This window comes from Styela clava, chromosome 12 (assembly GCF_964204865.1).
Source record: "Styela clava chromosome 12, kaStyClav1.hap1.2, whole genome shotgun sequence".
Classification (NCBI taxonomy): Eukaryota; Metazoa; Chordata; class Ascidiacea; order Stolidobranchia; family Styelidae; genus Styela; species Styela clava.
Genome location: NC_135261.1, coordinates 8,015,511 through 8,069,681, shown reverse-complemented (window position 1 = coordinate 8,069,681; position 54,171 = coordinate 8,015,511). Strand labels below are relative to the sequence as shown.

Here is a 54,171-nt window from a genome sequence, read left to right as displayed (position 1 = left end):
TTATAGTTCACACTGTTATTAACAACACAATCAAGCTTTTACCAACCGGAACTGATCATTTGTTGCATAAAAAAGAAAGTATGATTCACAGTTCAATCCTGAATAATTTTTAGGATAAGAGAAACGTTTGGGTCTATCCAGAAATAAATTTGTCTCCTGCATATTAGTGAATGCTCATACATGCTCCCACAACGGGTTAGTGGAGAAAATTTGATCCATAGGTTTCCTTCTGTTTTATGCTCTTGGAATTGATATAATGGCAGACCATCGCTGTTGATTCTGCAGAAACCACCAACTACATATCTGTTAGTCATTGAAACATCACATCACATATATGCTGATTTTGATTTGTCTATCTATATGAATATATAACGACAATATACCAAAGGGACTGGTTACAGAATCAGAAACGCAGATAAAACCCACAAACAGTATAAACTCTAGATCAGTGGTTCCCAACCTTTTTTGGCTCGCGACCCCTTTTGGTGGTTTACACATACCTCGCGACCCCTTGCTTCACTTTCTATACTTATCCATTAAATAAGCAACAAAGTGAATATTGTGTAATTTACATTTTCATCAAGCTGCAGTTTTACTCAATGTGACGGCTGGCATTGAAACCGCGTAGCCAACTGCGTAAATTCCTGGTTGAGATTTTTGACAATGCTAATCTCATATCATCCTCGACTTACTTCGATTTCGTGTCTTTGTTTTTATATGATTAAGAGCTGAAATGTCGTTTTTGCACAGGTACGTTGTGGCAAACAGGTAGCAGAATTCAAAAAGCTAGTTCAGTCAGTTGTGGATAGGATTCATACATGGAGCACCAGAACTAGGCTAGTGATCTTTCACAAAATAGGTCACGTGCAACTGAATCACAACGAAGATCAAAAATTGATCTTGCACGTCCTCTGGCACAACGGCCAGGAGAAAAGGGCGATGAAACAACATAGACTTACGTCAAGAGAAAAGGGCGATGAAACAACATAGACTACAAGCCGCATTTTTGAACGGCGCAGAAAGATTAGATTGACAACAATGAACAAGCACTTAAGGAATATCAACAAGTAAAGGCCGAAATATGAAATTACATGGCAGCATACGGACATCATAACAGAATCGAAAGATGAATACAACGGGGATTGATTCAGATATTTTATTTTGTGACAAAGAGTATGACAAGCCGGTAGGCGTCCAGGATCTCCGCTGACACCCAGGCCCGCGGCATACAGTATATCGCGAGGATCCAATTCATTTTAGTCTCTGTAGCACTTTAGTGGTCGGCCTAATTTCGTTCAGATTTAAATCTCTTTAATTTGTGCGCTTGGAAGTGAATTCATGAAAATTTCCTCGCAAGAAATAGGCGAGAGGCGAGTAGGTTTTGCACTAGCTGACGATTATTTGTTGCGGGGCAATGACGGCGTATTTCAAAGATTGTAAACGTGATGCAGAATTCATAAAAGATTCCGTAGAAGCACTTGCCGACCACCTTCGTAAAAAAGGGTACGACAGCCAGTACGCTATTTTAGCAACACAACAAGTATCAGCGTCTGCAGCTCGTATTGCAGCTTTGATTGAAAGAATGGAAAGCAGTTACAAACGACAGGAGCGTGTAATAAAAGCACGGAACGCTAAAATAACAGTAATGGACAGAACTATAACAGGCCTCAAAAGTCCCACTAAAAAGGGTGAAATGGATGAAGCTTTTTCATCACAATCAGAGTTTTCTGAAACTCAGGGTAGCCAGGACATAATGACTGAGTTGCAAGACTCGTCACGGAAAGCAGGTACATGTGGAATCGATGAAAAGCCAGGGTGTTATTCGGAGTTTGAGCTCTGCTCCGAATCGGATGTCGATGATGCGACATGCATAGAGAACAGCAATTAAATCGGTTGGCTTTTGTTTAGTGGACATAGTTTATTTTCGTTTCCCAAGTCGGATATGATTGGGGCTACACAACCTAAGTGAACATTTCTTTCATTACATAAAGACATTTTTCTTTCATTGCATAAAGTATAAAAGGTAGTACATGCATATATACTTGGTTTGTGTGAGAAGTTCTTGACAGCGCGATGTAGGTTAACTTCTATACGAGTTTTGAAAGTATGCAATACATGCTCTTGTGCTTTTTCTGTACTTATATATATGTGTGTTCTTCAAAAAAAGCTTGGAGGTTATAGGCCTATAGAATAGTGCGAAGTAAGTCAGTCTTGCTGAAATGAAAAAAAAAATCATTTTCGTGTGGGGTCAAGTCTTGTAGGCCTACGGACGAATATAATAGATTTACGTTTCCAAAGTATTGCTATTTACCTACCTAACCATGATTCAACAACAAATAATAATGACGATTGCACGATGATCTGAATAGAAATTGCGGAAACTTGTGACACGTAAATTGTCGAAATCATACCAATTCGGAATGAGTATGTGATCGATCATGCTTGCTGAATGGGTGGCACCATAGTTTGGTAATATTCTTCCGGTGGAATGGCAAAAATCCGATAACTTCTTATGACCAGTTTGGGTATAGAAATCCACGTTCAAATCACCTATTATGATATCGTTACTTCTGATTATCTGATATAATAGTGACAATTCTGCAGAAGCAAAATAAGGATGCAAGTATGTAAAACAAATCGAATGCTCACCAACATCGACTTGTATTCGCTGTGTCTTGCGTTGGGAACATGTAGAAGAGCATTCTAAGGAGGGAAGGTATGTAGTATCATTTCGAATATAAATTGCCATTCCCATGGTATTCGCCTCGTGATCTAGGCGATGCCAAATTGAAAAGCCGCTAACGACTGGATCTTCGTCACCTTTGCAAAGTTTGGTTTCAGCCAAGCAGATTATATCAGCATTTTTTAAATTGAGGTCGTTATTAAGGTCAGTCAAGTGACCAGCATGCTTAAAACCATTTATGTTCAAATAAATAATTTTAAGTTGATTCTCATACATGCATAATGGTTGTTTATAGAATGTGTAGGGTGCATTTTTTCGCAGCCGAACGAGTTCGTCCCGAACGACCGTGCTGCTCGATATCATTGACCGGTTAAAGGATTTGAGGTACACATTCGATAACCTTTTGACTCGTGTGATTGCAACGTAGAAGCAGCCGGATGGTGCAGACTTTCTATTGCTTAATGATTGAAAGTCAATGATTACCTCCTCTAGAGTCAGTCCCTTTGCCTTGTGAGCAGTTATGGCATAGGCGACAACAACAGGGAATTGTGAGCGCTGTATACGAACTCCACCTTCTCGTATACCGAGCTTGAATGTAGTTTTCGAGCGTAATATAGGCACGCTTCCATCTGGACCTGCTCCATATTTCGATCTATTCATTGCAGCAGTTTTTCTTCCGATACTGTCTGCAAACTTGACCCATATGATACCTTTAGTCTGTTCTATGTCGGTGATATATCCCCGTGTACTATTCGTCAATCCATCACTTTTGTTGATATTTACGGTTAGTGCAATGGGACACCCAATTTTTACATGCAATGAATGGGGCAACCCCCCAGTGGACGTGTAGTTCAGTTTTGCTACCGCCTCCAGGGAAAAATCTTTCACATTCGTTGCAACATCTTTTGCATAAAAAGATATTATGTCACCATCTAAAGCCTCCAGCAATCTGGAATTTATTTTTTCTCGTTTTGCATTATCTGTGACAATGATGGCTAGTTTTCCTTCTCGATAATGGTCATTGTTATTCTCATTTGGACATTCTTTTATCCGACCGAACAGCATGCTTTCATCACTAGCATTCAAAGTATCCATGGCTACATTATCGCAAAGGTGGGAAAACTCGACATCATCGATTGATCTCATTTTTTCTGTTAGCTCATATAGCTTGAAGTGAAGTTTCCATTTATTGGGAGCAGTGAAGTCAGTTCTCTGGGGGCGTCTATTGTTTGCAAAAATCCACGAGTCTTTAACCGGTGGTAGTTGTGAGAAATCACCTGTAACTATCAATGGTAAACCAGCAAATGGCATATCTTTGCGTCCGAGTATTTGTTCCAATCGGGTATGAATCTGATGTAGCTTATTGCTCCCGACCATAGATATCTCATCAATGAATACAACTTTGACATTTTCATACTCATAAGCAGAAGTTGCATTGCTGGAGAAAACTTGAAAGGCCTCTGAGTCATCATTACGAGAAAATTTCAAACCACTTTCAATGGTTTCGCCACCTATAATTCGTGCAGCAGCAGCAGTAGGGGAGAGGACTAAAACTGTCGGTTTGGTTACATTATCTCCAGATCTCATCAATAGCAAACGTGATGCCTCAATCATGGTCTTCATTAGAAAAGATTTTCCCGTGCCTGCTTTCCCACCGATGTATAAATGAAATGGGATTGCGTCCTCAATAGGATAATACTGACTATCTATTCTTTCCATAACATCATCGAATATAAGCCTTTGACTTTTATTGAGTTTTCGGATCATTTCGCATACAACAATACGCTTTGCAAATATGGTTTCTTCTCGTACTGCAGGACTATTAGCAAGGTTTACGAAGTGTTGCAACTCTTTCTCAATTTCAGTGGATGCGTCCTCTATTTCTTGGTCCTCATAAAGCATGTCATCTGGATCACCATTCTGATGAGTTTCAATGTCTTCCATAGCTTGGTCAATGTTTACAAGCATTTTTCTGTGAGGTTCGAATTCTTTTCTCATCTTTTCAACTTGTTCTTTAAACATGTCAAAAACCTCATCAATAGTTCTCCCGCTTACCTCATGAATTTCTTTCTTCTCATCCCTGAACGGATGGAACAATACAAGAAGAGAACGCTTAACTTCCGTATCGTTGTGCTTGTTCAAATAATAACGCACCATTGAATGTTTAGTATTTTTCCTGAATCGCCCCTTCTGATTTTTCAACCATCGAATTCGACTGCAACGGGCTGTGTCTGTCTCTTCATAATTTTCTTCATGATCAGCATCAATTAGATGATATGCTGCTTTTTCAGATTTTGACTTGTAAATAATCTTGTAATCGCGTATCCACTCAGCCAAACACAGATCTTCAAGATCGTCTGGTCTATTTACATAGTAGTCAGTCTTGCTATTCTGAAATGGATTTTCATCATCATCCAAGTCTGCAATATTACCTTTCATGATTCCATCACGCGCCGAAGGATGAGATGTTTGAACGAATTCGTGTGTCCTGGTGCTACACACAAAATGGAGGCCAAGCATTCTGTAAACAACCTCACTTCGAGAGACTTCACGGCTATTTTCAAGTGCCCGACTGAACAATTTCAGCTTTTCGCCGGGTGTTCGACCAAACTTTGCAGATTCCACTTCTATTTGATGCAACAGCCTGCTTAATCCTGATTCATTCTTTGTAATGTACCCCAACACATACGCAACGCATGCAAACTCATTCAGGACAAATGATATATCCATATTAGCTTGGTGTATTTCCAGAATGTTCTTGTTGTAATTGTTGGTCCACAAATCACAACAGTCACGCTTTAAGAACACCTGCGATCCACACTTATTCTCAGCAAGAGATGCCCGAAGCGCATTATAATATGCTTCTTCCGTTAGGCCCACTGAATGAAGGAAATCATTAAACGTTAGGGTCAAAAACTCTTGATTACATTGAGTGTCTCGATCAGAATGAGTTTGACGTAAAATAAATTTTCTAAGCATGACATAATCGCTCTTCCATATTTTGCGATCTTCTGGGTCAACATTTTCATTTGGTGCATCAAGGATCATTGTTCTAGGCATTGGAAAGTGGGGAAATTTGAATCTGCACGTGTTTAAATGAATTCTTTGTCTTTCTATTGTACAATCATTAACACCATGGCCTTCATCGGAATGAATAGTAATTTTACGACTCTTCTTGCGACATGTAAAAGTGTGGCTATGTCTTTGAAAAGTAGACACTGTGTCCAGAATATCAGAGTTACCCTGAGGGAGTTTTCCAGCTATCACAGAATCGATAAATGCTTCACAAGCAGATCGAGACTCTTCTGAATCATAACGAGGGGGAATTTTGCCATTTTCATCCTGCAGCCACAATAAAGAATGGACATGTGGTGCACCTCGCATCTGAAATTCGATTCGGAAGAAATAGTCAGAAACTTTGTATTTGCCCAACAGACCTGGTTTTTGCAAGTGTCTAAAAATAACTTTCATTCTATTACTGAAATGTTGTGTAACGCCAGTAACGTTGCGAGTAAGTATCTTATTGATTTCGCATGTATCCAAACTTCTTACAATTTCATCTGATACAATTTGATTCCGTTCTTTTTGCAGAAGCATCTTAATGAAATCATTCCAATATGACTCCGCACTGCTCAGTGTCAAAAACAAATTTGGTGATCCCAACTGGCGAATCATTGTCATGATTTTCAATTTTGCGCTTTGGAAATATGGCGCGGTTCCCCGTACATTTTTGAACACTTTATATCCTAGATCTGTTCGCTCAATTTCTTGCTTATCAACATTTTTAAAGAATTGAACTGTATATCTGCTTTTACCAATTTTGGATTTGCGGAAGAAAGTTGCACACGATCTCTTGATCTCTATTTGTTCCTTCACATTGAATAAAAAGAACATATAGGTAGAGTCACGTCTATATCTGCAATCATTACCCAGAATCCGTTGTTTTACATAGTTCGCAAATCTCACACCTTTTTCCAGATACGTAGACAAATAACCTCCAGTACCATTTGGAAACAAATGTGGGAAGCATTTCTCTTCGAGATATTCACATTCTTCCCATCTTGTAAATTTGCTACCAGCGGTAGGGGCAACCGTAACAAATGGCATTTTATTCCTATGGGAATTTGAATTGTTTGGGATACTGGTTTGTTCCTTGAAAATGATGGCTGATGCAAGAGTATCTGTAACATGACATGTGCTTTCGGTTTTAGTAAGAGGGTCAATAACTGTATCAGCAAAAAATTCTGTGAGATATTCCGGAATATCATAGTCCTCGTCATTGTCATTATTTTCAGAAATGACGGTTGTATTGTCACTTTCGCCAAGTATTTTGCCACAATCGATTACATTATTTCCATCACTGTAATCGATGATATTTTCCATTGCAATATTAAGTTCAGTGTCGGCATTGGCAACAGCACAAGATTGAGATGTTTTCCATTCGTCTTGATCTTCAATGCAATCTATTGTACATGACAGAAATTGGTCCAACTTCGTAATATCAAAGTGGACATCTCTAAATAGTGGGTTGTTTTGTTTGAGGAAATGAAAGTATGCTAAAATGTTTTGTTTAGATACCACTTCTTCAATAAAATTGCCGCGATACTCAGGGCGCCTTTTCAGAGCAATGGGAATCAGATTTTGATCGACTGGTAATATTGTTTCGATACTTGATTGAATTTCAGCTTCAACACATATCATAGATCCGATCACCCGAAATTCCCTGGATCTGGGAATATGGGCAACTCTTATAAAGGGAACGACCAGCTTCAATAGGTGCGCTGATCGACTGGTAATATTGTTTCGATACTTGATTGAATTTCAGCTTCAACACATATCATAGATCCGATCACCCGAAATTCCCTGGATCTGGGAATATGGGCAACTCTTATAAAGGGAACGACCAGCTTCAATAGGTGCGCTTCACATCGGTTCAACCTCATATCTTGAGTTATAAGTTGCGGTGGTAAATGACCGATTTGAAATTGATAATGTTTTTCATTGCATGATGGGATGAGGCCAGCATAGATAGTCTTGCGGCATTGGTGGCAAATATACCAATGACCATCATACGATTTGTAGTCATCTGTGAGCATGCACTTTTCTCTCAGCAAAGTATTTCTCCTAAGCTGCTTTTCAACCTTTGTGCATGCAAGATTAACCTTGGACACATTTCCACGGCAGTGATATCGACCATCGCTGACACATTTGTAAACAAAGTGTGCACTTTTGCTGATGTCTCTTCTGACACGGTCTAAATGACTTCCTGCACTCAATTTCTTTGCTTTTGCAAAGCAATCATGAAAAAGCCGACGTCGTCTACTTTTTGGACTCTCGGAAAGTCTCTTGTCACGGGTTCTACATCTGTCAGACATCAATCTCTTTTCCAGTTTCTCCGGAGTTTCCGACGCTCTTTCAGATTGAGTTCTAATTTTATCAGCCAACAATCTGCCTTGACGTTTCTCCAGAGTTTCGGACGCTCTTTCAGATTGAGTTCTAATTTTATCAGCCAACAATCTGCTGTCACGTTTCTCCAGAGTTTCGGACGCTCTTTCAGATTGAGTTCTAATTTTATCAGCCAACAATCTGCTGTCACGTTTCTCCAGAGTTTCGGACGCTCTTTCAGATTGAGTTCTGATTTTATCACCCAACAATCTGCTTTCACGCGTCTCCGGTATTTCTGAGGCTCTTGCAAATTGAGTTTTCATTTTATTGGACAACTGCCTGCTCCCACGTTTTTCTGGACTTTCCAACGCTATTTTAGTTTGAGCTCTAATTCTATCAGACAACAATCGGTTTTCACGTTTCTCCGGTGTTTCCAACGCTCTTGCAGATTGAGTTTTTATTTTATCAGCTAACCGTCTGCTTTCCCGTTTCCCTGGACTTTCTAAAGCTCTTGCAGATTGAGATTTCATTTTATCAGCTGACCGTCTGCATTCGCGTTTCTCCGGAGTTTCCAACGCTCTTGCAGAATTAGTTTTCATTTTATCAGTTGACCGTCTGCTTTCGCGTGTTTCGGGGGATTCCAATGCTCTCCTACATTGATTTCTGATTTTATCAGCGACTTTTCTGTTCTCGTATTCATCGGGAGATTGGAAGTGTCTGGCTAGTCGCTGCGAAACACCTCCTCGTCGTACCTTTGAATACTTCCTCACAAGAATGGTTTTCGGTACAATGGAATGGCTAGTAGACTGTACGCTATGCGGGTCATCTTCAATCTGACTGCTGCTGCAACATTCGTCCAAATTTTGGCTTGTTTGTGCTTCCAATAATCGCTTAATAGTTTTCTTTCGCCTAGGCATTATGACTACAACTTAAGCTGAAGGAACATATATACATGCAAGACTCAACATTTTCCCCGGTACTTCACGGTTTAATAGGATTATTTATTTATCATATTTATACAACGATATCTGCTTACCAGTTTGATTCGGATATAGCAATCCTAATTTATAGACTTAAATAGTTATAAAAAAACTGTAGCCAGCGTTTAGGTGAACCACCCACTAACAGCGAGAAGTACATCAAATCTCAAGCAAATAATAATTCCGTATATCAAGAACACCTGCACCGGCTCACCAGTTCCGTTGAGTTGATTTCAAACGCTGCGCGTTCCGTTGACATACTCACGTGACTGATATACTGTGACTAAATGGGGAAATTATGTTCACTGAAATCCCTAAGGCTTCTCCAGTTTATGAAGTATCGAGACCAAAGACGACTTATTGGAAAGAGTACTTTGCCATGCGGAAGGAAGCGTTCTTGGAATTTTAATTTTCGACTTGGTTGGCGAGAAAACGGCGATAAACTGTGAAAAAAATAGAAATTTCATAACGATCGGAGCGTTTTTCGTTGTTACCATGGAAACGAAACATTTATCTGGACTTTCTATAAAACGCACATTACTAGGGTGACAGGATAACCCATGTGAAAAATTTCATCCAGATTGGTCCAGCCATTAAGACGCTACATCTAAACAGACAGACAGACAGACAGACAGATACACAGACAGACAGACAGACAGACAGAACGACTGATAATAAGGGTCTCCTATAGAGCGGAGATCCAATATACTGCTATTTATAGAAATTCCGCTTGAATATTGAGTATTCAACTATATATGTGTAAATAGTTTGCAGTGTAACTTACAGTGTAACATTTTTAAACATTCATTTAGTGGCATATTTTTGATTTGTTCTCTAGACTGTGTGTATACCGGTACTGTTTTAACAATGTTGTCCACGTCAATGTATCAATTAGGCTACAGACCTGCTCACGTGTGATTAGTGTTTTTCCTAATAATTGCTTTTATGAGTGTCCGCACACCGAATTTGCCGCCATGGTTTTGCGTTTGTTTGTATATTAAACCACTTATCACCTTTTCCGCAATGCCCAATCTAGCAATCAGTGTAGTTTTTCATGGCTTGGTTTTTCTTAAAGCTTTCATGGCTTCATGAGTATGACTATCGTCGCAAATTTATTACATTCCACTCCCCACATTATCTTTGCTTGAGGTTGTAGGTATTGGTCATTATCAACGTAATTGTTGAAAGAGAGTACAACAGCCCGAAAGTTTATTACTATCGTGTATTTTGTTTTTTAAGTTTGGCCCAAGCCTCATTTAATTGGGCTTGTGTTTTTGTGTGCGTGCTGGTGGGCAGGCACATGAGATACTTCATGTTTTAAACTTTTTTGTAGGTTTTGCTTGCCCTCCAGAATTCTCCATTTTAAATTTACGTTTGTTATGGAGTTTTCGAAATAAACTATCTATCTATCTATAAGCCTACCGTGCAGTAAACTCCCTGGTATAGGAACCTCGACGTTACACAGCATTGCTTCGAAGCCCACGTGTTCACCGCACCGCGGCGATATGCAGACGAGGTCGTGTGATGTCACAATGGTTAACATGCCATGAACATCTCGCTTGGTTTTTAAGCCAAAAGCGATATTCTGGGGTCTCACGAAGCTAGTGGAAATCTCTCGGAGGCATACGAGAGGTCATTCTAGACATTTTCGCGTTCTATTGTAAATATGAAACCTCAAGCTTCGTATTATTTTCTACTGTTTTGCAAGACCTTCGCGACCCCCCTAGAAACCCGTTGCGACCCTCAGGTTGGGAACCACCAAAGCGTATATATAATATACCACCACTGTTGGGAACCACTGCTCTAGATGATTTAAGACACGGAAAATAGCCTATTTTCCGGTTTTTCTTTGAAAATATGTTACAGCAATATGTCAGTCACAGAGATCGAGTATATTTGAACCTCGATTTGTTAAGTGTACTATCATTTCTAATAATGCAACGATATTATGTGAAGATATTGGTATGTATTTAAACCACTGCAGTGTTTGCCTAATGCAACGCCCATTAAAACTAGCACACGGTTAAAAATAGGTATACAGAACGCTATAATTGCTTTTAGCCTAATGCACAATTACGTCGACGAGTTCTCAGTACTACTGTAGCCAATTTGGTGTAGTTTTGTAGTTACATAACAACTAAAACTAATTGGCTACAATACGTCATCAGCGGACCATACTAATTACCGATTTCTGCAGGGTTGACTTTTAAAAATTTCGTGTCTCGCAATCGAAGTCCATTTTTGCACGCGGTAAACGTCAAAAATCTTGAAAAATTATATAGAATAAAATTTGCCACAAAAAAGTGTCTTCGATGAGCACGAAAGGAGCTGAAAAAGCACATTCAGCGCCGAATTTTGACAATTTATTGTTGATAGAGCGCTTTTTTACCACTTCCTTGGAGCAAGGATTTGTTCTGCAACGCGGAAATAGAGTGGCTGACGCAAATTTGCTTACACAAAAGATTCGCCTACCTGGGCCGGGCCGGTTTTTCGTCTAGATAATCCAACCTGAAGCACTTTTTAAAGTGCTGGTTCTTAACCTTTGTGAACCTGTCGAACCCATATATTCGTTATTCTGCGAGTAGTGTAGTTAGTTACAAAACATTTTTTCCGAAAATATTGTCTCGCTCCAAACAAGGCCAGATACGAGCAGTCACTTATATCTAACGATATCGTTCTTCTTCTTCACAGATTTACTTCGCTGACGAAGTTATTCAAGCTATACAAACGTCATCTATCACCGTGAAAATTTTTCGGGGTCGCCTTACGCCGAACATGAAATACGGCTCACACAAGTCACAGGGATTTGAAAGTTGGACAGTGATATTTTTGCTAATCGGCTAGTAGTAAACGCGATGGAGTGATAGTGTTGCGAGCTTCAATGATATATCATTGTTTATAGTTTTGTTGAGTATGTTACATTCGAATAAGTAGTTAACTCTGGTCCTCATCTGACAACATTTTACCATGCTGCTAAACCATCCTAGTTTTCGGTTGGAGGTTAGACCTATTTACATGTCAATTTCAGTCTTTTGTTTACCTGCCATGACTTCTATTTTGGTTTTGTTGTGATTTAGGAATATCCTTCGTTCCATTATACCTCGGGCTTGTCTATAGATTTGGTAGCATTGAATAAAACCTGTCATCCCCTTCAATATTGGAATGATATGCGGGTAGAGGGCGGATCGTGAGCATTTGTCAATCTAAATACTTGACCAGATATTTCATGGAAATAATTGGTACGCCAAAGTGTGTTCTCTGCGAAAAAAATCAATGGAAGCAAAAATACTCACCGCGGGTTAAACATCCTGGCTGCGGCGATAAACCGGGAGAACATTTTCAACGTAATTGGAATGCCCTCAACGAAAGCAGAGGTCATGAAAGTGTTAGCTACTGTGAATAAATAGGCTTTCAAAAAGAACACACGTTGAATATTTGGCTACGCCTGGGATCTAACCAAAGTACAACCGTCAATCTGTTATTGACAGGTCTAATAAAAATTATATCTTTACGAAACTACACCAAATTGCGTTATTTTATAAAATGCTATATCGTTACAGTTTGGATATCTGTGCTGTACTATAAAAATTTGCACACAATTAAATAACTGGGTAATAGAAAAGATTTTATGATATACAACTGTTTCAGAGCTCCACCGAACCCCAGGGGATAGATCGCATCACTGTTTTAAAAGTTTTGGGTGACATGAGCCTTGGTGGGTTTTAATATGCGGTGGTTCAACATAAAAAAAACGCTATTTCAACTTGAGATCATGTTGTCTTATTCTCTTATCCTGACTTTGATATCGCCATATTGAATTACACTGACGCGAAACCATTTGCATAGGTATGTATTATACAAAAGGTGTCAATTGGCCTCGAGGCCTGAGAGCCCTTGCTGACCTGGGCACTGATCTTTATCTCGCCCGCTTATCGCCGTGTATTGTTACATTTTGGTCCTGGCAATGGAAGTCGTGTACTCATTAGACGTTGCATTCTCAATAACAATTTAGAGGAGAGAATTACCTAATAATTGTATGGACAACGTCATCATGACAAGCGTAGTTTATTTAATACATGTCGCTGGAGAATAAAAATAAACCAAAGTTTTGTAAGAAATATCGGTGGCAATTCCGTTCAATGATTCGGTGTGCTATCATTCGATTTATTTTTCACTCATGTATAGGGTTCTCGTCATATTGCAAAATCCAAATATGCTTAATGCAGAAAGTAAATAATCGCATATTTTTATACACTGCTGAAAATACGTAAATTGAAAGAGCTTTCTTCGTACTGCATAGTTTCATGCGGCAAATGCATCTCAAATTAGATTGCTGCTTAATATATATATGTATGAATTATAACCGGTCAAGGCTCGGCGTGGTACAAACAAATTTTTCTACGAAACGTTTTATCGTGTAATTACTCGTTTATTGACCATATATGTACAGATTTATCTATTCCACGTGCTTGATAAACCTTTTGTACTTGTGAACTTTGCATTTTATCATTCTGTACAATATCTTATCAATGTTTGCCGTTCTTTATGTTTGTTTGTTTGCTCAGTTGTAATGTTTAACTGAAATTCCGTCACCTGATTTCGTAAGGCTTTATGTAATACATGATCGGTATTTCGAATTTTATTTCGTCAAAGAGGGAGTTAGGAATCCAGATATCTTATAAAGATGAGGAATTGCTAGATATGATTGTTATTAATATCCTATGCCAATACAAATAATAAGATGCCACTGGCATATTTATTATTCTCACTTCGAGATAGATAGTATACGAAGTTCATTATGCCCGATGACAAGATATGAGTTAGTATCGGATATGTTCCGGGCTGATTACAGCTGCTTGAATATATATTGAGCACAGTTATTTTCGAGCCGAATGCAAAATAAGTAGATAGACAACAATTCCAATATTTTTGTATTATTGTTGGTATGAAAATGTTACACCGTCAGTTCTCAAAGGGTGATTAGCTAAGTGCGCCCCGAAAATTAACAGAATTGTGTAAATATATTGTTCATATATTATCTAACAAATATATATATATATGATTGAATATTTTACGTATTGTATTTAATACAAATGTTTTATTGTTTTATTTTAAATGTGTATATGAATCAATAAATTCACTTTACCTTTCTATGTCGTTTACTTTCTGTTACGAAGTGTCTGCCTGCCTCTATTGTTACGTAACAATAGAGATAGGCAATACTCTCTGCAGATTCGCGAGCCGAGTTTAGCAAACATTAGTGTTTTTTTTAGTATTTCTAAGGAAAATCAGGTAGACATTAGGAAGAACAGTCGATATTTTGCCTTTATTCCATAGGGTACATGTTTACAAACTTTAAAAAGCATAAAGTACACATTACCGATCACGAAATTGAGTTGTATTTAAAGGAACATTTTATTTTCGTGTAAGTGCGCCGTGGGTTCTTTTCCTGATACTTTAGCGCCGCACAAACAAAAAGTTTGGGAACCGCCGTACCACACGATTTAATTTTTTATACATTAGGTATTCAAACTTCATTCTGACGTTGATGAATTTGACCTCCTCTCGTCGCTACAATCTTCGGCTCGAAATGCGAATAATATTTCAGTTGCCCACATATATTAGTCACATATTAACATAGTATGGTTAGTAGTATGACTATTTTTACTTTAAAAACGACAAACGATTTCCATAATAAATGTATCGTAGGGTCGTACACTATTCTGTACATGTACATTATGTACTTTCAGCATTGGTGATAAATTAATGACTGTGCGTGCATGCAGTTTAAAATTTTGAGTTTGTTGGAAATCCATCGGTTATTATTACTTATTTATTTTAATCGGTAAGTATGTTGATAGGTATTTGTCTGTTTGTTTGTTTGTCTGTCTGTCTGTTAGATGCACGCGATATCTCACGAAAGCGAGATTGAATCTGCTCCTTTTGCATGTGCATTCATCATATGTCGTACCAGAAGCCTATTGATTTTGAATGAATTATGTCATATAATTAGCGAGTCATTAATTAATTAGTGATGGGACACAAGGTGTCACTATGGAGTAAGAGCGCTGTTTTGGGATCCCCTAACTTTCGATCGATAAGTCTTCGGTCTCTGACCGATATTCACGTATTACTATATTATAATATATTTGAAATCTCTAATTGGAAAGTTGTTTTCATACCCAAACTGAGCTGGTAACATCACAAATTATCGTAATTTTATTTTCTTAAAACTATCTTATCACCTTCAAATGAAAACTTGTAATTCCCTGTGCAACTTTCCCACTGATAATATGGATACAACGCCTACCTGACGCAGCCCTTGACCGCAAAACAATGCGTAGTTGAAAGTTCAGAGATTTCGACAAAAAAAAATCGAATCTAATATAAATTGCAGAAATTTGCGTCAATAAGATTAACTCTAAACTTTACTCTTACCTTTGTATCGGTACCGGTATACTTACTATACTACTGTTTATTTGATACCGTGTTTCCCCGGAAATAAGACCTACCTAAAAATAAGACTTAGCCGCAATTAAAAATATATTAATATAGGCCTTCCTCTAAAAATAAAACCTGGTCGACCTGTAATTTGTGAACCTAATGACTTGCAAGACATTCCAGAAGATGATCATATGGTTTTTGGATAATCTATGTTTAGCAGTTTTTCTTTTAAAAAGTGTTATTTATAAGTAAATGGATATCGGTTTTTATATTTTGTATATTTGAAAATCTCGTATTTCGCTAGGTTGTAATTTTGTTTTTGATAAATGAAAATAAAATACATCCCCCGAAAATAAGCCCTAGTGATGTTTTTCGAAAGAAAATTGAAATAACACCCTTTCGGGGAAACACGGTACAGTAGTTAAAAGTTGGTTTGATTAAGTTGCGCTGTTTTGTTTTCCCCTTTGTCATCCTGTTTCGTTTTCCTGAGCGGAGATTTGCGATTCACGGTGAGGCAGACATGGCCGAGCTTCATGTATTGAAAGATTAGTCAAATACTGAAATAGGTACCGGTATCGGAAATGACATGGTACGGTATTGATTGGGAAGTGTTTTTACTTGCGGTAAATTTCGGAACAGACAAAGTATATAATAAAGTCATGTATGGGAATTTTGAGGTGGCGATATTCCGCTGTGCTACATTAAACTGACGATGCTTTAGAAGTTTAATCAAATCATTTTTCATTTTCATTTCGTACAGCTGAGGGTTCAGTGGTTTATATTTCACGTTCGGGTTTCTAATGCGCAGTTATGGATGGAACTTGTGGGCAACCACTAACATTGTATTGTAAAATGTAAGTTCTTTTATGAATGGTCATATTGGAAATCTATCGGCAGATTAAAATGACTGAAAGAGCAATAAACCAGTTAAATCTCAAGCCAGCAAGTGTTGCCAAGCACCGTAACTTCCAAGTATTTTTTCGTTTATATTCTTTGTTAGGCCTACACTGTCTGACTGTTACCTGTACATGAGGATGTACTTTCATGTCGCAAGTTTAATTTTGGGGTCTCATGTAGTTTCGTACCTAACATACTTCTTGTGAGCGTAGCATGACAATTTTGTCACATGTCAATCCTAACCCCTAACATAATTTTGGTACGGCGTAGTCAGATGGGGGTTAGGATGGACATATCAAAAAATTGTTATGCTACGCCCACTAGAAGTGAGTTAGGTTCGAAACTACACGAGACCCGAATTTTGTTGTCAGCATGGATGTTCAGAATGTATTTGATATTGTGGTTTTGCTGGTTTCTGGTATTGGATTTGCCTTTACATATTGAAAAGCTGTGGTTGGGCAGGGCAACACATTGTAGCTAAGCAGCAATTCCAAACAGTTCCTTCAGCTAAGAATTTATACAGATACCAAAAAATGTTACTGAAATAAGACAATGAGATTGGTCAATCAAAGTCATAAGCATGAGAAGGTCAGCTTGACTGGCTTGAAAATTGGGTGACAGTTGACAATGACACTCATAAGCAAATCGCTGACTCGCTTATTTCAAAAGCATTTCTTCATTTCAATACTAAAACTTCAAAAAAAATTTGGCGAATTCAATTGATGGCTACTTTTTTTGAATTTCATTGCATGTTTCAATATTGTAGTCAGTCGTTCAGGTCCTTGTTAGAAATACCTTGCAACCCCCTTCATTTTCTTATTAATTTAACCATCCTGATATGTATAAAGGTCTTGTGGTCTGTGGAGTTAGAGCCTGAGTCATATTTTCAAATCCTTCAGAGTCATTGTCGAAATATCAGACTGTCAATAGTCATAAAACTATATAACTATATACATGAACTATATACATGAATCCATGTTTTTGTTATCAAATTTTTTTTTTTTGTGTTCAAGACTGAAGTTTTTGCAACCAGGAATATATTCGATTATTTCCTCGACAGCCATGCTTAACAAACAAATTCATTCATCAGATCTTTTACTTCTTCATCTTCAATTGATCAATGGTATTGAAAATATATAAAGATGTGTATGATTAAATTTTTCTATTCAAATCTTCGGCTAATCGACAATCTTACAGTTTCAGACATATCAAGGTACTTCATTACTATATAAAATCAAAATTTCACAACAAAAATTGTTAGTTTTTCAAATATCGCAGAAATTTTGGATATCTGGATTCCTAAAATCTCTACCATTTATTCTGAATTTTGATTAAACCAAATGTTTGATTCACCATTACATTGCTCTGTAAAATTTGGACTTTCTACATTTTCACTAATCTTAAACCATCTCTTTTATTTTCTAATTTTTTGATAATAGCTAACAAAGATATCAGTTAGATTATATGTTGTTCTCTTTTCAAACAAGTTACAAAATTTTGCTTGGAGTAAATCGTGAAATTCTAAGTCATCCATTTACGGACCTCTCGCATTATCCACATCCTATGCAGTACAAGGAAGATATTGCTAAACGCCGATGCTGGCTTCTCAACAGCCGGATTTGCAAAGAAGCAAACTACCTTCTTTTGGTTTGTTTTTATTCATTATTTTCTGCTGATTTTATATTGTATCATTCATAAACTGTTTGGAGAGTATATTATCTTATGCTTAGGGAGAGGAAATTTCAAATTGGGTTTTTAAAAATGTCTTTATTTAAATTGACTATTTCAAGAATTTGCTTTGAATTTAATTCAAAATTATCAACAATGCTTAAGGTTTTCAATCAACTTAGGTTGGCCACGATGCAAATACTGATTTAACAAAATGAAAATCATGCAATTGGCGAGTAAATTGCTTCCTTCATTCTCACTTACCATGTTATTATGACCATTGCACCAATAGTAAGAAATTCCCTGTGCTCCAATTTTGATTTCGTAACATTTACAAGACAAGAAAATTTTTGCATCAATTGCCAATTATCCCTAAACATTTTGATGAATAATCAAGCATGAGCCATATTAATCTGATCTTCATAGAATTACATTATTAATATTTCTGGCTTGGAAGAATAGGTTTTGATTGTATCATTTCATGCTTTAATTAATAAAGGTTTCATGTTTACTGTCAAATCCTATTTTTACTCATTTGACTAATTTAATTTTTTGACTTATTCAAAGATAAAAGGGTACTCCCATTGGAGTCCCGTAGTGTGCCAGGTTAGGGTTAGGCCATAATTTTATTCCGATTTTCCTTATTTTTAGTTCTATTACGAGTTCGTGGACTGTCTGTGTTAGCTAAGTGAATATGCCCCCTGCCCGTTTCAGTCCCTTTACACAACTTGATGTAAAGTAGGCGAACAAAATTAGTTACCTCCATAAGCTCCATTCTCCATATTGGTACACATACCTCCAGAGCGCCCAAATTCTTATACAAACTCTTTGATTACTATCAATATACCGTCATAATAAAGTAATCATAATGTGTCTTTGTTTTGTAGCGGACCATTTCAAGAAAGGAGTGTTAGGGAGAGGGAAAACGGTGCCATCAAAGAAAACAGATACTGCTAGCAGGATTTGTACAAATAGTCGAGAAATTTCTCCCCAACCATTGAGCGATGTAAATTCCCTTCGAAAAGACCTTGTAACTGTTCCTGTCATTCAAACCAATGGATTTGAGACGAAAAAATCTCAAAACATATCGGTCATCAGAGCCTTGACTCCACAAAGTTCAGGTTTGTAATTTGCATGATATTCAGGATTCAGCAGTAAATACTTTTGCTACATATTTATCCTAATTAAGATTACTTTCTCTTTGTGACAGAATTTAAGTAATAACATACAGGTGAATCATTGGCGTTGTGGTAATGAACAAGAATGAATAAATCAAATTTCAGAATTTATTCTAGAGCAGTGGTTCTGAAACTTTTATGTGCCACCATCCTTCGCCCCCTTTTATATATCATCATCGCCTATCAGCAATAAAAAAAATGATAAGTTGCCAAGGAAAATTGATTAAACTAATCGTAGTATAAAAGTAATTTTTAAGGAGATGTTCTTTGTGAGTTGCTATTTTGGAATAAGAGTTTTGAGTATAGAATATTTATATAAAATTTAAATTTTGATGAATGGTAAAATTAACATGATTTTTTGTTCTCTTCAGTTAAATTGCTCAGAAGAGCGACTTTTGGAAAGAAACTTTCCTAAATGATTCCCATAATCAACAATTCCAAATGAAAATTTGGAATATATTCAAATTTCGGATTTGGTATGCTTTTTTGGATATAATGTAAATTCTTCCATTGATACCTATATCTTTTTTGAGTTTTATTGGTGATCAATTTTTTGAAGTCATTGCTTAAATTCAAATTCACAACTCGTTGATATGCAAAATGCTAGTGAGTTTTTGTTATTTTATTATTTGGTATTAGTTTTCGCATAAATGTTGCTTGGATATGCTATAATACATTTTTAACTTATACTGTATCACTCATAAATTCATTGTCACTTGGTACTCTTTAAGTACAATCTATAGACATGATGTCTACCACCTTTAAAAAATTTTGTGAAAATCCTCACCCTAAGAGAATTGTTATCAAGCTAGTCTCATAATTAGTAATTTCATGCAGTGTAAAATCTATCATATAAGTGTGAGAAATAGTCTTGTTTTCGTAATAGAAAAAAGAAGAAAAGTTATTGCCTCAGGCTGGTTATGTCGAGGATGTCATCATGTAATTGCTGATGCAGAGCTTTAAAGTTCTTTATAATGTTATGACTTTGACTGTCTGAGTGACTTTTACAGAAGGTTAGGGAAGGATATAGCAGATTAAGAGGTTCAAATTATAGTAACTGTTTATTGATAGTTTTAGTTGTGTATTGATAAAAAAAAGTTGAACTTGTTGAAAAATAGTGTATAATGTTAAGTTTTGAAATATTCATACAAACAAAATTGACCTTGTAGCAAAATAAAAATTATACATAATAAAAACATGATGACGTCACCGTAATTAAGAACACTCGGATCAAGCATGGATAATTTAAACTCAAACATTTTGAATTTTGAAATTGGTTTTGTTCACATGCAGACCACTATGAAATACTATCGACCCCCCAAAATACATTTAATTTAGCTATAATCCCAAAAATATGATACAGGGCACCCCTTTATGACCAGGCCGATCCTATGGAGTTAAACTTTTTTAATAAATACGGTGTATATTGGGCTAAGTGATTCAAGTGTCTTGCTCCACTCTTGCTACAGCATCCTTGCAATATATGCATACGGATCGCATACGGATGCATTGGGCTATCTTTAAATTTTCAGTTAATTGCAGAGTCTATGTCAACTGACATCAAGAGTATATGAGTAGTCCAAATATTTTGCATCAGCCTTTCACAAATTTTCTTCTGTGACCATTTTTGACTTCTTCAGACTACGGTAGTTTGAATATACAGATGGAAATGGGTAACACTGCTCAACCATATATAATATGCTTAGTATAAAAGCATATGAATTCAAAATTATTTTTGCGTTTTTTTTATATCAATAGTAGGCCTATATGTATATCCCATCTAATTTTCCATGTGCAACCTATTTTTAATTTAGCATTTGAGTGATATTTAAATGCCAACCCCATGAATTTATAATAGTTGATTTCAATATGTTATTGTGCATATTGTAATATAGAAGAAACTCAGTTTAGTTTGAAATGGCATTTTCAACTATTTTTATGCAACACTCTTTGGAAATTCGTATTTCAATTTTGGAAATACGTACATGTGTGCATGCCGATATTGTTAATGAGTCACACGGTTTTGATATTGGGAAAGCAGTAAAGGAAGCATCGATGATGTAAAGAGTGGGTGAGATTGTGGGCCGGGTGGTAGAGGAAGTTCATATAATTATGGTAGAATTTATGTGTGTTTATGTTTGTGGTCTTCCTTATTGATAGTAGGAATGATGTTTAGCATTGTAATAAAGATTATTATTACAGGCAATGAAATCGGAACTCAATTGAAATGTTTATACCTGGTAACATAATATTTATCAAATTTGGTTAGAAATACCTATATAGTCATGCTTTATAAATCTTTACCAGGTTAGGAAATTAATTTTACGTGAGGAAATATACCTGGTGATTGTTTCAAAAGAGGAACTTTGTACAACAGAATTCCTAATTTATTAGTATCATAATCCCTTTTTAAATGGTTAATTATGGCATATGACCTGAGCCCCTTTGACTTAACTAATGTATCACAATGTTTCATACAATTTAACTTCTTATTTTTATATAATTGATTGTGATTACTTTCTTTGATCTCTGTATGAAATTGAATCTTATATCAAATGGAATTAATAGCTGAAATATTGATCAATGAAGTTGATGGGAATATTGATTAAAAAACTACCAATATTATGTCATTTTTCGTTATCTCATTACATTCTAATTCAATTTAAATTAGAATATATTTTTTGTTATAATTTGTACATCTTTTTTCATGAAAGTGAATTCAAAATTTTGTTAGATAGTCTATTGTTGCCTATCAGTTTTACTTATGGCATAAACGTCTTTATTGTAATTACCGTAGTATCAATTACAATTCAATGGAGAAGTACTCAAGTGGTTTTGGGTGGATTATACAACATTCAATATAGTAAATGTTTCATTCCTTGAGAGTTGCACAAAATGAAAAACTGGTTTAGACATGCCGTGTAAAACAAAATCAATACATTGTATCCTTTACTGCATATACCCTACCCTCTCTTGGGAAATACATCCTGAAACACCAGAAGACCTTTATTGATGGCTTTTTTAATCCCTTGTGTCTCCTTTAATGAAGATACCTGATAGTCATTCGAATATTGTAGAAATATGGTGCATTGCACTAATGATTGTGTTCTGTGTTTGTTAACCTTCAGCATCATTTCAGAATGTAAACTTTAAAATGTTTATATTGGTCTAGGTATTTTTTTTGTTTGGACAACCAATGTCAAAGCACTTTGAATTCCATTCAGACCAACTTCTTTTGACTCCCTAGTTCACAAAATAACTTATTTTCTTAAAATATTACAATTCCGTATTCTGTTTAGGCCTATATTTTTTTAAATTCCTAATGATAAAAAAACTGTAAACGTAATCAAGTTTGTATTTCAATTTCAAGTTTCAGTAAAATATTTCTTATTATTTTAAACTCAAACTATTCAAAAATTACATTAATGGTTCACCATTCAATATAGCTAATATCATAATCATGTGCATTATGAAAATTTTGTTGGTATTTTCCAGCTTGTGGCCATTTGCTTCACGAAAGTTGCCGCCCGATTGGCATTCTGCCAGAATCTGCCTGATGAAATAGACACAAAAGTTACATGAGAATTGCACAATCTCTATGTTGTATAAACAAATGCAGAATACTGCTGTTCAAACAGATTCATGTAATGTTTAAATGTGATGGTTAATTGACTCATACTTTAGAAGTGCTTGTCAGGTGTTACTGCATTTGCTACTTATAGATTGTACCTTCAGGAAACTGATTTGTGTGTTTTAGTGAACTTTGTTCGGTTTTATTTAAATCAGTCTGGTTTTGTCATCAATTACGACCTTTCAGAGTAAATTTTATAGGATGTGTTATGAGTAATGACAATGTTATAAGTTATAACTTTCAATGGTGAATTACACTCAATTAGATAGTAGGTAAATTATTTACACCTAAATTAGGGCATATACTAGGATATACACCATTGGAAACTTTATTAGCAGGCCTTAAATTAGTATTGCACTATATATTATTAACCCTATATTATTGAACTGAGAATGCACCATAAATCATATGAGTTCATTATACTGAGTATTTCAATGAGTTACCAGTCAGAACAAGAGGTTCCATATTGGTAAAGAACATTGTCTGTCAGATGTTTGCGACCATAATTTGAAAATTGATTGACACTACATATGGTTTCTATACTATTTTACTGACATGAACATGTGAAATTCTAGTTTTATATCTTTTGCTAGGTGAAGGGTTCAGAACTCAGTATTTCAATGAATGCTTAATAAATAGTTCCAAGTTTAAGAGTAGGACAGGATAGCAATGGATAGCAATGTTGGCAACACAGGGTATGCATCCCTGGTTTCATATATTCCCACCATATCACCCAGGGTGTAATAAATTGAGTTGAAAAATGGGGACTAGAAAGTCCCCCCCCTCCCATTGGATTGAAGAATCGTACATATTAGTCTGTTTGCACAGATCCTTATTTCGAGTAATAGGCTTGAAAAAGCATCATATCCAAAAAGCTGTTTTCATCAATTATTTTTATTGCAACTCTATTAACCTATTGTCCACTGCAAAACTTTTCTATAACCGATATGTCACAAGCAAATTTTATGGCCAGTAATACTTTCCTATTCATTTCACAGCTATACAGTAAATTTTATTGCTTTTTAACAACCAGGTGCAGCTTCTGAGACAGACAAAAGTGTTTTTTCAAACATGATGAAGCCCATATTTCTTGCTAAAGTGCAAGACAATAAATCACAAGACGGTGATGCAAATTCGAATGGGAGTTACAAGAATTGTAGGGAATTAAGCGAAGAAGAACATGCCATTCTTGCCAAGATAGAGGCCCAAAATAAGTGAGTTTGTGTTTTTTATTTGGACCTCCTGAAGTATGCGCACCAAGATGGCGCACAACCTGAACTCAGGTTGTGTACCAGGTTAGAGTTCAGGTTATGCGACATCTTGGTGCGCATACTTCAGGAGCACCTTATATTTTTATATTATATTTTTAGATCATAGAACTGCTACATTTTTAAATTTGCATTTTCGTTTCGTTTTTTCTTTGTTGTTTCAAACACCCATACTTTCTGTTATTAATATAAGGACTCTAGCCAAAACACGGTTTACTAATAAGAGTATGCATTTTTTTCTTGTCCATTTATTCATAGTGAACACTAAGGAAGATCACCAAAATAGTACAATTTAAAAAATTTAAATACATTCTACCAGAAGGTTTTTGGATGATGAATATCAAATGTATTCTGAATTGAGTCTTATCATGATAGTTTACATAAATCAATACACTTTTATACAAGGTTAAATTTTGAAAAATAGAATAGATGTCGTAACTCATTGTTCGATTTGTTTCCCGATTTCCATTTGCATCCAAACCAAATGAAGCTTGTTTTGTCTAGCTGTTAGAATTTAGCTGGTGGTTTGACAATTTTACATATGAAAATATTTCATATTCATCTCAATGGTATGGATTATGATTAATCAAATTAATAAATATTTAATTTGCTATGGACATTTTGAACATTTCTGGTTATAAGTAGTATGTATAATACACTCAATCATATTTTGAAGTTCACTATCAATTTTTCAAATCATAGCAAAAAACAGACATAAATTGCTAAATTGAAATCTGGCTTCACATCTTATTAATGCATTCAATGTACCATAATATGTTTCTGAGATTTCTTATGAAATAAATATCTCTATATTAAATTTTTTTCTTTACTTAAATCCAAAGCATATTACTTAAAATAAGGCAATCAATTTATCCTGATATTACTACTGTGCCATACTTGGTCAGTGCTAAACAATAAGTTATTAACTACTGAGTCAGCCCCACATTCCTGCTTATGTGCATGCAGAATTTTTAGGAAGTTGCATCGCATTGATCAAAAGTTATTAAAAGTCATTGACTTTAAATGAACTCTGTATTATGATGAAGGACAGTTTTAGTGACCTTAATTTGCTTTAAATATAGTGAAATGTATCAACATTTTATCATTAAAGCGAACGCTAATAGTATCATATCTGCAAATGTTATGCTGATAAAATAAATTGAAAGTTTTTTTGAATGATTAATCCTCGGTTTGTGTAACATAAGATAATAATTCATCAGTATCAGTATTGGCAATGTCACTATCTGCTATAATCACAAGTATCACAACCTCAATATCTGATCTGTGCTATCCAAAACCTGATTCCAGAATATCATTTTTGATTTATGGTGAATGTAAATGATGTACTTCATACATATCAGCTATTGGGTCAATAGAACTGGACAATTGAGCGTTTTTGTTACTTAGATCATAGTAACTTCTTCAAACCAAACAAGATATAACTCAAGAAAGAAAAGATCATAATAAATATAGGGTCAAGTTACTATAACAAAATTTGCCGACGGGAGGATTTTGTCTGTTTTCTTCAGGCAAGGAAAATACACAATATAATGGTACCCTTTGTATTTTCAACATAGTTAGGGATATTTATTGTCTTGCACACAATGCCAACAAGCAATTTATATTATTATTCTATCTCACAAATTACAATCTCAAGCCTATTTAATTGCTCTATTTCATTAATTTTGTAATTTTTATTTTAGTCGGCTGGTTAATTAAGGCTTGTTTTTATTCAATAGTTACGTAATAATTATTTTCGAGTAATCATTTTCTTGAGTTTGAGGAGTAATCGTTTTGTTGCCAAAAGACAACGGAGTAAAGAAAACACCAGGAGATACTCCCTGGTGAGACTGTATAGCGGCGTGGCGCATCGTGATAGAATGTTAGAAATACGCTTGACACCGCACCTCTGAATACCCTGCGTGGTTTCGCAGGTTCGAATTCTGTTGCTGGACTCCACTCGTGGTTCACGTAACCGCTGGTCGGTTACGGCTTCCTTCACCAAGTCCATACATCTAAATAAAAAACTGGCTGACCAATCCCATTCTTGAAATGAAATGATAACCGGACCGGACGAGAGGCCCTGGTTCGCCATATGATTAATGATTATGCCGGCTTATCGACTTCCTGTCCCCCTGGATGAATATGTAAATCCTATCCCAATTCATCAGCATTGTGATAATAATATATTCTTCGGCCATACACTGGGGAGCAGTAGAAATAAAGTGGTAAATGCTGACACATTGGTCCATGTATTTGGCGTTCAGAATTCCTGTACATTGTGAGCATATTTGTTGGCCAAGTCGCATAGCATTGCCTTTATTATTTCGGTATATCTGTACTTCTGTAAACATTAAACAGGTTGTGCTGACGGATTAAAATCAAATCGTAGTTTTCAGCATATTCGCAATATTTTTTATGAACATATTCAAGTATGAAGTATACATGGATGAGCCATCTAATGTGCGATTTATCTATATCCTATGCCAGGCAGAGTTATTAATGTTACAGGGTGTAACTGTTTATAAAGATGGAGATCATTTAAAACAAAAATCGGGTTTAAAAACCATGGCGTCTTTGAAGTTCTTGTTTCCTAATTGTTCATCATATATGGTGCTTACGGTACTGTTGAGTTACGATTCGACGGCAAATCGGATCCACGTCACATACCTACACCTGATATATTTAGGTATTTCAAACTCAGATAAATTTTTATTACATATTGCTGTTCCAGATATAGATCGCGAATAAATCGATAACTTGTGCAATATTAGATCACCGCTAGCGCAGCGTTAGATTACAGTTAAAGTATGTTTCATTTCTCGCTCTTGCCCAGAGCCATGTCTAGATTTTCGGATTATCTTCATCCGATCCGCCCACGCGAAGTGCATAGTTTCTGCATGAGGATGCGTATCCGCTTTTGCGTAGGCTTGGAATATTGATTCAAATTATCCGTTTCTTGTTTATATTTAGATTGTTTTCAAATTACTGTGATTGATAATATTTTATTTTCAAATTACTGTGATTGATAATATTTTATTTTCAAATTACTGTGATTGATCATATTACGTTAGCGTTCAGTTCGGTTCTTACGAACGGGTGGCGTTTACGTAAGTCATTCATTTTTTCTCACCAATATGTCAATAAAATTGAATGATTCAGAATTGCCATTTTGAAATGACGACCATGAATACTTCGATATGGGCGGAATCTAATGTGTCCAAGAACGCAGGGATGAGAACTTTTGGAAAATTTACAATCATCAAAAAATTTTGGCATCGAATCTTACGCGGAACTTACGAGTTACGAGCAAATAAAAGTTTGATAATAATAAGCCTTCTTCTAGCGCGGATGAATCTTCTTTAATATACAGTACTGTTAGGGACGCTTAATACACTTTTTCGAGTCTTTTTATAAAATTTTGACATCGGTAATTATCACGAAAAGTAATGATATTCCAACTCCAGGGAAATTCAAAATTTCGACGCGGGGGATTTTAAAAATACAACTGCGACTTTAGGGACATATTCCAAGAAAATTTCTCCACTGAGCTAACGGGGTTTTGATGCTGCAACTGTACCTCCTTGTCGCTATGAATTAGTCACATGATGGCAACAGAGTGCGGCAGTCCAGCCGATAAAATATAATAAACCCCCAATTACATCAGTGCTATAATACGGGGCAGCACTGGCCCGGGCCCGCTCCTGATTATATTGAGTTATGAAAGGGATAGAACATCACAGATGATTGAAATAAATTCAGCATCAATTTATATGCCTGTTGAAAAAGAAATATTAATTTCAAAATTATGTTGTTTCACTTGAACCCAGATCACTGTAGAATGGCATATACTTGCACTATTTTTCCGAAAAAAAAAATTTGTAATAATTTTTACATAGCTGACATCTGATATCGAGTGCTTGTTAATAAAAAAAATTCATGAATTGTCCATAATTCGATAATTTTTCTATCATTTATGTAATATGCATTTTTTTAAGACCGACGACGGAATGAAATTATTTTTGAGATCTTCGTGTATTTATGTAACTCTTGTGTTTATAAATAATCGGCAAAAGTAAATAATATCTCGTTTCCAAAAATGTTGGAAATCGATGCCGAATTGTTACATCAAATTACCCCGGGTTTTCGTTAATAACCGGCAAGGTTTGAGAAGCGCAATATACTCGTGGATCGCACCTTGATACAATTCAATTCTGGACCAAGCTTAACAAACCACGATACTTGCTTGGCCATCTACAAAGCATCCTTTCATTGTGAAAGTTCTTGTTCGGCATAGAAAAATAGCGTCAATATTATTTACATTTTAACGGCCCATTTATCGATGAAATATTCCTAATAGTAATATCGCCTCCTATAAAATTATTTACATAAGCGATGGTAATACCTATGTACGTTTGATAATTTCATCAGCTTTTACCAGTTATATTGCCTTGAGTTTTTCTAACATAGGTGGCGTCAAATTTTCAGTATAGGGAAAAAATAACCAATGTTACATAGTAATTCAAGGTACTATTATTTCTGGTCCCTGTGGACATATAGTGTTCGCAATGTTGCTGGCGTTGTTTGGAGAATAAATTTATTAAAATGATAGATGATTCATTATTTATTAGCGTCGCTATATAACGTAAGTGCGTTGTATACTGAGAATTGAATTTTATATTTCCATCCTTTCGAGACACTTAAATTAAGGCATATACTGTATCAGATTGAAAAGGTCATTATTGGCATAAGTTATTCAAAAGTATAACAGCCAGGAAGTTCAATACATTCGCGTATTTTTGTTTGTTTATTTCTGGCCTTTGTGTTTTTTGAATTTTTTTGGTATGTGTGTTGCTGGTGAACGGGCACGTGATATTTTTCATGTTTTAAACTTTTTCAAAGGTTTTGCTCGCTTTCCAAAATTCTTCATTTTTAATTTGTGTTATTATGGAGTTTTCAAAATAAATTATTTATCTATTAATTCGACATTTAAAGTATAACTATAAAACCGTCGCTAAGGCCACAACATTCCGCCGGTCCCGTACGACAGTTAATAAATATCAGCATAAAAATACGGGATAGATGTTTTTGTGAATCATGTAAATTCTAGTACGGTCGTCGGTTCATCTAATATAGACCTATTCGCGTGCGACTATCCGAGTTAGTTCCGGTGTTAGTTTCTGATATGCTGCGCTCCGAACACGGTAACATTACGTCATATTAATAGGAATTGAAGCGTATCTGTTTCGTGTGCGTTTGTTTTGTTTTCGTTGGGCGGTGCGACCGTATCGACATCGCCGTATCCATCCTATCTATGTTACTGGGAAATTTATTTATATACAGATCCAATCTAAGTTTAGAGTCGTATATAGTTAATGGTTAGCTAAACTTCTATACCGCACTGATTCGATAATGTGTATATGAATAGTTTATACGTTTGTAACTAACTTAGTGCGAATCACAGTTGATTAAGTTATATCCCGCGGCGACGATCAGCAGGATAAGGGAGTATAAGTTGGCCTTAATTTTTCTCAACTCAATTTGGGTCAACGGATAGCAGATGTATGCTTGCGGCTCGCGGTCCAAGTTTTTTTACTTAGGAGGCGCTCGTGTTTGAAAGGAAATGCTAATGGTTTAGTTTTATGGCCAACATCAAAATTAATGATCCATAGCTGATTTATGTTGTATTTATTGCCATCATTTATGACTTACCCACATTTGATGTTTTGTTGGCAGATAATCTATTATTATTCATTATTATGGGCAACCATATAATGACCTTCAACTCCATATCATATGTTCAGTGTGTAGGTAGAAATATCCAAGAAACTAGTTGTGTTTTGAGTTCTTAGCTTCCATAAATAATATAGCTTTCTAGTTTTTTAATTTTGAGTGAACATTTTACCTTGAAGGCAGTTCTTAAAAAATTGTAGCCATACTTTATAGCGTCTCAAACTCAAGTAATCACTACTTTACCTGTATTTGAAAATTTTGATAATAGTAGTTGAATTGTGGAATCAATATTATATTTTACGTCTTATTCTTTCAACCTTATTGAGTTGCTTAATACTGTAATAGCTGTCCCAGACAAGACTAGATAAATAATAGATATCTAAATGAGAAGATAGCGTATGACGTAAAATGATAGATCACTCTCTTTAACTTGAAATTTTATTCCATTTTGGATGGAACAGTATTGTGTTTGCCGTGCTTCAAAACTTTGCATAGGTGATGAGAAAATTTCTTCTATCTGCTATGTTTTAGTTTTTACAATATTTATGATTGGTTTTTAATTGAAATTTTATTATGGATGACGTTTTAACAAGATTGACTGAAGCAACGAATAAACTATTAAATGGACGGTAAGTAGAAGAGTAATATCCTGTTATTGTCAACATTCAATTTTCTGATCATTTTTCTTTATCAGGTTTTATCTCATATTAGTAAGGTTATTCTCCTACTTTTTAACTTAATTTGAGATATACATAGGCCTATAAAGATAAGCAGATAAAAAATTAGTATTGTGTGATAAAAAGATGATAACAGTGTTTTTTTTTTGCAAAATTGGTTTAAACAAATTATAAAATCCGGTGATATTTAGAAAACAATTCTGAGCTGACTGTACGATATGTGTTTTATGCTATGTTCTCTCTGAAATTATGGACTGTGTTATGATTTTGTTGCAGAATAGACCATTTTAGATTATTGTAGATCAAAATTAACTGCAAATACATTTCCACATTGTTAATAAGTTATGCTGTTCAACTCTTATACATCTTTGCCTAACTAAATAATAACTGATATGAACTTCAGTATTATAATCTTTTAACAATGCATGGAAAAATCATGATTTATATAAAGTTATGGGCGCTCCACAGCGTAAGCGTATGTACCACTATGGAGGTAACTACCGTAATTTTTTTCGCTTACATTACATCAAGTTATATAAAGGGACTGAAACCTATGGTATATTCACTTGGCTAACACAGACAGTCCCCGAACTCACAATAGAACTAAAATAAAGAAAATCGGAATAATATTATGGCCTGACCCAAACCTGGTACGCGCACTTCGGGCATTATAGCTTGTATAGGCCTTAACAGCAATAAATAGGGAAATTCAATCCAATGATTTGACCACAAAGTCATTCACTAGTAATAATTTACCGAGCTCTTTGCAATAAAAACTATAAAAAGGTTACATGTGTTGGAAAAGGATTTGATCATTTAATATTTGTATTGCTTTTTTTGGTGAATATACCAATAGTATACTGTTATCCAGATTGAAAAGCATATGGATGTGGTTTGAATTACCCCATGTGATGAGATATATAGAACAAGATACAGAGATAGCTGTATAGTACAGATGGGGATTATAGACGCACCTAGTAAAGAGTGCAAGAGGTTCTTAACTGTTTTATAGTTTTTATTGTAGTTGAAGTTAAATACATTTAGTTGGAGGAACTTATAATATCTTTAGCTTTGTATACATTTGCAATGGAGAAAGGATGAGATCCCACTCATTGGCAATTTTGATAGCTGTTAACGAATGTTGACTTGGTAATTGAATATCAGATATGTTATATGCTGTAGATATAAAGTTAAAAACCCATTGCCCGTGTTGCCTATTGTCGTAAATTGGAAACCAAGTGATAAAGATCCTATTACTTGAAAACCTTTGCATCTTTGTTGCTGATTAGAGTCAAAACTTGCTTTTATATGATTGAAAGTACTCAGACCAAAATATGTAATGCTATTCTAACAAAATATAGTATGCTGATCAGCTGATGACATGTTTAGAGTCCAAGGCAAGCTCCATCGGCCACTTGGTTTATGAATTAAATACTCAACCATGAAATTAATATTCTAATACTGTACCTGAATTTCCTCAGTTCCATACATCCATAGAATGTAATGTTACTAATGTACCTATGTAATATAATCAGTTTATTATTTTTTGTTAATGTAAATAATACTTACAGTAACAAGAGAGCTATGCTCAAATATATGTACACGTAGAGTCACATAATTTTGATGACGTCATAGCGAAAAAAAAGTAATAGCCTTCTGGAGAAAATTTTTATCTTTAACCACTGAAAATTTCAAAGCAATTGGTCCAGTATTCGAAGAGAAAAGCGACTTTTTAAAAACGTGTCAAAGAACAAGAACAACAACAACAACATAATATTGAAACGATCGTTATGTCCACTACGTGTCCAATAATGGATTGAAATCACTCCTGTTATGGTCATGACGCGTTGTGATATGATTAATTACGTTTTAATAACGCACGTTTTAAATACAGGAAAAAACATATGATACATGTCAACATGTTTAAACATTTGTAGTAAGACATATGATATACCATAGGCTTTCAGCTAAGAAAAATGATAGTATTTTCCATATGCTCTGATATTTGGTAAAATGAATGGAGTTATGTTCGATAATGGCACGATCTGAAAAAATCGGGTTGTCAACTTTTTATTTTGGGTAAGATATTTTTAATTTTTAAAATACTTTATTAAATGCATTTGTTTTGAGGCATTAGTAATAATTGTGGGTCTCCTAAACTTCTAAGTATGATAAATGGAATCGTATATTATTTTTGATATTTGATGAGATGCTTACACTATAGCCTTGCAACCCACTTGAAAGCATAATCAATTACAGTGATAGAGTCAGACTTTGATGGTTTGTAGTGGGCTGAATTAGGATTACTAATTTATGATTTTAAAACTAAGGCACAAATAGTTTCACAGTTATTTTATATCACTGCTACGCATTGAGGAATTAGGTATTCTGTTCGCAATTCTTTGCTTTCCGTTTGGGTTTTCAGCTCTACCAGTAAATTTATGATGAAGAGAAAAGTTAGAAATGTTAAAAAAAGATTACGCAGTGCTACTGTTGGAACGTAAGATAGTTTTATTGTGTTATATCATGTGTAAGTCAAATGTGTTTTAGCAGAGGTATCATATTCTCATGTCATCATAATTATTACCTAGGGGGTATCTTTCATATAAAAAAAATTCTGTAAATTGAGATTAATTTCTGCTGTATTGATATTAAATTATTCGAATATGTTCATTTTACCTTTCATCTGTATTTTGCACTCTGCCGTATAGGAATCTGTCTGATGTTGAAATTTGTTAATAGTATCTATTCCTTGTGTGCATCCTTCTATGTTTGTTGCAGTAATTTTTTTTTTTTTAAATGATAAATACAGGGTTTATTTTAGATGGTAACCTGAAATTTTTATCGATAGATTTCAAAGTCAAAATTTACTTTATCCAAAAAGAATTAAGAAACTAGTTCCATGAATTCCGTATATAACTCTGCAAGTATTATTATAAAAGACATGGATTATTTTTATAGGCTATATAAAATGTGTGCAATTCTCGATTGTAGACATTCCAAGACATTCCAGACATACTAAATGTGAAAGTAGTTTCAGTACCTGGGATTCTTAAATAAAAATGGCCTTAATCAATATTGATGTCCAATATAAGACAAATGGTGAAAAGTTTTCACTGAAAACTTTAGATTATATAGGCTTTCGTAACTGAGCTCTGGTTATACATAAATGAAAAAAGTAAGAAGATATACATAATACTTTATTATCTGGTTGATAAAGAAATAATTATTTTAGAACAAAATACATTTATTTATTTACTATTCCTCTTGAGAGAATTATTGGGTTCTGTATATTCGTTACTTTGTATATATGTTCTTATTGAGTGGTTATAATCAAAGTTTAATGCAGTTTTTTATTGTTATAAGTATGCAGAAATTGATCAGAAATAGATTAGATTGGAAATATCGGAAATAATGTTTTTAAAAATTTATATATTTAGGGAAATTAATATTTTATTCAGTATGTTCTCTCTTCATGATAGAACCATTTATTCCTGTAAAAATTGAAGTCAAATCATACTGTGTATAACTGGTGTCATAGTTATACCAACTGCAATTTATTATAATTCTATACTTTTGTATCTAGTTTTCGGTAATATCCGATTGAATTTTAACCAGTGGTCTTTGATAAATATTATTTCAGTTCAAAATAATGAATATGAAACCGCCACCGAATGAAGCGAATGAGTTTTTTAATGAATTGTTCACTTGAATTATGTTCAATTCCATCTTTCAGGTTACTTGAAGCAGACACAAAGTCCTTGAAATCAATATCAAGTGAGGGAGGTCGATCAACGTCACGACGTAGCAGCGGTGGATCTATATCACCTACTTCTGTACATAGCAACTTGTCTGTAAATGGTAAGAAGGTTCACAAGACTTATTTTCATTTTAGGAAACATGGAAGAATAGAAAGATTAAGTTATTGTAAATTTCAAATATTAATTTAAGTATGAAATGCAATTCTGCGTCCAGATTGCCAACAGAATAATCCAAATTAATTTTATTAAAAGTGTAATTAGAGTAATTTGGAATATGTTTGCCATCGCACCTCTGATTACCCCGTGTGGGTTCGAATCCTGGGGGGATAATCATACGCGAGAGGATTGCTGGAATTACCGCTGCCGTGGGGTGGTTTACGTAACATAACTGCTGGTCGGATATGGCTCATCCCATACCCGACATGGACTTGTAACCGGGTGAGAGGCCGTGATTTGCCACACATGATTAAGCTACCTTATAGGCTTTCCTCTCCCACTGGATAAATATGTAAATCCTTTATTATATTGTGATTGGGTTCCTGTTATGTTACAAAGGTCCAAATGATGGAAATAGCATTGAGGATGATCAATGGCAGTTGTGGGGAAGAATAGTCAATGACTGGGATGAATTTAAGAAGAAAAGGGAAAAACAATTGAAGGTAGGATAAGATTTGTATTTTGATCTCACTTAACCAGTAAGTATATCACTGTCTATTGCCATTTTGGTAAAAATAATCTTCGTTTGATCACTGTTTCTATTTAAGTATAGAAAGTAAGTTAGTTAGTATTATTTATAAGTTAGTATTATTTAAAAATTAATTTTGCAATGTACGTCAGTGTACCTTCCACACATGGAAAAAAAATTTTATGCCTGAAGTTTTTTCCCTAGAACTTCAGCAGTTATGTGGAATTCACTACCCCATAATTGTTTTTCTGATTGTATCGATATAAACTGCTTTTAAATCTGCGTTTACTTATGCACAATTAGAGGCCATAAAATCTTTATTCTCAGTGACTCTTGGCACTCGAGTGACCACCTGTAAATTCGTTATAGTCTCAGTAATTCTTGGTACTTGAGAGGTTCCCCCTAAACTTTGCTCAAGAGGTCATTTTCTAGAACGCAGAATTAAACCTGTAGCTATCTTACATACTGCTGTGAACTAAAGGGATTTCAATTTTATATAATACCATATTTATGTCGTTTAGCCTGGTATAACAGCTGCAGCATAATTTTAGGCAAGTTTCTGAATGTATAGATTACAATAAGGTAATATATAACATGTAAATATTTGATTAAATTGATTTTAGGAAAATGTCCGTAAAGGTATACCTCATCACTTTCGTGGCATTGTTTGGCAACTTCTTTGCGGAGCCCACAGGTCACCAATAAAAGATAAATATTCAGATCTACTGAAGCAGGAGTCACCTTCTGCTAAGCTTATAAAACGAGATATTGCAAGGACTTACCCTGATCAAGATTTTTTTAAAGAGAAAATCGGACAAGAAGTTTTGTTTAATGTTACTAAGGTATGTTGAATTGAGCATTATATTGCCACATAATTTCATGTATATTATATTGCTGCTAGAATTGTTGAATTACTTAAAAAACAGTCTGCGATGAATAAAGTTGTTTTGTAATTGTGTGTTTCCATTTGCTTGATGTTTTTCCAAATGTAGTCTTTTCGCTATTTCTGTTCTATCCAAAACTGAGAGAGATTAGAATTGATATGATTATTAGATTGATATGATAAGTAATTGGGCCAGTTATTTCCAAAGAATCAGAAGTATTCATTGTAGATTTCGCATAAAAAATTTAAAAAGTGTTTCACGATTCAAAAAGGTTGGAATGCTTTGTTCTGGAGGACTATTTTAGTTCTTGCAGATTCCTACGATAGCCTACCCGTTAATTTCTCTTGCGGAACCGACCTATTTTAGAGTATATCAGATATTTCATATTCGAAAAGTTTTTTTATAGAATGTACTTGGAAAAATAAATTATTGGGTTTTGGCCATCCCTGATCATTCCATAATTCTGGTGCTGTGTTGCAACAAATAACGAAAGAATTTTGTGTCTTCTTCAGGCTTATTCACTTGTAGATAGAGAAGTTGGTTACTGTCAAGGAAGTGCGTTCATTGCTGGTCTATTACTTATGCAAATGCCTGAGGAAGAAGCATTTGCAGTTTTTGTTGCATTGATGAGGAACTACAGATTACGAGAATTATTCAAACCATCTATGGCCGAACTGGGATTATGCATGTTTCAACTTGATAACATGCTACAGGTGAGATTATTGAACACAAGATGTACATACGTTGTTTTTATGTTGTTGTTAGAATTCATGTTCTTGTTGTTATGAAAAAAATCGCTTCTCTCAATAATTACTGGACCAATTGCTTTGAAATTTTCTGTGATTGGAGATTGTATTTTCGCTACTTAAAATTTTTGTGGGCTCCAAGGGATTCATGTTTCTGTGTGCGATGATGTCATAAAAATTAAATCACCTTGAACCTTGTGGCAGTTCCACTATCGCGTTAGCAATCTGGTAGTCAGGTTAAGTCGTGAACATTGCGGTTCTGGGACGTCTGCTGTGATGGATTGCATACCGGACTACATAACCGCTCCGCTCTCTTGTTTCCTATCAGAATTGTGTCAATAATTTGTTTTTTAAATTTAATTTATCGATGTCCAAGTGGGGCCCAAGAATTCAAATTCTGCTTGACATTGACATAGTTCTACCCTAGACTCCAGTAATCTTGATAAATCTTCTCAGATTTTAGCCCAACGCTCACATGGGCATGGCCTCAAATTTGTCCAAAGACCTGTTTCACCACATTTGTTATATTGACGTCAACTTCTTCCAGTTAGCATTTGTTATTTTGTATGGACCACCAGAAATCTATAAAGTTTGAGTAGCTGACATTGCAATGGTGGCATGTAACTTCGTGCAGAGATAAGTAGGTGCCACTTTAGTCATAAAACTGGTACGTGATCTCAATCGCATACCAAAATGGCGCCAATTGTGGAGTCACTTTAGTATGCGTTCAATCCAGTAGAGATATTCTGATATAATATAGTTGCTAACTTTGTCACTGTTGGATTCGGTTAGGTTAATATGAATACTAATATCACTGAGATCACACAACTGCTGAGTTCGCATACCAAAGTGACACTGATAGAGCTTCTTTACTTTTGAGTAGAAGCATGTGACCTAATTTGGAGCAAATTGTCGAAAAATACTTCCTTCCTATCACCAGCAAGAGACAGTTTTAACTCACAACAGTCACAAACAATATTTTTAATGACCGATCAGGAAATATGTGATCAAACTCAAATGAGCATGGACAATAGATAAAATGATTGAATGAAAAAAGTATTGTTGAGTCAAAGTCTGTCATCACAAACTATTCATATTCATCATCAGTTTTCGTCTGCTTTGAAAATTAATGATAATGACAATTTACCCACTTTAATATCAATTGGATTAGATTGAAATGTAAAAATATGCAAATATCATTTTACCATAATAAGACGTACTTCTTTTACTATTAATTATGAAGAGAGATAAGGTTAGAACTTATCTGTTGATAAAATATCACATAATTATGACTTGAAGCAGCATCAATTGTACTCACTCAATATTAAAAGGTTATCTTTCCTGAGAAAAATTCGGGTGAACGCGGAATTGTCCAGAGCTACTGAAACCATAAACGCCAATAAATACTGATTGTGGTGAGACTTGGAGCAATTCAGCTATGAGGCAGTAAATACTAATTACGGTACGAATCAATTACCCCGTTGACATTATTTCAGGAACATGCTCCAGATTTATACAATCATTTTCAAGCTCAAGGTTTCCATACATCAATGTATGCTTCTTCCTGGTTTCTGACCTTATTTGCAACAACTTTTAATCTGCAAGTTGCTTCTAGAATTATGGACGTGTTTATGTCAGAGGTAATATTAAGGATTGTTATTAACTTTTCATATTATTTCTTCAGTTTATCCAACTTATTGTTTGGTCTATGGTGTTGGATTACTATGAAATTATAGTATATTTTATGAATTTTAATATAATGATCATTTTAGGGCTGTCCAAGTGAGCCGAATAATGGAATTGAATGGCATTTTACTGTTTTGTGGCTAATTTGCGAATAATTGAATCGTGTGGTAAAATAGAGTACATTCGATGGAAAAAGCCTTTCAATTACCATCGCCCAGCACTGCACATTATTGACAGATTTAGGACTCCATAATCAGATTCGATTCAAGAAAAATATTCATTTAAATTTAAATTTTAAAAAAATATTCAATTTTTTTTTATCCCTTCATAGTTAGTTTTTGGAGCAGGGATTCTCGACCTTTATATTATAACCCCCTTCGTAAATTACAGAAGTAAATTTTACCCCAATTTATTTTATATCTTCATTTCTACAAATCCTTTAATGATTCAAGGGCAAGAGAGGCTTTGGATAAAAGAATTTAAAGTATATTTATGAATGTAGATGTCTATTATTGATTGCATTTGCGGAATAAAAACAATTTCAAATAATAACTAACCAACAGACTGTATTCTCTGCAGTGAGAGCATAATAACATTTCTCATACAATATTTCATCACACGATGAAAGGAAGTCCATTAGCGTGGTAGAGAAAATTCATCTTTTTATATCTGGCAGAATCCTGGAATACAAAATGACATGGTAATACTTTATTATGTTGCTGTTAATACTTTTATTGAATATTTCAGGGCATGGAAATAATTTTTCGCATTGGTCTGGCAATGTTACTGAGCAGTCACAATCAACTATTGCAATTAGACATGGAAGGTATGCTTAAGGTAAGTGACTGTACTTGAAATTGATCAAACTTGGATGAGAAAAAACAAAAGAAATATATTTTTTGCAGACCCAGTATATCGTGTCCCCGAGTCTAGATTCAGTAATTAGCTATTTTTATACTCAACCTGGATTGGTAGCTAAACTAAAGGCGATATGGTATTTTTTAGAAGGCATTTCACTCTGAATAAGGCTCTATATGAGAAACTACTATCTGGCAACGAGCTGCTATTTTTGTAGAGACTGGAATATTTCAGTACAGTATTGCATTCCCAATTTTGTCTAACAATGTTACATCTAGTTTATTACACTCTGTCTGAGAAGAAGAGCTTAAGATTTCTAACCTGCGACGTTGACGTTCAACCTTTTCCTTGGATAAATATCAAAATTTTTTAGTTTCTCACGACTCACAAGATAGTTTTTCGATTAGTATTAAACAATGTAATGACAATATTTAAACTGTTTTTTCTCTTTCGCAGGTGATTTTGAAAACTCTTCCAGAATTTTACAATCGAGATCCAGATCTTTTATTCAATAAAGCTTACACTTTTTTCTCTTTCGCAGGTGATTTTGAAAACTCTTCCAGAATTTTACAATCGAGATCCAGATCTTTTATTCAATAAAGCTTACACTTTGGTCAAATATAATCCAAAGAAAATGAAAAAGTAGGTAGTGATGTGTAGTATTATTTTTTTTAAATGTGTGGTCAAAAAGATAAATGTTTTTTAACTTTATCAACTGTAACTATTTAATCAACTATATATCAGTTTTTTAAAAGGTAATTTTAAAATTGGTTAAAAAACAAGCCAAAATGTGACAAATTTTAATTCTGAAATTAGGAGTTTCGTTAGCGCTTCAAAGCTTGTGTTATATTCTTTTTTATCCTTCATTTGTGCTCATTTTATAGATATATTTATATTTGAAATTTTTTAGGATTGAAAAAGAATACATGTCGATGAAAACCAAAGAAATGGAAGAACAAGTTGAAATGAGGAGGCTGCGCACCGAATGTAGGTTGCTACGGCAACGAGTCGATGCCTTGGAAAAAGAGAATGAAAATCTTGCCGATAAACTCATCCAGGTAAAGATTTATATGTTCATTGAAAATTAGATATTCAAATTTATCTTGGACGAGAGGAAGAAAATGAGTATGACTATAAGATAACTTAACAATATAAAAACAACAGCCTTATCTGGTCTTAATGCTAGGGCATCATCTTTTAAGTTCGTTTTTGGTTGTCATTCTCACAGCCTAATCCACCTTTCATTTACTGTACTGGATTAGGCATAGAGAATAAACCATTTTAATCGGTTTCAGTGTGTAAATGTTGATGGTTAGGAAATAACTTTGAACCAGTATGGAGTCACAGTTTCTACTCTCACACTTGATCATCTTCCGCGTAATTCAAACTATGTTACCCATACGGGATAATAGCTGTTTTTTGATTATACTAACTTGAACTCGAGTTTTATCTCAAAAGCCATTTGCTGATGCGTAATGCAACACCATAAATCTTGATAGTTTCAGTGCTCTTAGCATTTCAGTTGTACAGCAACTTAGTTTGGATACCTGTCTCTGCTACTTACTGTGTGCATGTGAACTTTTCTTTATCGAAATTTCCGAAATAATCGTCCTCCATGGAATTTAAACCTGTGTCTGCCATGCAAGACAAGGAAGATGTTTAATTATGTGTTGTTGTCAGTACTTGTCACCATAAACCGACTTTAGAAACTTATAGGTAAAATTTGTCATAACTCTACAACCCCTATGTATTTTTATGTAGGATCGGGTAAACCGTGCATTGGAAGCTGAAGAAAAAATAATCATGGGCAAGGAACTGAGCATTGCAAAACGACAAGTTAAATTGAGTCAAAGCTCGTTAAACAATCTTGCGCAACAGGACAACCCATTCGCTCTAAGTAAGATTTCACTTATGGATTGTTGATATTTTATATATGGGTGCTCCAGAAGTATGCTCACCAAGATGTTGCACAACCTTAATCCAAACCGGTACACACATACTATGTTCAGGTTGTGCGCCATCTTGGTACGCATACTTCAAGAGGTCCTCGTTCATTTGCGTTCTTTGATGAATGAAAGGTAAACGATTGCACAAAAGCTTTCAAAATAATGGAATATGAATCTTCAATGTGATAGTCTATATAAGATTTGGCGGTGGTTTTCAACCTTTCTTGCAGAGTGGATCTCCAATGAAACGTTTCATAGGCTCAAGAAACACCTTTGTAATAGTTCAAATTGTCTTTTATTGTCATAATTGGTATAAACTATAAAATTTAAAAGCAAACTTAACAAAGACAAAACATGATTATTGAAGTGTATCAAGTTTAATAATAGTGGCAAACCTTAGGTATTTGATTATATTTGAACAACATAAATATATTAATAAAAACTTGGATTTCAAATTGAAAACTTGCTGAACCTCTGGGAAATACCAGGGGAAACTTAAAACCACTGATCTATGTTATAATATGTTAGGCAATGCCTATGTTAATTTTAGCCTTTGCAAACTGGAAAAGTTTTGAAATAAGTTGTAAAATACTTTCAAGTGTGTTGTGTAATGATATGTGAAATTGTCTGCAAAGACGTACATGAGGAGATTCCCAAGAACATGGCAATTGTGTACAAATTAGTGTACATATTTGGTCCATTTTCACCGGGTTTACAATGTAAATCTAAATTTAATTGGATAAATTAGTCAGTGCTTTGATCTATAGTTGTGTTAAATGGCTCAGAAAAAGTATTGAAATTACTTTCAATTTTTCAATGGACAATTAATTCACTCATTATTATATCATATTTTAGTAACTGATATCCGTTACATAACCTTTTATTTTTACATGTAGATGCATATGGTCCATAAATGGGTTTTGAAATTGTGTATTTTTTAGAAACATGATTAGTCTTTTTGTTGATGATATTTATTGGAAGCCACACCAGAATATGTGCATCTATGATGCTAAATTCTAGATATTGCTTCTCAGACTTGTTTCACTTTGCTAGGGTTTATACAAGCAGTTTATATTGGAAGGATCAGAATTTTTCCACTTGGCATTGTCAAATTTATTGCACCATACGGATATGATTTCAACCATAGATTTTTCTGCCGAAATGCCAACACAGCTCTGAGTTCAAAGCTTTAACCAATAGGCCAGTGGTTCCCAAACTTTTTGTTTTTGTGCCGCCGAAATCAGGAAAACTCACAGAGCATTTAATGGGAAAAAGATACTTCTGTAGTGTTCGTACAAGGTTAGGGTTAGGGCATAATTTTATTCCGTTTTCCTTATTTTAGTTCTATTACAAATTCGGGGGCTGTCGGTGGTAGCCAAGTGAATATACCACCTGCCTATGGGTTCAGTCCTTTTATACAACTTGATGTAAAGTAGGTGACCAAAATTAGTTACCTCCATATTGGTACACACACTTCTGGAGAGCCGGGAAAAAATTGCTGCCTCAATAAATGAAACTCGATTTTGTGTTCGTTAATGTGAAGAAGGAGAGTCAACTTTGTTCTTTGCTTTCCTCAAATCATTCATCTGATGCTCAATTCCTACTCCAAATCCCAATTTTGCGTTCTCTCATTTCAGGTCATGATGGAGACTTTGGAAAACCTCCTGTATCATCTACTGAATCTACTCCTTCTACAACGAGCACAGAACCAAAGACCAAACCAGCACCACAATCTGCATTATCTGTACCTTACTCAGAGGATTTTGTTCTCGAACTACAGCAAGAACTCATTCAAGCAAGATTGAGGGAAGCGGAATGCTCATCTACGTTAACTGACCTTCAAGTGGGTTACATTGCCAATATGTTGTGCTTGTTGCTCACTCAGAGAAATTATTTTTACCAAAAAAGTACAGTTTTTTTTACTTTGGAGCTATCAGTCCAAGTTATTGTACTGATAGGTGTTTTGAAAGCATGGCAAGGATAATTTAGCTATTCATTTGAGTAATGACTCGGGGTTGGGCATTTGAACCAATCGAGAACCGTTTTGATAAATGGGACACGGTTATTTTGGAAAGTTTTAGTAAAACTGGCTGACTTTAAAGAAGATGCAACTCAAAGTTACCCTCAAGTTGAGACATCGCTCTTGTCGTTCCATCCTATGTGATTTCACCATACTACACATTTTATTACCAGTTGGGGTTACACAAGACTGCCCATTCTGGGTAGATGGACAGTCAGGCTGCAAACTAACCGAAATGTATTGTCTGTCAAATGGCATCCCAATATGCACACTTGGCCATTCAAATTGCGACTGGGATCCTATAACCATCCTTACACCTAACCTAACAGGCTAACAATATATTTTGTTTGACCGAATTCACTTGAAATGGTCACATTTTATTGTGGTGCGAATAGGCTGACCTATTATGTTCCAGTTCTTTTTACCTATCATGAATGTCTTTCTTTTGTTTTGTTCAGGACAAAGTCTCAGTTTTGGAAAAAAAGAATAAAGAATTAACCGATAAATCTAAAGTAACTATCCTGCAAGAAGAACTAATCGCTGTAAAATTGAGAGAAGCGGAAGCAACTGGGTCTCTCAAACAACTGCAACAGAAAGTCAATAGCTTGGAAGATAACTGGCAGGTATGAAATGGTTATTTTCTTATTGTAATATACAATTCTTTTGTTTACATCATAATCGATGGAAAGTTTTCTCAACCTTCATCCTCTCGTTTACCTGTCACGTTTCAAACATAAAATTCGGTGCTCCAGAAGTGTGTGTACCAATATGGAAGTAACTAATTTTGTTCGCCTACTTCACATCAAGTTGTGTAAAGAGACTGAACCTATGGGCATGGGGTATATACACTTGGCTAACACAGACAGTCCCCGAACTCGTAATAAAACTAAAACAAGGAAAATCAGAATAAAATTAGGGCCTAACCCTAACCTGGTGGTACACACACTATGGAAGTACCTAAAATTCACCCCTCAACTGTATGTGATATATAAAAAAGGGGTAAAAGCCCTCAAGGGGTAAATTTACTCTGGTTGAGGACCCCTGACCCAATGAAAAAAGCTTTGGGCGACCATTTTGTGATAGTAGGCTAAAGATATTGGTTTCAAATCCCATAGCCCTCTTCATCCAGGATGTAAATAAATTCATAAGATTTTTCCCAAAATAGTAGCTTTTTTCTTATAAGTTGCAGATTGTACAGTGACTGGTTTGGTGAGAAGGCATGACAGCATATAAAAAAAATATTCAAATATCATGTTACCATTTCTGATATTAGGAATATATAGTTCGGAAGTTCAGTACTAAAATTGACAGCGGTAATTTTTATTATTAGAATTAGAGTTATTAATATAATTTTGTATTAAAATTTCGCAAAAAAGTACTCTATTAGAAGGGTTTTTCGACCAAATTTTTTATGTATATTCTTATTTTTTTGGCAGTCACACATGACAAGAATCAGTGGTGCTCGGAAAAGTCCAGCAAGCGGAAGTAAAGTCAGTAAAGCTGCATTACAAGAGTTGCAAGAGGAATTGATGAGTGCTAAATTCCGAGAAACTCAACTCACTTCGCAGAATCTTGACTCTCGACAAAAAGTTATGGAGCTTGAGACATCGGTTAGTCAATAATTTTTTTGAAATAGATTGAACAACATTCCCGAGTTGTGAGTGGGCCGTAATAATAATATATACGGGTAAAATATCTTGGTTTCAACCTCGCGCCCCGCACTACCCACGGGGTCCCAAGGGGTATAATAAATGGGTAATGCAAAATCGGGCAGATTCTCATCTTAAAAATGGTTGATTTTCACATGAGACTACAAAGACTTGTTAGGAGTGAGAGCACGAAAATGTCATACAAAACGGTAGGGGTTGCTTTATGTAGCTGTTCCCATTTTCTCGTTCAATTTTACAATATGCTCACCACCTCAACTGAGTCAATTTTTTCTTCGGTCCATTTGCGACTGACTTTCTGATATTTCAATTTGAGAGCTCATTTTCGATATGCTTCCCATTCTTGTGTGTTCAGGAGTCACCAACAAATTACATATGCAAATTTCAAAATGATGATGCTTGCTTTTCTTTTAAATTAAATGTAGGCATTATTGTGGCTCTTTATTATATTTCGAATTTGTGAATTTGTAACAGAATCAAATTTGTACGAGTCAACTACGCCGAGCAGATGAGGAACGTACTCAGTTACGGGACGATCTCGAAAAATCTATGCAGAGAGAAAAAAATTTGCAACAACAGTTAAACGAAATCAACACTCGAATGGCTCATGTTGAAAGCAAGGTTTGTAGAGTTTTAGCCCTTGATTTTGTGAATGAGTATGGGCCATTGATAAATCATGCTTTAGAGGCATGGTCCATCAATGGCAAAAATTAACCAAAGAATAATTCCTAGCTTTGATTCGCTTCTTTCGTTTGTTGATTTTCTGCAATAAATGCCTGTCTCATTAAATTGATTTTAATTTGTTTATTTTCGTAATCGAAAATTGCAATTCTGTTAATTATCAGAGCCAAGAAACTTTAATGGCGATGAGGCTAAGAGAAGCTGACGGAACGATGGAAATTGCAGAAATGAAACAACAAATTCAATCACTCGAAGCAAAGGTGATTGATTGATTTTAATTTTGCCTATTTTATAAAATTATGATAGATTATGGAATTTGTGATTTGAATGCTTAATGATTTCAGTATGACAAAGTTGGAATTTTTTATTTAATTTAGGAATTTAAATTAGATGTGCAAATGGCGAACAATGGACCGTAGCTTCTTCCTTACATTCAATATGGTTTGCCCAATGTCCCTTCCTATTAGAGATTAATAGCTATTAATCCAAAGCAGGGGTTCCCAAACCGCGGCCGCGGGCCAAATCCGGCCCGCGTAACGATTTAAAATGGCCCGCCGAGCTTAGGTGAAATAGTGTTCAACAGATTTTATTTCTACCTTTTTGCGATCTAGATACCGCTAATTTATGTCATCATCAGAGTTCAAGCAAGTGTTTATCGTAACAATTCAATTATACCAGTATATCAATTATGGGTACCGGTGTTAGGATTACAAAGGACAGTAATTTAGTTATCAGCCATATAGGAAAGCTTAAAGATGTCAGAAATCAAACGAAAACTAGACTCAGAAAACTGACGTTCCTTGAATAAATGGCAGTGTTCGTATTTCTCCATTGAAAAGTATCAAACTTTAGAGATTTGTCTACTTTGCTAACGAACTATTCCATTTCTGAAGGAATACAACATTAAGCGCTATTATGAGTCAAACGAGCATGTTTCAAAAAAATGTCGAATGAAAGTGAATCCACGTTGGGGCGCTACATTCTTCCGGCCTGCGAACATCTTTCTGATTCTAATTTTGGCCCGCAGCCAATAAAGTTTGGGAACCCCTGATCTAAAGCATTAGCATCATCCTGTTCTGGCAACATGTACAGCAGCGGTTCCCAACCGGGAGCCCTGGCCCACCAAGCAGGCAGTTTTGCACCAAGCAGGCCACAGAGCAGTTGAGGGCCTTGCTAGGTGCAAAACTGATTTTACTTTTACAAGAAACTTCCTAGTTTCATTGCTTGATGAGGTTATTTCACAGGATGTCTTCCCTTTGTGGAGCATGTATTGTTTGAACATAATAGGATTTGAAATTTACCAATGAAAATAACACTATTAATACTACTGGATTGATGAATAAAGCCTTTGGAAGGGGGGCACGGGCTATTAAAGGGTTGGAACCATTGCTGTACAGTCTTTTTGATTTATGGAAAATGTATGCTGAAAAAAAGTGTCATTTTCCATTCAAATTTTCAACCTTATATGCTGACTCTAGTTGGTTTCCCAAAGATCCTGGGCGTGCATTGCGATACTCCCTAAGATAGTTAGACGTTGTATAATATGAAATTTTACCGTGTTCTATATACCTATATTTGCTTTCATAATGGAGATATCTGCATCTTATTTCTGTGAGCGGGGAATCGATGTGGTAAGTATATTGATGTGGTTAAGGCTACATTAATTTGAATGCTTGCTCGTCCTAATTTTGAATCCTGTGCAACGCAAGAGATTTCTTCATTTTTTGTGCCCTGTTCATTCAGTCTTTCAGAATTAAGAGCCATACTAATATGTTGGGCTTCACGCAAATTTTAATTTTTTTGGCAATCACTGATGGGTTAGCGTTAAGTATTAAAGAGCCCACAGCATAGATGTTCTTCAATGGCTTGAGGCGTTTAGTTTTAGATTGGATACTCCGTCGTACCAAATTTTTTGAGACACTCATTGTAACAGATGTGATTAAGAACTGATGACTGTAGTTCGGTTTGCTTAATTTATTTACATATTTCTGGAACAGGTGTGCATTTTTTTCCACTCATAGTTTTGAGCCTATTTTAACCTCTTATCTGATGCAATCTGTATATGACTTATATTGATTATTCGCTAGCAATTTATAATTGAAAATATTTAATTTTTTAGTGTGCTGACCTTGAGAAACTGTCGAATGACCAGAAAGTTGAAAAAAGTACGTCTGAAAACGCTTCCTCATCTTACTCTGATTTCAAAGTTTCTCCTCATCCTAACACTGCAGCCATGCTTCAGCAATTACAGGAGAAAATTCTCCATCAACAGAAAGTAATTTCCAAACTGCGGAAAACTAACAATAAGAATAAAGCGAAACTCCGACGAGGATCTCAAGACTCGTTAACGGCAGTCGATGACAAAGTTTTCCAAGTCGGGTCAGAATCTTCAGACCCAGATACTGACTCAAGTGAGGACGACACAGAGTTAATTTTGGACTCAACGTTAACGGATCCAGATAAAGTATTGAACACAGACATTAAAATAACCTTGCCTCCTCAGCCTTCTTCGTTAGCCGTTGATACTTCATTAAACTCTTCTGATCTCGTAGACCCACTCACTCTATTGCCACCCGAGAGTTTAATTTCACCACCAGATGATTTCAAAACCCCAATTCTAGAATCAAATTCATGATGATTATATCAATATAACATAAATTTTCTATCTTACTGCGAAATACAAAATGATAAAATACAAGAATCTGAACTTCTTAATTTCTCTGTTTCTGTAAAATGAGTAGTGAAAGATTTTGGAATTTGTATCTGAAATCTGTATGACGTTCCTGCTATACATTGCAAAAACAGCTTATGGTAAATTTTACGTAATGCAACATCTCGTGGCCTCCGTGCGGTCAAAACATTTTTATGTTCCAAATTACTCTTATATTAATTTTCCGATCACTTTCGTAGTCTTTTCTTTCTTTGATTTTTGAACGGCGATGATCAATGCAATATTCATTTCTTCTTATTTTGAATAATATTTTCTTTTTGTTGACATTATATTGACAAAAATTGTGCGAACAGCTGACGTTTAGTGGGATTCCTTTACCAAACATGTTCAGGGAAATTCAACGTATTCTGCTGTAAAAAAATTAATTTAATTCTGGATAGTTTTTTGGATTCAAATTGATGAGATTTTCATGTCTCAAGGCAAATTTCCAGACTTTATAATAAAACAGTAATAGACTCAACAAGAAAAATTCTGGAATAGAACCTATATATAGATTTGGATTTGGTGATTTTTTCATTACTATTCGTTTTGATTCATCTTGACTTTCTTCTGTTACTTCTCAACTAGACTAATTTCATGGCCCTGCAGGAAATCGGTTTTTGCTAAAACCTGCATGTCTAAGCTTCAGTTATCTTTTATGGTGATGCTTTCTAGGCCAGCCTACTTGTATGCTTTTTAAATAGTTTGTAGCAGTATTATGATATCTTAGTGGTTAAATAATACTATGGCTGTGTGCTTTTTAGTTACTATTGAATTGATAATATTTATCACTTGCCTCAAAAATTAGCGCTTAAAGTATTTACAGGATTCTTAAGAACTTGCAGGTGACTGAAACGGGTGGATATTGTTGAATTTTCCTTATTCAAACCTAAGTATTGAACACGATTTGTACTTTAGATTCAGATAAATTGCAACACTTGTATGAATTTATGGGATAGCGATAAAATATTTTCAATGTAAAATTTTAATTTATCAATTTGAAACAGTAATTGGGACTACTATTTTTTGTGTGTTGAATTTGATCTAAAATTTGATAAATTCGCGAGAGATTTCTGGAACTCAAAATCATGTTGTTGCATATTCTTATTCCACCTGTTTCATGATGCAATGTCATCACTTTTATCTTCTTTTAAAGGACATCAATGTACTTCATAAATATGAAAGCACGCTCAACTATGTCTTTCTAGAAATATTACTAGCTTTTTTAATGTTGAAGTTGGTATAAACCATATGTTTAGTTTAACCTGTTTAAATTTTACTAGTTGATTGTGATATGATCTTTCTGCTTTTGTGGGAAGTGAAAAATCAATCTGAGGTAGTTCCGAAGTAGTACCCATTACGGGAATCTTGTTTTATTTTCCTTTGTGCCATCGATATTAATATTTCCATCGTTATTAACATTTCGATATGTCGTGACTCGCTGAACCATATTCTGTAATCAGGCGAGTGGTGGCATAACTGATTTGTTTACCCACACTAGTTTTCATCTTTCTTTTTGTTTTTATCAGTGCAATACGATGTGACATTGTAATAAAAAGATTTTAAATATATTAAATCTACAAATTATGAAAATTTATTACCAATCTGTCTAATTATACATACTTAAGACTTGAAATTTGGTTTAATTCGTTACAGATAATCATCCTATCAATGTATTATCCATGATTTGCTTGCCGATTACCGTTTTTATCATTAAATTAAAATATACTATTAGTTATTTCGATTTCCGTATTTTCGTATTTTTCCGATTTATACTTTATTTTGTCAATGACAACATTGTTACATCATTATATACACTTTTGATTCAAGCTTTATTGCAATCTCTGAAATATAAAAGAATTTTTGAAGATGTTGATTCATTTTTTTTTTATTTTCCCAATTAACAGCAGGAAAAATATGCTTAGGCAAGATTTTTGACACATATTATGAGAGTAAGAGAATTATTAGCAGATTCAAAAGAAAGATTTCGTTAATATATAGATCAAATGATCACTTAATTTCAGTAGAGTTTGCACTAGATTTGAAACAATGCAGGTCGACATGCTGAAATATCAAATAACCGCAGTCAGGAATACGCGGACCGAAGGGCACCTTTTTCAATTAAAGATAGCTGGTTTATTGACTAAATTGCATTACAATGGAGAGAGATAATGATTTATTTTCCCTCTCTTCACGAACTGTAATGCCCATATGTTATGACGTGACTTAAGATACCAATTACTCTATAAATACAATGCTTAAATATACGAAATAGTATCAAATCTCCTGCATCAGTTACGTGAACTACCCTACCGCGACGAGCAGTCCGGCAATCCCATCATACACAATTATCTACCATAGTTTTGTTTAATTTACTACGAAAACATGGGGTCATAGAGTAATGTTGGTTCAATGTTTTCTCAGTGCTCCGCATACATGATGCATAAATTAAGCAGTATGAATTGCTCGTTGTACTTTTATTTAGCATCATCCAGATGTATCGATCTACACAGTAAAAGTTCGTGGACGATTTGATACGAATAAAATGTGAATAGGGAAAAACTAACCATTTTTTTCTTTTAATAATGCCTAAGCCTTTCCGTCATTATAATTAGCAATGTGATATCTTTGAAATTAAACAAATTTCCTTTTTTGACCGACCAAATTAAATAAAGAAGGGTTTCGGTAATGCTCATAACTGCACTTAATTATTGTTTAGTCCATAGAGCGATAGGTTTTATTCTTCATTCGGGGGATTAAGCTTCAAAGTCTCCTAAATTGAATCGGTCACATGGAGCACATATTTGGGTGAGACTTGAGCTTTTTTTCTTTTTAGGCCATAGTGTAGGGTCCCGCAAATTGTGAGACGAAGCAGACGAAAGGCATCGGAAGGTACCATAATATCCTCTCGGGTCCAATGAATGGCAATAAATTATAAATTTGTCCAAAGAATTGTTAAAAAATTTTAAAAATATTTCGATATTAGGATTTATTTGAAAACCCATTATTTGAAAACCCAATTAGACCCATAAACCACGTGAAAACGACGGTGTAAAACTGAATTTAACTTATTATCATTAGGCCAACTGTGCGCCAAAGCAAAGTCTGCTATGTCTCTTAGATGTTGCCTCTAGGTCTCTGGCAACTTAGGGTTTTTAGGTAGGTCAGCTTTCAGTTTTTATGTGAAGGGTTTAGTACGGCATTCATAAACTGACTCATAAATTGCAATATTCGGGTTCGCGTTTATGATTGCAAGAGGACCTGACGTCCACGCTTCGACCTGGTTCTAGATAGCCCAAACCCCTGGTGAGAAATCGCCCGCGCACATGATAAAAACAGATTTGGTTAATAAAAGCTGACCTTAAGCAGGTTAGAATATGTAGGGAACGCTCCGCTCTATGCAATATTAGCTCAGGTCGGCGTTGACTAGACTTCGTCGAACCAGGGTCCAAAAATTCTCTCGCTGGGATGTTGAGATGGGTGGTTGGGTCGGCCAGATAGATAGTTTTTAGTTAGAGGTAGATAGGTATAAGGGTGACAAGTAATTATGACTCGCACTGTTGTCCTCTCTTGTGACTTCAAGCTGGGTTTGATAATTTACTTTTTCACGGTGATAGGAACGCATTAGGAGAATGAATGATGTAACCGTTCCCAGACATCTTGTCTGGGGATTGAATGACTGAATAACCGAAATCGTAATTATAAAGTAATGCATTCATTGATTCCCAATACTGTATATGAGAAATCTAAATGATCAGTTACGTTTACAATATCTTTTTTGGTTCTTAATTGATTCCTATATAAACAGATTCAACACAAAACTACTGAGAGTAAGGCAAACGCAGAAAGAAATCCCATCTGAGCGAATATTAGACCCTTTATGAGATCTTGCACTTATCCTTACGGAAATGGGCATTGGCAATCTTGCTTTACTCCCAACTTGCATGTTAGATAAATTCATACGGAGGGCTTCGAATGAAGGGACGAAATTGGACCTTTTCATTTGCATGCTTAACGGAGGAAGAGGCAGACGAGAGAAGATGCAAGATACGATGTGTCTGTGATAATTATCCGAGATTTGGTTATTTCCATTGTGTAAACGTTTATATTTCCCTAGCTGTTTGTTTACTAGATATAAGGAGACAACATTGTTCCAGTGAGCTCGATTTTAATTCTAAGAATGTCTTTGCGCGGATTCCAGGTCAACGAAAGAATATACAAAGAAGATGCCATAGGTTTCAACAAGCGCTGACGGAAGCAGTACAAAACCAATGTTGGACAGGCAGGATAATGAATGTGTTAGTGACTGTGAAGAACGCGAATCGTGGAGGATGAATAAACGCAATGGTTTGAGTATTCATTCATATTTTGAAACGAAATTTATATATTTCAGGTGCTTTTCTATGTTGTATTTATGTGGAGAGGGCGGTAGATTCGGGAGTTGAAATTGGACATTCCGGTTGTATGACTCTAAAACGCTCAGTATGATTTGTTGACAATTGATCTCCAATTATTCTGCAATAAGCCGTTTTTTTTGATAAATCTAGCCATTTTTGGCTAATAATAGCCTAATAGTCTAACCGTTTTGTTTTGGCTGGGTCTAGCCGTTTTTTTATTTGATTCTAGCGTTTGTTTGGCTGGGTCTAGTTGTTTTGTTGGCTGATTCTAATCGTTTTTTTTTGCAGGCTGGGTCCTGCCATTTTTCCGTTTTTTTTTGCAGGCTAGGTCTTAACGTTTTTTTGTTGTTGCATAGACCGTTTATAGATGGGTCTAACCGCCATTTGTTTTGCGATGGCTGCGACAAACCAATTTTAGTGACTGACGATTTTTCAATAGTTGAACATTTCTTTTTGAGGATCGTTGACAAAACCACATGTGGCACCGCTGGCCGTCTGACAAAGCTTATGTTGGTACTTGAATTTCAATTTAGATATATCTCAAAAAACTTTGCTCCAGCGGTCACTTTGATAACTGAGGACAAACCTCCTTTATGAAACCGTTGACCATTTTTTGCAGGCTGGGTCCTAACCGTTTGTTTTCGCAGGCTGGGTCTAACCATTTTTTATCATTTATTTTGCAGGCTGGGTCTATAACCATTTTTCTTGCAGGGGCCGGGTCTAATCATTTTTGTTGACTGATGAAATTTTAATAGTTGACCTTTTCTTTTCGAGTTGCGTTGACGATATATGATGAAACCGTTGATATATACCTACAATAAAAGGATCGTCGAATTGTTAATGAACCACAGGTGGGACCGCTGTCTGTCTGATAAAACTTGTTGGTACTTTCAATTGAGATTTAGGTCAAAAACTTCTCCGAGTGGCCACGTTGATAACTAAGAACAAATCTATGATGAAACAGTAGATTTATCTGCAACGAAATTGTAGTTGAATTGTTGATGAACACAAGCTCGAAATTATGGGCAATAACACTGTTGATTCACCTGCTATGAATTGTTGATGGAGCCAAAGTTGCACTGTTGGTCGCCTGATAAAGCCATTTAAATTCTGAACTTGAACCGGTTGCAGAAAAGTATAGAGTGCATCGAATGTTTGAATAGGTAATCTAGTTAGTTAATTTTGACATACTGTAGTCTTTACAGTTTAAATTCGAGATAGTATACATCTTGAGTGCATAATTCGACTTGAAATATTATCAATATTTTTTCTCGTACAGATTTGCACTGTAAAGAAATGATTATCAACATTATGGGATGAGGGATTTATATAATATCGAAATATAAATTATTGATAAAAGCGAACACAACTTCAGGGGAACATTAATAAGCAAATATTTCTTAGACAACATAGCCAAGGCACATATGAAGTGAATCAGAAATTTTTTTTCTTGGAATTTTGGAGAAATTTAGTTTACAGCTTAAACAGCAACCTAATGTTCCAAACAAATTTAACCAAGTCAAAAATAACAGTAAACTGGTGGACATTTTCATTTATTTTGTCAAATCGAATACACTTAAAGGGAC

The 54,171-nt window shown here is 35.1% G+C and overlaps 2 protein-coding genes across 3 annotated transcripts; one reads left to right on the top strand and one right to left on the bottom strand.

Moving 5' to 3' along the window:
- Window positions 1-2,326: 2,326 nt before the first annotated feature.
- Window positions 2,327-7,384, bottom strand: LOC120343147 (uncharacterized). Its single transcript, XM_078118385.1, has one exon. The coding sequence runs from the start codon at window positions 7,382-7,384 to the stop codon at window positions 2,327-2,329; it is 5,058 nt and encodes a 1,685-aa protein (XP_077974511.1).
- Window positions 7,385-17,820: 10,436 nt separating this feature from the next.
- LOC120330177 (EVI5-like protein) lies at window positions 17,821-50,056 on the top strand. Of its 2 annotated transcripts, XM_078118268.1 has the most exons (18): window positions 17,821-18,036; window positions 18,945-19,178; window positions 23,900-24,080; window positions 34,281-34,405; window positions 34,861-34,964; window positions 35,614-35,832; window positions 36,387-36,587; window positions 38,117-38,260; window positions 39,054-39,143; window positions 39,706-39,806; window positions 40,075-40,222; window positions 40,926-41,061; window positions 42,748-42,953; window positions 43,589-43,753; window positions 44,567-44,740; window positions 45,272-45,418; window positions 45,643-45,738; window positions 47,598-50,056. In XM_078118268.1, the coding sequence occupies exons 1-18, from the start codon at window positions 17,985-17,987 to the stop codon at window positions 48,111-48,113; spliced, it is 3,039 nt and encodes a 1,012-aa protein (XP_077974394.1). In that variant the 5' UTR covers window positions 17,821-17,984; the 3' UTR covers window positions 48,114-50,056. The 2 variants fall into 2 exon arrangements, with proteins under 2 accessions (XP_077974394.1, XP_077974395.1); XM_078118269.1 differs by lacking the exons at window positions 17,821-18,036; window positions 18,945-19,178; window positions 23,900-24,080 and adding an exon at window positions 30,346-30,496.
- Window positions 50,057-54,171: the final 4,115 nt, after the last annotated feature.

Excerpts from the sequence above, each read along its gene's own strand:
- LOC120330177 (XM_078118268.1), top strand. The coding sequence starts at position 17,985 with ATGCTGGCTTCTCAACAGCCGGATTTGCAAAGAAGCAAACTACCTTCT. Across the intron at positions 19,179-23,899 it reads CTTGACTCCACAAAGTTCAG|GTGCAGCTTCTGAGACAGAC; the intron begins GTTTGTAATTTG and ends TTTAACAACCAG. Across the intron at positions 45,419-45,642 it reads TGGCTCATGTTGAAAGCAAG|AGCCAAGAAACTTTAATGGC; the intron begins GTTTGTAGAGTT and ends GTTAATTATCAG.
- LOC120343147 (XM_078118385.1), bottom strand. The coding sequence starts at position 7,384 with ATGATATGTGTTGAAGCTGAAATTCAATCAAGTATCGAAACAATATTA.